The sequence below is a fragment of the Arctopsyche grandis genome, chromosome 7, assembly GCF_051622035.1.
Source record: "Arctopsyche grandis isolate Sample6627 chromosome 7, ASM5162203v2, whole genome shotgun sequence".
In the NCBI taxonomy this organism is placed as follows: domain Eukaryota; kingdom Metazoa; phylum Arthropoda; class Insecta; order Trichoptera; family Hydropsychidae; genus Arctopsyche; species Arctopsyche grandis.
The window spans coordinates 4,935,789-5,007,877 of NC_135361.1; positions in this window are offsets into that span (position 1 = coordinate 4,935,789).

The following is a 72,089-nucleotide window of genomic DNA, read 5'->3' on the forward strand; positions in this document are numbered from 1 at the left end:
TATTTTTCACATGAGAACAAAGATGAGTTTAAATCCAATAAAAATATAAGAGATTAATCTAATATATAATTTGGAAAGAGACTTTGTATATATGTACATATGTATGTATCCTTCGTTCGTCCGTTCGTTCATAGATACGTGACGTCATAGAACAAATGATTTGATTTTTTTTCTTCGATTCATAGGCGCTGATTCGCCTTGGTTCAGAGGTGGGCAGATGGCGTAGTCCTATACGGCAAAGGTTCAGGGGGGTCAGGGGACGTAGCCCTAGACGGCGAATACTCAGGGGGGCATAGCTCTAGACGTCAAATGTTCAGGGGGGCGCAGGGGGCGTAGCCCTAGACGGCAAATGCTCAGGGGGCGCCAAGGGTGGAGCTCTAGGGGGCGCAAACGCCGGGGGCATCCATATAATTTTTTATAAGGGACTTTATATGTTTGTTTGTTCGTGACAGTCAATTTAATAAAAAAAACAAATGAGAATTCAAATAAATTTATATAAAATAAAACTATTCAAATAAATTTAATAAAATGTTTACTATTAGATTTGTCATGTTTAAGCGGTTTATTTTACAAATACCGAGCAAAGCCGGGTAATACAGCTAGTGTAGTATAAAATTATATGCCCGTGCTGCCTACGAGAAATATTCACTTCTATCGTTTGTGGCCTAAAATACTTAATTGAACTAAATTGTCAAACATACCTTAATGTAAATTGCTAAGAATTTATGGTTGAAAAGTTGAAGTTTTTTAAGTTTAACTTTACTTAACTCTCCCTCACCATAAATTTACCTAAGCAATAGAAAAATTATAATTGATCTTGTTATCGTTCAATGCATACAAGCATACAAGCTAAAGTCATCATCAATTGATAAAATATATACAACGACCGCGTCACATTATCTTTAATTCCACAAACACTCACGTTAGAGGCGTCTCCTCGTACGAGAGGTCCGTAAATATTTACGCATTTCCCGCGCTTCGATACGGAAAAGGTCCGTAATCTGAAAAGTGGCATCTTCCACCGATAGTTTAGCCACGTATGGGGAATGTTGGATGTGTGGGGGGGTAGTGTTGGGGATGTTGGATGTGTGGGGTTGGTTCGATTTGGCGTACGCGCCCTCATCGGTGGGTCTTTCATTTCCTGCGTGACATCCGGTTCGCATAACTCACGTCTTTCGCGTTACGCGACGTAACGGCGCGTCACGACGTGTAACGCCCCTCTACCCTCCCACCATCCCCTAAGTCTCCTCTGGGGGAACTCAATAGCGTCCCACAGGATCTGGGTTGCCTTCCACTTAATTGGGAGGACCCTAGGATCAGACAAGAGGTTATTCGGCTACCTACAGTGAGTTTTGGTACGTCTAGTTTAGGTACTATACTTACATATATGCAGTAGTGTAGTGCTAAATAAAAAAGAACCAGGTCGGTGTTTAATTTTTATGACCCCCCCCCCCGATTTTTTCCTTACTAAAAAAAAAGTTGTATCCTAATATTGGTAGTTGAAATATTTATTTAAAAATATATACATAAAAAAAAAGATTTTTAAAAACATACCTCTTCTGTAATTTGTATATAAAATTATTATTTTGAATAAAAATACCAATAATTTTATTTTACTACCACCATCTATGTTTAGAACTAAAAACTGGATAAACATCAGGCACTTTTGAGAAATTCAAATTTCAAACGCGTCTAATACGATTTTTTTTCTCCATCGTAATGGTGGAGGATACATTTACTTATATTGATGACCAAAATGAGCAATATGGCAAAATATGAAAACGATCGGATAAGAGGTAAATTTTTTTCTGAATTGTAATCGTAAGTGAAGCTAAAAGGACGTATGTACAAATCAAATAATAATTTGCAAACATTCTTACTTGTTGAAATTATGATGTATTTTTTTATATTTTATAAAAACTTCCATAATGCACCCTCTTCAACATCTTTGATTTTGCAAAACCCGTGTTTGTGTGTCAACAGCAACATTTGCTTTTAGCAATGCTAAAAACATGTACATATGTATACATACATGTCAAAAAACTAATTTTAACATGTAAATTTAGAGATGACTATTCAATTAAGCTAAGTTCCCTCATTTTTTCTATCCTCAAGTGCTTATGGTCAATAGTTCAAAAATGTTTTCTTTCAAAGTTTGGGGTGGTTTTAGATAAAAAAAATCCAATAAAGTTCATTAAACGTCTTTTAAGTTTTGAATGTGCCCAGGTATGAATAATATGAATAAGCGAGGTACATAACCACAACCAGCAGCGTGGTCTAGTGGTGAGTGTTTCGTGCATTATGTCACGGGTTCGATTCTCACTAGCGTCGTTGTTGGCCAGACCTTGGTTTGTCGAGGTTGATCGTTTCTTATCAGAATTTGCCAATTTTTCTGATTTTCATTGAAATGGTTCCTGTAAAATTGGCTTTTCCTTCCCAATTTTCCGTTGTAAACCTTGAGTTATTGTTATATCTCAGGTTTCGCCAGATTTCTCACCATATATGTCTCTGTGGTTGTTTATTGAATGTAAAAAGTCGTATTGTCACATGAAAAATGTTATTGAACGTATTTATACGATGTTTGTAATATATGACCATAGATGTCAAGTATTGTTTCGATTTACATGTAATTGACCAGGAAGGCGCATTGGGGTTTACCTGTCAGACCTTCCTGGTATAATCAACCTTCAGACCTTCCTGGTACCGTCAACACACTAATTTTAACAATTTCTATGTTTGACTTATTTAATATTAATGCTATACAAGCTAGAGTGATTATTGCAAATTTGTTTTTCGATGATTAATTTTATTGAAAATTTACGATTGTGATTATGAATTTTTATTTTGATGTATTTATTTTGTCTTTTTGTTTTTTGTTATATATTATATTATTTTTATTATTTCATAATATTTATCATATTATTATTCTTATTATTTTGATATTTTTATTATACTGTTATTTCTATTTTTTTCTTTTTGTTTTCTCTAACTATCTTACTCTATTATCATTTTTGTTTCTTATTTTAAATGTTTGAGCTTTTCTTTTTTTTACCTATATGTGAAAATTATTAATGGTTTACTTAACATAATTATGTTTTTTGTACTATCAATCTATGTAACTTAATAAACTGTAAATTTTCCAAATAAATAAATAAATAATATAAATAAAAATAAAAATAAATAAATAATACACACTATAAACTCATTCTGGTTTGTATTTCAACAACTGAATTTTGACAGTTCTAACATGTGGGACGACTTTTAAAGAGTTTATCAAGGAATGTCTTGCGAATGCACAAGGTGAAACTAATAAAAACCTTAACTAATAAATAACAAAATACGATATAATAAAACCCATCATGTACATATACATATATTAAAACCACAAGTACGTATCGGTGTCATTTAGTTGTGAGCACGCTATCTAGAAATAGCTCCATTCGTAACGTGCCGTGTCGTTAGGTTGTGTGTGTTACGATACGAGTACATATATAATATGTGTGTAAAATTCTTGCAGGCAAATGTCACGCTGAATTCCACCGCTACTGGATGCTCCAGGCTTGGCTTGATACGTATTAATTAATTAAGGGAAGACCCGAGAGTGCAAAGGTTTAACACACAGACAAACCCACTAAAGCGGATGGATAATATGCAAGCTGTAAACAAAGGACTATTGCTCGTATTGTTCGAGAGTACGTACATTTATGTGTGTAGATTATACGTATTTTACGTAGCATTACTACATATGTATCGTACATATGTAATTCCTATATGTATTTGAAGGGTTCATTGGTCGGATGCTGTATGGATTCAGTGATTCGGTGATTAAATAGATATGATGTAAACCGTGGTACAAATTACGTAGGTGTATATCAATTGAAAGCTATTTTTGTCGAATTCGTAAATATTGCTCTTCATTTAATACCTTCCCTCGCCTTGATATATGTTTTCGCTTCTTGCTCTCGCTCAGATCTTCATTATATAAATATGTACATATATATTCAGCCAGCAGTATAGCTTCTGCCTAACACCAAGAGGCGCCGGGTTCGATCCCATGAGTATATCTGTAGTGCTGCTGGTCAGACCTGGATATTTGTGACTCCAGGTCGATCGTTTCCTATCAGAATTTGCCAATTTTCTCTGATTTCATTGTTGAAACGGTTCCCGATTAAGAATTGGCTAAAAATCCTTCCTACCTACTATGTCACCACTATTTGAGTATGATTAATCTACAATAAAATGTATGTACGATTCAAAGATGTCTCGTTAATTTGCGAGTTTTCAGTGTCTCGTAATTCAGTAAGTTGTATAATAAAAATGCTGTATTGTTTGTAATTGGCCAGGAAGGCGCATTGGGGTTTACCTGTAAGGCCTTCCTTGTATAAAATATAATAAAATAAAATAATGTTTAAAAAAATGTATAAACTCACTAGTAGTGTTACCCGGCTTTGCTCGGTATCACTTCTGAAGATCTCTTCCGTGAAAGTAACTTGAAATGGAAAGGCAGTCTAGTGGTGATTATACCGTCGAAAGATGAAAAAAACTTAATTTGTCATTTTTTATATTAAATTTATTTGAATTAGAAAAAAAAAATTTAAATCCGCCAATGATTTAACAGCCAATCAAAAACGAATTACAGACGCCGTTTCGGTTTTATATATAAGATTTATATTAACAATTTTTGAATCTATGATTTTCTACGCCTACTTGTGGGTTAAAGATTGCAAGATCATGATTAGAAAAAGTGCGAGCTCCAATATCATACAAATCTCAAAAGAATCAGATCTTTGCAAAATCAAATGACTAAGTGCAATATTAAATTTTAATAACCTAATAATTATCTATGCATTTATTGTCTACTGGTCTGCATCACATATTATAATGTATGTGCAAACAATTATGTACGTATGGCTATATAATTTATTATTTTTATTATTACTATATAACTATGCTATTTACATATATTTTACTCATAAACTAAAAAAGGTACGAGTTCGTTTTTATATTTGTGTCCATGTATACCTTTGCATTTCAACTGGTATCACCAAGGATGGTTTGCTTAATAATTCCATATCTTTATCTGTGTATGCAGTTATGTGTATGTTTATATGCATATATCTATTTTCATTTATGCATATGGATATTTATATTTATATCAGTACGTGCTCTATCTACTTCCTTTTTAACAATGTCTTCTAATCGTCTTGTCATTTATTATCAAAATGTCAGAGGTCTCCGAACTAAATCTGACTCTTTTCTTCAAAATGTATTAGTTAATAATTATGATATTATCTGTCTATCAGAAACTTGGCTAAATGACTCATTCAATAATAGTGAGTTTTTTGATGCCAGATATCAGGTGTTTCGACGTGACAGAGATTATTCTCTTCATAACCAAATATTTGGTGGTGGTGTAATCATAGCTGTGAAAAATAATCTACCCTCTGTCATTCAAAATAATTGGTTAACTTCCACAGAAGACCTTTGGATTACTATTACCACTAAATTTTTTAAACTAAATATCTGTACTGTCTATATTCCTCCTGGTAATTCTCACCAAACTCTATTAGTTACCCATTTAAATAAAGTATCTGATCTAATAACCAATTATCCAGAGGATCGATTCATTTTACTCGGTGATTACAATCTTCCCACTATTGATTGGACAAAATACGACTCAAATCTGCATCTATTTCCTTCCAATTGTATTAATTTTTCTTCCCTTTCCTTTACTCAATTCTTATCTTATAATAAACTTTATCAATACAATTATTTGTCAAATACTAATAATCGTATTCTTGACCTAGCTATTAGTAGTTTCCCCTTATATATTTCTCGTGCTGACTCTACGCTAATCCATGAAGATTCTCATCATTTATCCTTTTGCATCTCAATAATTTACAACAAATCTTCACCCTTGAATTATAATTATAATAAAACTTTCCTCTTTAGAAAAGCTGACTATGCTACAATTATTCCAATTTTAAGCGATATCAATTGGAATTCACTTTTGTCCAATTTAAATATTGATTTAGCTTGTAAAAAATTTTACGATACCTTACAAAATATTATTGAATGCCACGTCCCTTTTACTCTTAAATCTAAGCGTACCAAATATCCCCCTTGGTTTACATCGTCTCTTATTAAAATAATAAAAGAAAAAAACAAATTCCATAAAAAATTTAAAATTTATTCAAATCCCTTAGATTATCAAAGTTTTTCACTATTAAGAGCTCGAATTAAAAAATATTCTTTAATCTGCTTTAGAAATTATATTTCTCTTATTCAAAATAATATTAAAACTAATCCCAAATCATTTTGGTCATATATAAATTCAAAAAAAAATACCTCCTCTTCATATCCTTCCGTAATGTATTATGGAAATAAGTCGGCTTCACATGGTTCTGAAATCTGTACCATTTTTGCTGACTATTTTGACTCCACTTTCAATAGTGATTCTACCATTAACCTTTCTATCTCTAATACAGATACTTCTTCTTGTAACTTATCTACTTTTCATTTTGACTTATCTACTGTACTCAGTCACATCAACTCTCTCAATGTTAATCTTGGTGCGGGTTGTGATGGTTTGCCTTCTTTTTTCCTTGTTAAATGTGCTGTCCCATTATCTCTTCCCATAACAATCCTTTTCAATCTTTCTATGTCGAACGGTAAATTTCCTGACTATTGGAAATTATCTTACATCACCCCTATTTTTAAAAAAGGTGATAAGAATCTTATTGAGAATTACCGTCCTATATCTAAACTATCTGTCATTAGTAAAATCTTTGAAAAAATTATCTATAATTTCCTTTTCTCCAATTTCAAAAACTACATTATACCTGAACAACATGGTTTTTTTAAGGGGAGATCGGTAGAGACTAACCTGCTTAATTTCACTAGTACTCTCACATCTTATATGGACAAACGAATCCAAATAGACGTCGTTTATACGGATTTCTCTAAAGCTTTTGATAAAATCAATCACAACCTTTTACTCAATAAACTTTGGTCCCTTGGAATCCGAGGAAATTTATTTCGTTGGATCTCTTCGTATATACTAAATCGTCACCAAATCATAATTCTCAATGGTTTTAGATCATCACTTAGACATATTCCTTCCGGTGTCCCACAAGGGTCGCATTTAGGTCCCTTATTCTTTTTACTCTATATTAATGATATCTCATACATCTTCAAACATTCCTTTATACTTCTTTACGCTGATGATTTAAAAATTTACAAACCTATATACACCATAGACGATTGTCATAAGATACAAGAAGATCTAGATAGATTCTCTATATATTGTTTAAATAATGATCTTTTTATTAATCTAGAAAAATGCTCTATTTTAAATTTCACTAGAAATAAGTCAATTATTACTAATCAATATCAATTAAATCATTCAATCCTTAACACGTCATCTTCTATTAAGGATCTTGGTGTAATACTCAATAATAAACTAGATTTCTCTGAACATATTTCTTTTATTACCAACAAAGCATTTAAATCTCTTGGATTCCTACTCCGCTCAACAAAACCCTTTAATGATCCTTATGTACTAAAATTACTTTATTTTTCCTTTGTAAGGTCTCACCTTGAATTTGCCTCAATTATCTGGTCACCTTTTTATTTATCCCATATTAATTGTATTGAGAAAGTTCAACTTAAATTTATTAAATCCTTACGCTACCTTTTTCCTACCTATACCCATTCTACTGTTTCCGACATTTTAAAAATCCTTTCTTTTAACAATCTTTCTGTCAGGCGACGACATTCTGATGCTATATTCTTCTTTAAGCTCATAAATGGTTTCCTTGATTGTTCTGATTTACTGAATAAGGTTAATTTCAGAATCCCAGTTCGATACCCTAGACGCGTTACACTCTTTTCACTTGATCCTTTCAATACTAATTCCCAAAAATATTTTTATCTGCAGCGCGTTTATCGTATGTTTAACGGAGAGCTGAATGAGGTTGATCTGTTTGGTATTTCCCTACATCAATTCAGGTCTAACATCAAGAGAATCTTGACCGATTGATTCATTTTTTCTTCTATTCTATTTTTCCAATATTTCCATTATTTTTATACTTTAGTTTAGTTATGTAATGTGCTATTTAATCATATTATAGCTTTCATTCCTTTCCATTTCATTTGTTTATTTTGTATTTACCTTTTTCATTTGTTTTTTATATTTGTAAATTTCAATTTCTTCTTATATTCTATCTTATAACCTTTTCCAAATATTTTAATACTATAGTTTAATTATGCAATGTACTACATATTTTGTCATGCCTTTATTCTTTACTTTTTAATTTGTTTTCCTTATATTTATCTTTTTCATTTTTGTAAAAATCTATTATTGGACTCGGGTGTTACATATATTATTTATTTACTTTTTGTGTTTTTTATACCTATCTCTGTACATCCTGTCTGTTGATTTTTCAATTAATAAAATAAAAATAAAATAAAAATAAAACAACGTATTTATTATATTTGTTGTTTCAATCGAACATGTACACTCGCTTTTACAGATCGCTCCAAAGTAATGAGTCTTCTAATGCAGATACAATACAATAATACAATAAATTAATAGAAGCCTTTTTATACAATGCTAATTCATACAAACATCATCCACAGTGACATCTATGGGGAAATTTTTGCAGCCTTTTATTATAGAAATTGGCGAATGTCAAGACGCTGAATAATTTGAGATTTGCGAGAGAGATTTGATAGGAAATGCCAAATTACAGGAACCGTTTCAATGAAAATCAGAAAAATTGGCAAAATCTGAAAGGAAACGATCGACCTGGAGTCACAAACCAAGGTCTGGCTAACAGCTACTAGTGGGAATCGAACCGTAACCTCTCGAATCGAAAGCATAATATGCTAACCACTAGTCCACGTTCCTGGTTAATATAAGAAACAGTCAATATCCATAGTTTTCTCGTGGCCATTTGTATTATTGTTTTGAAATGTATACATATGTATGTCATAAAAAGAATAATATATGTTTCAATTTTCCATAGATAGATTGTTGAAAATACTAAATTATGTGTTTTTTGTTTAGATATTTAGAATTTTATATAATATGATAAACTTTATATAGAAAATAATCAAGTAAGTCTTTAATAAAATATAGTAATAAAAATCCAAGCGATTCTATCAAAGTTTTTTAGTTCTTTCTAAAAAAAAGTGCCTATTGGAAAAATTTATGAAACGTTTTTATGACGCAAAAAAAAAAAAAAAATCGTAGCTAATGAAAAATGTTATAAGACCTGGATATTTCTAGATACGATACGAGTTTTATATCGCTCGACGATAAATTTATTTGATTAACTTTGGAATTAGGTTGCTAATTGCTTCGTTTCGCAAAAAAAAAAAAAAAAAAAAAAACATATAAAACAAGTCTTCCTGAGAGTTGAGAAAAAATTATTAATTGCCACGTCCGGATATTGATTTTGACATTTCACAGACACGCATGAAATAAAACCGGGTCACAAATTCACAACGCATTTCGTACACGTGTACATATGTATAATACTACACTTGACATACATAGATAAAATTAGAGTAATTACGGAAATCTCCTTGAGCATAATCTTTCATCCATGAATCGCTAACAAGGCAATTAATTTCGTATTCCGTACACTTCAATGAAGCGGTGCTAATTTCTAGATGCTGTACGTAGCCTTAGGTCTCGGCATTTACTAATTCTGTATTTATCGTTTTCAATATTTGTGCTAAGGTAAATTACTCGAGGAGTGTGTCGACGACGCCTACAACAACGCAAGATTATTAGCAAATACAATTAAATAATCATTTAAACTTGCCTGTTTATCATCTCTTTGTTCCGCTCTGCATAAAAGGGTATGATTTGTCAAAGAGTTGTTCGACCGTGTGAATAATTGAGCGACAGTTCAAGGTTTCGGATTTCATTTTACATTCCGATTGTCGAATTTATGCCATAGTCTCTCTTCCAATTGGTTTTGGGTATTTGATTGCGGAATTGTAAACATAGGATCGCTATTTTGTTCACTTTATATGTATACCTATTATAATTCCAAACTAATAGAATAAGTTTTATGTTTGTATAGTTGTTTTTGTTAATGAATTTGCACAATTCAATTATATGTTCATATATGTATATCAGCTGAATTGCTCATGTCGATTGTTTAGAATAAAAGTAAAATATATTAGTGGATACATATGTATGTCGACACATATTTATTTATTTTTTACAATTTCGCCATAGTCACATTACAGATTAGCTCCTGGTCGTCACTATTGCTAATTTATTACAAGATATTGAAAACTCATAATTAAAGAGACATCTAATTACATATATACACATGTAAATCGAAACAATACCCGACATCTATGGTCAGATATTACAAACATCGTATAAATACGATTAATAACATTTTTCATGTAACAATACGAATTTTTACATTCGATAAACAAGCACAGAGATATCTATGGTGAGAAATCTAGTGAAACCTGAGATATAACAATAACTCAAGGTTTTCAATAGAAAATTGGGAAGAAAAAGCCAATTTTACCGAAATCGTTTCTTTGTAGAAATCACCATTTTTCCTCCAATCTATAATTCGGTTAGATATCCTCAATATACCCAATATTTAATCGCCATAGTTCTTTATCAACTGAAAATAAAATAAAGTTATATCGCGCGCTCATATTACCATTATTAGCCTATGCTTCACCTGTATGGAATAACGCCTCGAATTCTAGCCTTTCTAAGCACCAAGTCATACAAAATAAATCCCTAAAAATAATTTATAATACACCCATATATACTAACTTGAAAAAACTGCATGCCATATATAATATTCCGTTTGTTACAGACATTACTAACAAACTAACCAGTAGATTCTATGACAGAATCACTAATAACCATACTAACACACTTGTGAAGAGTCTCGATGATTACAACAAAATGTCTATACCCTTCAGGTATAACACACAGATTACCTGGATGCGGTGCATCCGCTCTAAAATCGCCAGACAAATTGAACGACAGATTAACGGACGGCTGCTTTAAATGCAATTCTCGTCTTCTCGAATTATAGATTGCACATCAGATGACGAGTAACCTTTCGATGTGCACAGATTCAATTATTAAAATGGTAATTATTAAAATTGAGTTGGATCTTTCTGGCGAGTTAAATAGGGCAAGATTCGGAACTCGCCAGAAAGATCCAACTCAATTTTAATAATTGCATCTGTGCACATCGAAAGGTTACTCGTCATCTGATGTGCAATCTATCATTCGAGAAAACGAGAAATACGTTTAAAGCTGCCGTTCTGTTAATCAGTCGTTCGTTTGTCTGGCGATTTTAGAGCGGATGCAACAAATCCAGATTACCTAAACACAGTCTGCTTTAGGTCATCGACTTTAGAGAGTCTTTAATTAATATTATGTATTAGATGTATTATGAGCATTAATAAGAATTGTAAATAGGTGTTTGAGCTCTTTTTCCTATTATGCTGTACATTAACATTAGAATAATATAATACTATGATTACTAATAAAATAAAATAAAAATTGTAAAATAGAAAATGATCAGTAGATCAGTAGCTATTAAAATAGATATAAGATGTATTGTGAACATAATTTCGTAATGGTAAAAAGCATTTAAAAATCAAAATCAATAATTCGGTAATTAATTCGCATCCTTTCACAAAACCGCGCATGAGATATTTGAGAAGTTTTTACGTAGGATATTTTATTATAGTAATTATAATAATATACTCGAATCTACTATGTAGTTATGCAGTTACATATGTATGTATGAGTGCATTGTTTTTGCGCATTAAAGTACGTGGTGTATGTATTGTGTTTGTATTGTATATAGCCGAGTAGAGTAGAGGAGACAGCGTTGAGTGTCTCCTGTGGTCTTGCGGAATAAATAAGCGGCGACCGCGGCTATCCGGTGTCCACTTCCGGCGGATATGGCCGTCTTCAGGTTGCGGCTGAACCGCATTTTCCCATTTTCCCGGCGATGTCCGCTTCCTTAATCGCCGGGGCGATCCGACGTCGCTGAAACGGATGAAACGATAAGATGTAACTCTTGCGAAAGCTTCAGGTATACTCTCGACCGTACATACATTAACATTTACCCGAAACTCACTTTTTTTTCGACCGCATAATGGATTTGTGGCTTCAGTACTAGCCATGGCTCTTGTAAACTACATACATATGTATGTTTATTCATTTACGTAAAAGAAGCAGTGCTTTACTGTCGGTGATGGTGATTCATTACGTCATTCGATATTATTAAATGAGCTTATATTAAATTATATACATATATATATATTATTTTAATTTTTATTTTTATTGTTACAAATCAATATACACTCGCCATTACAGATTTGCTCCAATGCGACGGGTGTACGTTAACGAAATACAGAATACATAAACAATCAGAAATCAGAAAATACAGTAATACATACATATACAATCAGAATATATAGCATATAACAATTAATCAGAAATAATAATCATAGAGACATCTATGGATTATTTTTAGATTTTTTTGTGTACAATTTTTATACATATAATGAATACGAAATTATAGAGATATCTATAGATTTCAGATTACTGTGTATAATTATTACAAATTATACACAGGCAGATTTTGTGACAGCAGGATTAGATCTAATACCAATTTTCAGGAACCGTTTCAGCAATGATCAGATAAAATTTGCAAACTCTGATAGAGAAACGATCGATTTCGAGTCACAAAAACCCCCAAATCTAACCAACAGATGGCGAGGACTCGAAGCTTTGACCTCAGTGGTGCTAAATATATACGCTACCACTAAGCCAAACTGCTGGCTATACATACATATATAACCGAAGTATATTTTCAATTGCTATATACTGTTATTTTAATTTTATTTTTCACATAGATATATACTAGGAAGACTTGACAGGAAGACCCCAATGCGCCTTCTTGGACAATTACATAATTACAGAAAAAGCAGCATTTTTTTTTTTATTGTACAAATCACTGTATTTCCAGAAGCTGAAGAACACAAAATAACAATTAATTAATTATTTAATACAGAATTAATCCATTGACACATCTATGGATTTTAGATTTTATACATAATTTTCACAAATTATACACACAATAATACAGAATACTTGTGACAACAGGAAATGATTTTTTTTTGCCAATTATGAGGAACCGTTTCAACATATAAAGATAAAATTGGCAAACTCTGATTAGAAACGATCGATTTGGAGTCACAAACTTCCCTAAATCTAACCAGCAGTTTGGCGGATCGAACCCACTGATCACATGTAATATAATATAACATATCATATAAAAACCAGAAACTTTTTGCCCTGGGCAGGTCTCAAGCCCGTGAGTTTCCTATGATAACTCGAATACGTTACAATTGAAATAATCACAAATAATTAAAAATTCCGCTTTTAATTATAATGATGTGCTATTTTCATATATTTTTATATGCAAGTATGTACATATGTAGTATTAGTAAATTATTTTTATATGAAAAGTTGTTCATACGAATATTGGTAGAATTTCAATATCCTGCTCGCACATATGCAAGTGAATAAATATGCAAGTTGTGTGCCTTCAAGCAGGATACAGGATGCAAACCATTCAATTTCCTTACAAGAGCTATATAGTAATATATTTATTCTCTTTCTAATTAATTATTTGCTGATAAGTTTATTTTTTACATTCATTTTACATCTCTAGAATAAATTCAAAAATATGCTTAAAAATTTTTATTAATAGAGTTTGTCGTTGGTTTCGTTAATACTAGCGACTGAGAGGTTCCTCGGTTCAAGCCCTGGGTTGACCTTGACTTGAGAGAATTAATTCGGAGTATTTCTGCAGTGCTGAGGTCAGACTTAGATAGTTTTAACTCCAATTCAATCGTTTCCTATCAGATATTGCCAATTTATCTGATTTAATCGTTGAAACAGGTCCTCATCAAATCGAAAAAATCATCCTACCCACTATGTAACCAATGATACCACTATGTAACCAAAAATTAAATACTTTAGCCAGCAGCGTGGATCGGTGGTTGCGTTAATATCAAAGCACCGAGAGTTTGCCGGGTTCGATTCCGTGATCTGAACTCGATTGAAAATAATTTATTCTGAGTATAATCTTTAATGCTGCTGTTCAGATTTGGATATTTGAGACTCCAAGCCGATCGATTCCAATCAGAGTTTGCCATTTTATCTAATTTAAATTGGCAAAAACTATTCGACCCACTATGTCACCACTATTTGTTAATAACACTGTTCGACAAATGACGACTTTTTTTTAGTTCAGAGACGAGATATGACTTTGCTTATAGAATTATGCCCAGTGGATACGAATCTGGTAGTCATCCAGTTCAAATCAAAAGTCAAAAGTACGTATTTTCACTTGTTTATTCAAAAAAATTCGTTTATTTTATCAAGGTAAGCCAGTTATCAATAGAATTTTTGTTATTAATCAACAAGAATAGTTGAAATATCATTTTTCTAAGTGGATTTTTATTTAATTCTCAAATGAAGATAATTTAATATATTATCCCTATTAATTCAGTTCAGATTCGTGTAAATACGAGTAAACACTAGTACAAGCTTTTTGCTCGCAATTTTACCGATTTAAAGTTCAGCACACTTCCAATTAACCCTTCTAAACGAAAACAAAAAATAGTGTGGTCAGAATACTATTTCAATAAACATATTTCAATAGAAAATATTCAATATAAAATAATAATAATAGTGGGAAAAAAAGTGAAAATACGTACTTTTGACTTTTGATTTGAACTGGATGACTACTTAGAGAGATTTGAAAGCTGAAAAGTACTACAAATGAAAGATAAAATACATGACTATAGATTCCAATATTCATTTTGAACAGGAAATTGACAGATTTTGAGACATCGACCGAACAACACCAAGATATATAAAAATCGCGCGATTTAAAAAACACATATATCTCTGAATCTCGAGCCAATCAACATTTTTTATTACCAGATTCGTGTTTACTGGGCATAGATCTATAAGAAAAGTCATATCTCGTCTCTGAACCATTTTTCGTGTCGAACAGTGTAATTAATAATAAGAACTTTTTCTTTTTTCACTCTTTATTTTTATATATGTATATAGATACCCACGAAACGAATCAAAATTATAATACTGACATCCCAATTCAATATTGATAAAACACACACAACCTTTCTTGTACATATGTAGCATAAGTTCAGGTATACTTATACAATCGTTAAGTTGTTGCAATGCAACAACTTAACGATTGATCGTCACGAATTTTTCAAATTTATTCAATTTGAAAAATTCAAATTAAAAGTGTATAAAACGCGTTGTTCTGATATTTTGGGTGGGTTTAGTTATATTTTTGAGGAGATTCGACGTGTGCACGTGAAAATGTTGTGCACGCATCGGAATAGTTGTGCACGTAATATACCCAAAGGGTTAATTGCCGCAAATCACGTGATTGGTGACCCTTGTACGGTCGTACAGTCGACCGGACCGGTGGTTCCGTGACGGGGGACTGTTATCACTACCCCCCTTGCACCGATGACATTCATCACTGAAATAATGCCGGCCGGGAAAAGCCCATTTTCCGGGAAAGCGTTTTAATCGCGAGCCAGAAACGACGCGTCAAAGCCACAATGTCGTACCGCGCTTTCAATGTCACCGTATTTTAATTTGCACTCGTGAATGGTTACCGTATATGTATATGTATATATACAGCTACATAGTTTATAGGACAGTGGAAATTAAACTACATGTGTAGTGAAATTTTATGGTGAAAATTGAAAATTTGTAAGTCCAATGATTTGGTTTCAAATATGACATGGAAATTTCTTGTGTGAAGCATTTACTTGTAAATATCTTGCACCTAATGTTTGCTTTCGATATGTTTATTTAAAAGGACAGTTGATGAGATAATTTATGCATGTAAATCAGTGGTTCTTAAACTATTCAGCGCGTCCAAAGAAACATATTATAATACCCAATAAAATTATGTTTGCAATGCTTTTTATTATTACTAAATAATGTTCACAATACATCTTATATATTTTTTAATAGCTACTGATCTACTGATCATTTTATATTGTACAATTTCAATTTTATTTTGTTAGTAATTATAGTATTATATTCTACTAATGTTAATGTACAGCATAATATGAAAAATAGCTCAAAAACCTATTTACAATTCTTATAAATGCTCATAATTCATCTAATACATAATATTAATTAAAGACTCTCTAAAGTCGACGATCTAAAGCAGATTGTGTTTGAGTAATCTGTGTTTATACCTAAAGGGTATAGACATTTTGTTGTAATCACCGAGACTCTTCACAAGTGTGTTAGTATGGTTAATATTGATTCTTTCATAGAATCTACTGATTAGTTTGTTAATAATGTCTGTAACTAACGGAATATTATTAATGGCATGCATTTTTCTCAAGTTGGTATATGTATATGGGTGTGTTATATATTGAATTTTTTTAATATTTTATTTTGCGTACCCCTAAACGACCGTTGGAATAACCTGGAGGTACATTTATCACTGATATAGATTGTTTATGAATATAGATATATACATATAACAATACAAACTATCATAGAAATATAAACGATTTTTCTAGTCATAACTAGTTACAATAGACGGTCAAAAAAGTAAGAGAAACTTTTATATTTAAAATAACCGAGTTTTTTGGTTATTTTATAGCGAATATATGAGCCGTTGTAATTAAAAGTGAAATAACTCCACTCTTCTTCATTTCGAGAGATATCTCACAAAACATTAAATATAATATATTGCGTTTAAAAATACTTAAAAATACTGGTGGTTTGTAATACATTTATTCTGTTTTCCGAGATTATGGACATCGAATTAAAAGAAGTGATAACAGTTTGTGAGTTAAGTCAAACAGAAATACTGTTTTGGAACTAAAGATTGGACTTCAGCTACTTTCAAATATCACAGCTCATATGAAAAATGAAGACGAGAAAGTATAAAGGTTCTACGATTAGGTGAAAAATAGCTTTATAACTGTTTTAATGAGTTAAAAATGGGTAGCAGAAAGAGATATAGCTGTCATTGCTCCAATCTTACACAAGATTCCGACGTAAATTTCAATGAATGTGTTATTGATTAAAATTCTCTAGTTTTATGACAGAGACCTTAGCTTACTACAATGTTAGCTAACCTCTACATATATGTCAGCAAGATATAAAAACGTTTCAAGAAGAATGGAAGTGGTTCAAAATCAGATCACAATTTTTTCACGGGCAGAGATGTCACTGAACTGATAAAAAGCTTGTAAAAAGAAAATATTATATGCAATTTCAGAAAAGTTTGTTTTCTTAAGACTAAGTTATCTAGTTAGAGTATCTTAAGATAGTAAACGGATTTAAAAAAAAACTAGATATGTTAAGGGAATAAACATACTTTTCAGGCGTTTTTGTATGGAAATCATTCGATCCAGGACCTCTAGCCGTTTCAAAACCGGTCCAGATTCTAAATAATTGAAATCTGTGTATTTGTATACAAATTTTCATTATTATAAGCATATACATATATATAACGCCTCGAATACCAACCTTTCCAATCTCCAAATAATACAAAATAAAACCCTAAAAATAATTTATAATACACCCATATATACTTGAAAAAACTGCATACCACAAATAATATTCCGTTTTTTACAGACATTACTAACAAACTAACCAGTAGATTCTATGACAGAATCACTAACAACCATACTAACACACTTGTGAAGAGTCTCGGTGATTACAACAAAATGTCTATACCATTTAGGTATAAACACAGATTACCCAAACACAATCTGCTTTAGATCGTCGACTTTAGAGAGTCTTTAATTAATATAATGTATTAGATGTATTATGAGCATTTATAAGAATGGTTAATAGGTGTTCGAGTAATTTCTCCTATTATGCTGTACATTAACATTAGTAGAATATAATACTATGATTAGTAACAAAATTAAATTAAAATTGTAAAATAGAAAATGATCAGTAGAACAGTAGCTATTAAAATAGATATAAGATGTATTGTTTCGTAATAATAAAAAGCATTTAAAAATCAAACAAGCATATAAACCAGCAGTTTGGATTAGTGATAGCGTATATATTTAGCATCACTGAGGTCATAGGTTCGTGTCCTCGCCACTGCTGGTTAGATTTGGGGGTTTTGTGACTCCAAATCGATCGTTTCTCTATCAGAGTTTGCCAATTTTATCTGATCATTGCTGAAACGGTTCCTGAAAATTGGTATTAAAAATCTAATCCTGTTGTCACAAAAATCTGCCTGTGTATAATTTGTATTAATTATACACAGTAATCTGAAATCCATAGATGTCACTATGATTATTATTTCTGATTAATTGTTATATTCTATATATTCTGATTGTATATGTATGTATTACTGTATTTCTGATTTCTGATTGTTCATGTATTTCATTAACGTACACCCGTCGCATTGGAGCAAATCTGTAATGGCGAGTGTGTATTGATTTGTGACAATAAAATAAAATATGTGTGTACAAAAAGTAATATAAAAGATGATCATAAGATGCTCCTAGATGTATGTAATATATGTCATTAAAATATAAATTTTGGCAAAATTGAATAAAAATGTATAAACTTCCTATCTCCGGTGATTTTGGAGCAGTGTGCCGATTGTTCGTATCCGGAAAATTTATACCGAATTCGTATACAATAATATGAATCGACAATATATGTACATTTTCACGTACTATTTCATTCAAACAATGGCCGTCCATTATAATGGTTTTTGTCAAATTTGTTAGCGCTTTGCTTCACAATGGCTTTTTCAGACCGATACACTTGTTATGGTCAACCGCGTCGGCGGATAATTCACCGGGTGGCCGTTTATGAACAATAAAACCGGAAATTTGGAAATCAATCGCCTAAGAATCGGCCAATTGAAATATAGAACTGCAATGTGCCGATTGTGAGGTGATTATGTACTGCTTGTTCCTCCACGCATCTGTCAAGTCTCGAGTAGCACGATTTAAGCGAATTTGATCAGCCGTCAAGAGAAACATATAATTATTTATTTATTACATTATATAATTTTAGCTAGTTATGTAGCTTATTTTATAATAAGTCACGTTTTAAAATACTCCATTGTCGTTCTCGGTGACGTCTATTTGCCGTAATTATCCACACTGTTCCGATCGTTTTTACTAACCTCTTCTTACTTTCACTTACGATTTGTAGTCAGAAGAAATTTGGGTTCTTTTCCACACTCTTCCGATCGTTTTCAAATTTTTCCATTTAGCTAGGTTTGGTCTTCAATATATGTGGAAATCAAATCCGCCATTACCATGGTGAAAAATAATCGTAATAAACACGTTTGAAAATACTGCATCTTCGTTCACGGTGACGTCTATCGGCCATACTGTCACATTTGTCCACACTGTTCTGATCGTTTTTTCCCTTTTCGCCCCCCTCTCGTTATGGCAGATTGAGCATTTTGCCATACTCATGATCAAAGCTTTCGGAGAGAATTGGTCATTTCTCAATTTAGAGAACTCTTTGTACTAACCCAACCAATAAACAAATTAAAATAATTTGTAAATAATAATTACATAATATTGTATTTAAAAATAAAATTTTCTCAAATTATAAAATATAAAAAATAGTAAAAGAAATGTTTTTTTAAAAACTAGCCTCTTCTATATTTTGTTTATAAAATTAAGACAATATATAATGTAAAAAATTATATATTGCCTTTAAATCATCACATCCGTACTTACGCGGATCAAGCCTCTTAGTAAAATATTTAACTAGTGATTTTACCCGGCTTCGCTCGGTATTTGTAATATAAACCGTTTAAACATGACTAATCTAATAATAAACATTCTATTAAATTTATTTGAATAGTTTTATTTTACAAAAATTTATTTGAATACTCATTTGTTTTTTATTTTATTAAATTGACTGTTACGAACAAACAAACATATATGTACACTGTCTCTTTCGAAATTATATGTATACCAGAATCCGGCGGCTGCACCTTCGCCTTTACGCACCTTACGGCGAGCCTTCGCCTCCTAGGGCTTTGCTCCCTAGGACTTCGCCCCCGGGGACTTCGAATCCTTTTAATCGAAAAAAATCGAATCGGCGCCTATGAATCGAAAAAAAAATCAAATGTGTCGTCTACGAACGAACCAACGAATGTTACATACAAAGTGTCTTTCCAAATTATATATTAGATTACACTAGTTTATGCCGCGATCATAATTTTGATTGAAATCCCATTCAATGAAATCTTTTTGATTGAAATCCCACACATTTTATTAAATGGGAGTTATTGTCCCATTTTATGACGATTTTTATAATTAGATGTTCTTTAAAGGACAAGATTCAATTAACATAAATACTGTACGGGTCTACGTGACGATACAGAATGTTAAACGACAGAAAACGCAAATATCGAAAGGCAAAGATCGAAAATCGAAAGATCTTAAGTCGAAAGATCAAAAAAAAATGGTGCATGGTAAACGGTACATACTCACGTACATACCCACTTAATTTGCGCGAGCAGGATACAACAGGAACAAGAGGAACATGCTTTTCCTCCCGTATTCTGCGCGCGCACATTAATACGGGAGGAAAAGCCTGTTCCTCTTGTTCCTGTTGTATCCTGCTCGCACAAATTAAGTGAATATGTACCGTTTACCATGCAACCTTTTTTTTTTGATCTTTCGATTTTCGATCTTTGCCTTTCGATATTTGCGTTTTCTGTCGTTTAACATACTGTCTAGTCACGGAGACCGATACTGTACATATACATATTTATAGTTACTATTGTCGTACATTTGTTATTGAAATATTTTTTAAATTGCCTTTTTATTTTATTTTATAATTATTTTTTATATTATAGAACATTATTTCCCTTTTCGCCACCCTCTCCCTATGTCAGATTTTAATTGTTTATTACTATTCAACCGCATCATTTATGTTTTCACATTTAGTTTGAATTTATTTTCACACAGGCAATCACTTACAGAATTCAATTATTTATTTAAAATATTGTAAACAGCACTGCCTATGTTATACATTTATAAATTATTATTAAATAACTATACACGTATTTAATAGGTTTGTATTTTTAAATGGGAAGGAGTTATCTGCCGGTGAGCTTGAAAGCCAGTCTTGTGACAATTGTGTTGGTCGATAAGGGGGACAGTGCCCTGTCAATGGGTATAGCGCGACCGATCGCGCCAGAACATAAATCTTCAGATAAGAGCGGCGACAATACACTGTATTTAAGGAGAAGGAGCTTTTTAGATAGATAATTGAACCATAAATAAGAGCCGGCCTTATCCTGCACGGGGCTTAAAACGGCGGAGAGCTTTCCGTGGGAGGAGACTCTGGAGCACTGGCGGCGGGGTGGGGGGATGGGGTGAGAAAAAGTCGTTCTTAAGAGAAAAATTGCCCCACGTTTATTTATTTATTTTGACCGCGATAAATTAACACGCTTTACATACGCGCGGCGACGCGTTTAACGCATCGCGCACTATGTGTATGATAAGGGCCCGAGAGGATTCCTCTCGCAAAAAATAAATTCAAAAGCCGAGAAAGTTAGATTGCGAATTCTGAATTCGAGGCGAAAAACTACTTTGATAATATACACATATATATGCTTTATTAGTGTAAAACTATTTTTTCCCGAAAAAAACATTGCATATCTATGTATAATTTCAATAAGTTCTCGCAATTTTCTACTTAGATAACAGATAGAAAATGTATGAAGGAAATTTACACAAAATAATTATATTTATTGGTTTTTCCCTGGCTTCGCACGGTATTTGTAATATAAACCGCTTAAACATGACTTATCTAATAGTAAACATTTTATTAAATTTATTTGAATAGCTTTATTTTATACTAGCTGCATTGCCCGGTTTTGATCGGTATTTGTAATAGCTTTATTTTATATAAATTTATTTGAATACTCCTTAGTTTTATTTAATTAAATTGACTGTCACGAACAAACAAATATATTATATAGTAAGTCTCTTACAAAAAATTATATGTATAACAGAATATTGGTTTTTGGACTCATATCTCCCAAGCTGCTCATCAGATAAGATTGAAACATTTTTACTTGCAATATAAATTATAAAATTTATTCATTAATATTTTTTAATATATTTTTCTCAACCGGAAATAGTACTTTTAATCTAGAGAATTGAAATTTTTTTAAGTTTTTCTAACAGAGCTTTCGATTTATGGAACAAAAACCTCAAATCAAGAAGTTTAAGTTTTAAACCAAGTTATGTGAGTACCCGTCAACCGGAAGTGGCAGTTTACTCTAGTTCAATTTCGACCCCATAAACATGTGTGCTCTTCACGAGAAAATTCAAGTTCATTACTTGTATCATAGTGACGAAAATAATTAATCATTAAATTTAATAAACCGGAAGTGAAATTTTTTCCTCTAAAAAATGTTGTAACCACACGATTTTTTCCATACCACTGAACGTAAGGCTGAAAATTTATAGTTTTATTTTTTATGTAATAAATTAACATTAGAATTGATAAGGTTTTGATAAGAATTCGTAAACCGGAAGTAGTAATTTTTTTTAACAACCTTTCGTTATTTTATATTGCCTTTTTAAATTTTTTTATATTCTTGATATTCTATGTTTATAATATTTAAAGTGATTTCAAGTAATAAAAAAATTTTGAACATAATCCGACAACCGGAAGTTTTGTCTTATGCAAGTTTCCCTACATTTGCCCTCAATTTGTATCGCTCTCATAGCCGGTGTGTACGTGTATGTTTGTTTCATTATTGTATTTTGTTTTTTGTATTTCTTCTATTCATCAAATACATAAAATTACGTCGTGCGTTGGTCACATCCGAATTTTTGAAGTGGTGTTTGGTTATAAGAAAATAAACTTAAAACAGACCATGGCATTCGAAAAGCAACAAATATAATTCGAATCGTACAATTCAGCAATTAACCAGCAGCGTGGTCTAGTGGTGAATGTTGAATTATTTCGTACTTGATGCTACGAATTCGATTCCCGCTAAGTCTCGCTGTTGGCCAGACCTTGGTTTGTCGAGATCGATCGTTTCTTATCAGAATTCGCCAATTTTTCTGATTTTCATTGAAACGATTCCTGTAAAATTGGCGTTTCCTTCACAATTTTCTGTTGCGAACCTTTAGTTATTGTTATATCTTAGGTTTCCCAATATTGCTCACCATAGATGTCTCTGTGGTTGTTTATCGAATATAAAATTCGTATTGTTACATGAAAGTTGTTCATCGTTATTTATCGTATTAATATGATGTTTGTAATATCTGACCATAGATGTCAGATATTGTTAAGATTTACATGTATCTATGTAATAATTATGTGGACCAGGAAGGCGCATTTGGGGCTTACCTGTTAAGCCTTCCTGGTATATTTGTATATATATGTATGTATGTATGTTAATTCAAACTGAAAGCTCACTTCACCCACTCTATAAACTACAACACCACATTTCGAGGTTTATTACCACAAATATAAACAAAACGAGAAAAAAAAACACAACTACACAATATTGCCGTGCCGTTGTGTATGTTTTCGATAAAACTCTTACAAAACGGCGGATATTGAAGTTGTTCCGGTCGAGCGATCATCCCGTTTCAGAGCAGAGTTTTCGTTCTGGCAAATTTGGTGTGCACGAGCGGCCGATCCGACCAACCCCCCCTCAAACCACCCCTTTATCCAACTCACCCCACATCCACGTGTAACTCAAGCAATAATCCCGCAAAACGCAGCCGCGCGGCAATTTATTATGATAATATGCTAAAATTACCGACCGGCAGTCAGTATTTATTGGAGCTTTATTCATAGACCCGCATTAATCTTACATGAAGGCCGCTCGCATGATTTATACCAACCCCCTCGTAGGTCCGTTTAGAGGAGGCCCCCGACGGTCAATTTGACCCTCTCCATTATATAGAAGGGATGTCGAGACGAGCCTTAAGTCGCAGACGACGTCTTCAGGGTGGGTCCGGGAAAACTAGTGAAAGCTCCGCGCGTTTGATCGATTGGGAAATATTTAAATTGCGCCTTCAATGGGGTGATTTGTTATTTCTAGTTGTAAGGGTTGATCGGCGAGATTGTTTCGAATGCCAAAATGAGACCAATCTGTCGGTTATTTTGTATCATGTACTAACTGAACTTCCAAACGTTGCTCGGCTGACTAAAAAACATTATTACATAAACATATATACATAATTAGTGAGCGTAAATTGTTGTATATTATTCTAACCTATTTGTCTGGTAGTCTGCGCTCATCATTGCTTTTATGATTGATTGTGATTTATTAGTGGAATTTCGATTTACTCTCTTCCATTTGGGCCTCAAAGAGATGTTTTGTATTTGCAGTTGGTTCTGATTTATTGGAACTGGCTGTAGGTGCAAGACATTCTTTATGTTATATTTTATATTTGATATTTTTACGTTATCTGCTATTATTAATTGATATTGTTTGTTATGATTATGTATAAACGTATTTTTGTCTGTGTATATATATACATACATATGTTTATATTTATTTTTCTTGCTCTTTTTTCTTTATAAGACATTCCCTTCTTTGTTGTTTTTTTTATAATTTTTAATTATTATTATTATTCGCTATTATATAGCTTATTATTTTAATGATTGTGTTAAATGTGTTGTTTGTGTATATATGTATATGTTTTATTTTTACATACCTCCTTTACGTTTCACTTACGATTACAATTCAGGAAAAAGTTTGCCTCTTATCTAATCGTTTTCATACTTTGCTATATTGCTCATTTTGGTCATCAATATAAATGTTTTGGTCATCAATGTAAATGGATCCTCCGCGATTAAGATGGTGCAAAAATATCGTGTAAGACGCAAAAGTTTTAAATCTGCCCGGCGAGATAGTCGTTGACGTCTATCCACCGTTTGTTTATTAGTTTTAAACATAGATGGCGGTAGTAAAATAAAATAATGGTATTTTTATTCAAAATAATTGTCATGTCTAATTTGTTTAGTTATTATTTTGTTTCTTTTCGGTTATATTTTTGACCATTGTGGCGCATTAGAATTCCTATAATGCTACAATGGTCCAACCTTTAAATAAATAAAAGAAAAAAACAACACATAAGCTGAGATAGTATGAACTTGGTATATGGAACTTTAATCGAAATACTTTGCACTTTAAATTAGATATTTGTATATAATTTACTTTGTATACCCTAACTTTAATTTAAGATAAGAATGTCTTCAGATAAATATTAAACATCGTATATATTTTTAAAGAATCATATAATATGTAAGCAAATTTGATTTATCGTTCGTTTTTGTACGTCGAAAGTAATATAGCTTTAATACCCTAAAGTTGCGATGCAGGCGAAATATTAAGAAATATAAAGGAAACTCATTTTTTACAAAAAACTGCTTTCCAAAATTTTAACATGAAAAATATATTTTATTTTTGATAACGTAGATAAACAGCGCCGGAGGAAAAATTTTAAAATGGTATGTGAGTTATTATCAAAAAAGAATAATTTGAGATCATTGAAAGTTTACTTTTGTGATCAAATTAATTAAAATTTAATTCTCGTTCTTCTTCTTTTGATTCAATCTTATTTTTTTAATAGAAAAAAAATGTTATTAAGTAATTATTTAGTAGCAAAGTTTGAGATGTATTACAAATGCATAGAAAATATTACTTAATAATCTTCGACTATTTTAAAAATGAATTAGAAATAAAGGTGGAACTGTTAAATCTTAATCGTTTTAAGAATAATTGTTTAACGTTTCGAAGTTGCAAATCTATTTATCAAAGAAATAATTATAAAATTACATCCTCAAAAAAGTTGATGGAATTCTAATGATTCAATTTTTCCAATGCAATTACAAAACGAATAAATTTAATTTATAATTCTAGTTTAAATTGCATATGATATTTAAGCGCACATAATATTAAATTAAGCTTTTGCAATACCAGGGTTTTCAAATTACTTATACATACAGTGAAAATCAATATCTTTCGTCTAGTTCATTAATAAATTTGACATTGCAAAATTTTCTTCAATTGAAAGGTCAGTATTGAGACAATGGTTTCGTTTTTAAATTGAGGCATTTGATACAATCTACGCATACTTCCCTTTCTCTCTGTCTCTATCTCATTCCCATGTTCTTTTCCTCCCCCCTTCGAATCCTCCACAAAGGATGCGAAGTATAAACACGAAAGTGTTTTCGATCCCTAAGGCTGGACACGAAAAAATCTTTTGTTTACATTTTCAAAAGAACTCGATTTTCTTTTGAACACAAAGAGGTCGTTACAAAAAATGTTATTATTTCATTCGCTCTTTTATTTATTTATTTTTAATATGTAGGTATGTTCATCTGTATATTTATATACTTATACACGAAACGTTTGTGCTTTTGTCTTTGATAATATTTTTCTAAAGGAATCCAATTAGTAATTGTATAGCGGGCGAACAAAAAAAAAATCTTTGCCTTTTCACTTAAAAAATGTTGCAGACGTTTTGTTTGGCCCGCGGTTATTAAATTACAGAAACCGAATTGCTAAGCAATCTTTAATTTTTTTTCAAGAAAATACACTCGCACAGTTTCGTTTATATGCTAATTGCGAATGTCCGCTAGTTCATTGGACACAATAAACTTGCGTATATTTTTAATCGCTTATTTTCTATAACTCTTCTTGAAGATTCTTCACCCTAAATTATCAAATATTGGATGAAGAAAGAAAACGTTTTCTTTGTTAATGAACATAGTAAAGTAATATTTAAAAGAAGTTCATTTATGTATGTATGTATAACATCGTTGTCACCATTTCCTTGTATGTATCTACCTTTTAAATATCGTTGGAATTAACAAGAGTTTCATTTATTACCGTTATTACATACCTCAATTCAATATTTCATACATTTTTCGGGTAAATTTGATGTATTTATAACTATTATTAAAAAGCGTCATAGTTGCTTTATTCAACTGTATGAAAATTGTATTTATACACAGTTGAATAAAGATAACCTCTGATTTAAAAAGCAACCGTTTTTCATATTGCAGCTACCACCAATATCTACATACATACATATGTATGTACATATCAGTGGCGTGTGGTGACTTTTCAACCAGAGAATACTGTCCAAAACACGATCAGTTTATTTTTTTTTTTTTATTCTTCAAAAAATTGTCATATTAATATTTATTAAAATTTCTTTGATATGTTTTCGTTTTTTATTGAATGAATTTTCAATATTGGTTTGGGTTTTGGGCTCTTAACAATAATCTCTTTTTCATTATATGGTAGAGAAGCAAATGTCCTTTTTAGTACATTTTTAATTAAACAATTGCAATTATTATTAACAACGGCAATAAATCCAGTTGCTTTGGCTATGTATATTTAGGGCTATAATAAATAATAATTTAGGACGTAATAAATTACAATAAAATAATAAAAGTAAGCTACTTAGGACGTAACGTACGAAATATCAATCAACGAATCAAGCGAAAGTCCATACATAAAAAGCGAATCAAGTCTATACATACGCAAAAGGAGATTTTTCTTCCAGAGCAAGTGTCGAGACGGGTGAGACGAGACGTAGAGTCATCTCACTCATGCGCATACGCAAGAGTGACAGCTCACTTGTGCGCATGCGCAAAAGATTTGTAGAGAACATCAGCATCCATGGCGATACAAGCTTGGTGTGAAACAAGCATCGGTTGCGCAGATGGCTACGGCCTTTCAACAGGGATGTTCGTTTATGTCAATTTTGGATCAGACAAAAGATCGTATATATGTATATCATAACCACGTAATCAAAAATAATCAGAAAGAGAAATAAAACTAAGAAATTCAGAAAACAAACGGTATGAAAATATTTTTGACGTAAATTTTAAGGGATGCGCGGCATCCACAGCATCCATGGACGGCACGCCACTGATTTTTATTTTTCATTTATTTTACGTCATTTATTTTATCATTTATTATATTATTGTTTGTATGATTGAATATAATAAGCAATTAAGTTACTAAATCTTAAATAAATAAACTTCCAAATATGTACATCCGTTTTGTGAACACCATTAAAATTAACAAGAGTTTAGATTTTTACTGAGAATTCATACATTTTTTGCATAACTTTTATGCAATACTGCAAGTTGACAATACTGCAAGTGTAAGCCAGCAGTATATATAATATAAATGTATGTATTGTTGATTTTGTAAGCGAAATATACATGCATACGTACATGCATATATACATAGAATATGTCTGCTTCTAATATTTCAAATATATTTATTTTAAATATTTTATAATATAAATAAACGACACTTACGCTCAAACGTGTATAAAAATACTAGGTACATTCTACAACTTAGGTATATTTAACGATCAATAAATTGGCAAACTCTTATAAGAGATGATCGATCTGTATTTAATAGCCATTCAGATGTTGCCAACATCGTAAATACATATTCATACATATGTATGTATGTAAATCGAATGATTCTTCGATTCCGGTCTGGAATTGAACCCACAAACTATCTACTAGTAAACAATAGCTTGCTTGCAGTGGCTTTTTTTGTTCTTTTTGCTGTAATGTTTGTTCATTTTTATTTATTTTGACCATTGTGGCGCATTAGGAATTTCTGTAACCTGTAATTTTTTATTATTTTTATATCATAGAACACGAACACTCACCTTTAAAGATAGCTCCAAAGCGTCGAGTGCACTTATAAAGACACAATACAAGCAATATATGTACATAAGCATTGTATACAATGCGAATTTATACAAACATGACATCTATGGAGAAATTTTTGCAGCATTTTATAATCAAATTGGCGAACCTCAAGACGCTGAATAGCACGAGATTAGCAAGAGAGATGGAAAAGGAGATACCAATTTTACAGGAACCGTTTCAATGAAAATCAGACGAATTGGAAATCTTTGATCAGAAACAATCGAGCTGGAGTCACAAACCAATATCTGGCCAGCAGCGGGACTCTAATGGGGCTCGCACCCGTGACCACTCTGCTCGAAAGCACAATATGGCGCAATGGTCCGAAATATAAAATCAATAATATTATTAGTGTGGACAGACTTGCATTCATGGCTGTTACGACCTATTTCACCCTCCATTCAGTGTAATTCTCTATACGGTGCACTGCTCACGCACAGTCAGACAGACACGTGGAGGTGGTCAACCAATACACTCCTCTTAGACGAACTACTCACATCACTGAGCAGTTCGGAAGGACATACACGAGAAAGTAGTCACTAAAGACCTACACACAACAGTCGTCGGCACGCACCTTATGGAGCAACAAAGTAAAGTTTACTTTTAAATTACAAAGAAATTGCCAGCAGCATATCTCGGTAGTTAAGCTTCTGCTTAACACTGAGAGGCCCCGGGTTCGATGTCATGAGCTGACCTCGATTGAAAAGAATTTTTCTGAGTATATCTGTAGTGCTGCTGGTCATACCTAGATATTTGTGACTCCAGGTCGATCGTTTCCTATCAGAATTTGCTAATTTTCTCTGATTTCATTGTTGAAACGGTTCCCGATTAAAAATTGGCTAAAAATTATTCCTACCCACTACATATGTCACCACTATTTGAGTATGATTAATGTACAATAAAATTTATGTACAATTCATAGATGACTCGTTATGTGCGAGTCAGTGTCTCATAATTCAGCGACTTGTTTAATAAATAAAAATGCTGTATTGTTTTTAATTGGCCATCGGCATAAGGCTCATTGGGGTTTACCTGTAAGGCCTTCCTGGTATAAAATGTAAAATAAAAATTAAAAAATAAATTTAAGACATTTCCAGAATGTTAGGGGTCTCAACTCCAAAACAGTTGAATGCCTTTCCTCTGTCTTGGCACAGCATCGTGATTTTATTGCACTCACTGAGACATGGTTGAGTGATTCAGTTTACAACTTTGAAATCTTCGATGTCAATTTATAATTTTTTTAATTTTTACTAACCTCTTATACGTTTCACATGGTTTTCATGTAAGCGGTCATTTTTATATCTCTTATCTCTTATCCGATCGTTTTCATACTTTGCCATATTGCTCATTTTGGTCATCAATATAAGTTAAGGTATTATCCGCAATTACGATGTTGAAAAAATATCGTATTAGACACGTTTGAAAATACTGCATCGTATTACACGGTGACGTTAATCTGTCACATTCATCATTCACATCGGTAGTTTCATTACTTTTCGCCATGCCATCTCGCTGTCAAATTTTAATTATTTAAACGCCTATAACTTTTTCTTTATTCGCTCTATATTTTATAAAATTTGCTTTATAGGTTCTCGTTATCTCTGATATATAAATATTTATAGTTTTGTGGAGGCTTGCTGAGCCAACGGTCTTGGGTGTTGCCACACCGGCCTTTATGCAGGGTGGCAACACTGTTCAGTGAATCTGACAGAATGACGTTTAGCCCATAACCTCAAATCAAAACAAACTTTCTAACCAATACAGACTTAATATGTGTACACAGATCAAACAGTGATAGTTTTATTTTTAGTTATTAGTGATCAGCTGATTTAAAAGTTCTACTCCCATTATATAAGTAGTAAACTTAAAATTTTAAAATAAAAACTTTTTTAAATACTAATCATTTTTAATTCTCAATTTTTCAATTTCCTATTTTTATGTACAGTTATTTTAATTTTATTTTTTTATTATTATTATTTTGTTTATATTTTATACAAATGTCTTTTATGTATTTTCTGGCCACAGTGTCATATTGGGGTGACCCGTGGTATACTTGTGTATTAAAAATAAATAAATAAATTCTATGATTCTGGATTCCGAACACAATCCCGATACAAGCCCGAACATGGTCCTTTGTATCGGACCCGATCATAGTGTAAGTTAAATTTACCATAAGAAATAGATTCACATGATCTGAATTTGCATTGTTGAAAGGCGGTCTCTTCAGAATTTAATTTGGCAAATTGAAGTACAGTCTCCCTCTCAATGTAATGTCATCTGAACGTGCATGCATAAAAGACGGGAAAGGTATTGCGATGGAGACATTTATCCGAAGGCGATTGGTTAAAAGCTCAAGACTCGTATTAGGTAGGTACATAATATATGTATGAAGGTAGGTGTGTGTGTGTGGGTGTAGGCACTTTCCAGGAGTTTCCCGGTGACGCACGAAGCCTCCGTATTACACGCGGGGATAATAAAGTGTATTTTATGGCAGTCGACTGAGGGCAGATGCCCAAACACCCCATAAACTGATTTACTGCCGTGCGATTTTGAAAATAACACACCGCAACCGGAGCCGTTAAGCCGGGAGCAGATCGCGGAGGAAAAGCCCGCCGGTCGAACGAAGGCTTTGCGGGGAAAAGTGCAATAAAAAAATTAACGGTTAAAGTTTCAAACAAATCTCGCGGAACGCTTCTCCCGCAATTGTGCTACACAAATGCACGAGGATAAAATATTCCGACAAATTACGGCGTCCGCACAAAAGGGGTTATCTATTGCAAAGTTTTATGTGGATTTGCGCCGTATAAATTTACATTAGATTTTCCATTTACAAAATGCGAAATACGTAGGTAGATGCTCTCGTATGAAATGAGTTTCCGATTTTTATATAGTAGTTTTGAATACGAATATCAGATCTCATAGCTAAACACAATCTGCTTTAAATCGTCGACTTTAGATAGTCTTTAATTAATATTATGTATTAGATGAATTGTAAATAGGTTTTTGAGCTGTTTTTCCTATTATGCTGTACATTAACATTAGAATAATATAATACTATGATTACTAATAAAATTAAATTGAAATTATAAAATAGAAAATGATCGGTTGATCAGCAGCTATTAAAATAGATATATGATGTACTGTGAACATAATTTAGTAATAATAAAAAGCATTTAAAAACCAAAAAAAGAAATAGCGTTCAATAAACGTAAAAAATTATCTTTTCTGATACATATGTATATATGAAAGGTCTAGCCACAGATACATAATAGCTCTAGCTACTACAGCTTAATTTACGTCATGATTTTTCCGGTTTTAATTTATTTTACTTCGTCGATTAGTCTGAAAAACTAACGACACTCTTCTGATCACTTTTAAACGTTGGGTTTGATGAAAAAACATTCCAAAAAGTATTCCAGAACTTATTTGACTATTATTTTTATTTAAAAATACTAAGCTTTTACTAATTATATATTTGAAAATTTTAAGAAGATGTTGACTAACAGATAGAGCAGAGGTTATTGTTAGTTTCACCTCAAAAATTAGTTTGATAAACACACTCTTCCGATTGTTTTGAAACTTTGCTATTTTGCGAGGTTTGGCCACCGATAGAGATTTTAATTGGGTCCGCTGAATCAATGGTGAAATGTTATCGTAATAAACATGTTTAATAATCCAAAAAGGTAACAACTCACCCTCTAACAATAGCTAGTAGCCTTATTTACTTGACTTTCTGCCCCCAAATTGTTTTGGTTTGACTTTAATTGCTTAAACCCCTATAACTTTCTCATTTTCACACTATATCCTATAAAATTTGCATTATAGGCTCTCATTATCTCTCATATTTTTTTTCAGGTTATTAATATTGCATCTACGCGTGTATCTATTGATTTGTGTATCTTTTAATTTGGTTTATATATTAAGTTGAATTTTATTTGCTTTACAATTTTATATGTACATATGTATGTATAATATGTTTATTAAAACATAAACATCAAAGGCAACCAAATTTTTGGTCAGTTAAGTTTATATGAAATGGATATTAGCTGCAATTTATACGAATATGTTCAGTTCACTTATCAGTTTAGTCAGTAATTACTTTAATTGAATTCATCTAAACGTCTATTCCATGAAATTCAAAAACCGCAAATAACTTCAGACTCATCATTTTCTTGCAATATAAATATTTATACAATAAACTGGCTTTTTAAAAATACTGATATAAATCTTAATATTCTAACTGTTTATTTTCCATTTATTATTAAAACCGTTTTGATATTAAAATAAGTCAACCTATAAAACCCTCAACATGAGGCCAACACCCTCCAACGAATACAGTCTGAAAGACTTTTTTGTCAGAGAACGAGACGGTTGTACATAGTTTATTATAGTATCTTACAATTTATTAAAATACCTGACCAAAAGAATCTTACAAGATTCTTTTGGTCAGGTATTTAATTTAATTTACAAATTAAAAAAAAAATTAACTGCACTGATCTTTTTAATGTACTGACTATTTATTTTAATAAATACAAACCGTACGATTATAGTTCTGAAATATATTAATCGTATTTTTTTTAAATCCATTTCTATCATGGAAGATTCGTTACGCAGGTTATATTTAGATGTAACATGTTACAAATTTATAAAAAAAGTATTGATTTTTTTAAATATCCTTTTAGGAAGAAATTATTTTATTAAACTAGGGAATGTACTAACTTTGCGAGCAGCCTAATACATAATGTACGTATACAAACAAGTACATGTCGAGCTTAGCGTTGAGCTTTCACCGCTCGGAAAGTTTTCAAATATTGAAAACGAGGCGACGTAAAATGAAAAGAACAACTGTTGAAAATAACTCACACTAATTCAATTTTCCGGTTCGCCGTGAATTAAAACGTACTCGTGGCGAAATATGGGAATCGCACGGCTCGGTTCGCGTGTCCCGTTCGCATTAAATGTAAATAAAAAAAAAAGAAATGAAGAGTTGAAACGAAACTGGTCTGATAACCTATTTATGCCGAAGCACGAAAGCTCGACTGCCAGAGCTTTTTCGGCGAACACCCCCTCAACTTCCACCCTTCATAAAGCTTCTTATTAATTGTGCTACCTTACGACTGTGACATAGAAGGTTTAGATCTTTTTGTGAGCTCCGCTTTTATTCGAGTCAACGTTTGACATTCGCATATTTGCAAAGTTTTATTATGTATTATTCAACCATGTAGCCTGTGTTACGATTGCATTCACAACGTAAACTAAAACAGTGAATTTTTCAGTCGATTCGCAACTGAAATTTCCCTATAGTAATAAAACTATTCGCAAATGGACGAAAGCTTCCCGTTCTATATTTTCGCGGTGAAATTTTATTTTGTATGTAATACGATTACGCGAAATTTTACAATGAAATTTTAACAATGATTTATTTATTCAAGCTAGGTTTACTATTGAAAAGTCGCTTATATGAATATAGCACAGAGACTGTTTTAAATTCATATTTGTTTCATCAAATAAAAACATTGGAAATAACTAATAGTTTCATTTTTCCATTTTAAATGTATACCAGGAAGGCCTTAGAAGTAAGCCTAATGCACCTTCCTGGCGAGAAACATTGTACATTTGATAAAAATATTATTAGTTTTATACAAAGTAAATACATACATATCAATTAACAACCACAGAGACATCTATGGTCAAATTTGTAAATTTGCAGCATTTTTAAACAATTCAGCGAAATTCAGTAAATATCAATTAACATCCACAGAGACATTTATGGTAAAATTTGTACATTTGTAGCATTTTATACAATTCAGTGAATACAGATTCCCTAAACACAATCTGCTTTAGATCGTCGACTTTAGAGAGTATTTAATTTATATTATGTATTAGATGTATAAGGCGCATTTATAATAATTGTAAATAGGTTTTTGAGCTCTTTTTTCTATTATGCTGTACATTAACATTGAAAAAATATATAATTCTATGATTACTAACAAAATTAAATTAAAATTGTAAAATAGAAAATTATCAGTGGATCAGTAGCTAGTAAAATAGATATAAGATGTATTGTGAACATAATTTAATAATAATAAAAAGCATTTAAAAATCAAATGCAATTCAGTGAGGTACGAGATCCGAGAAAACTCAATAATGGGTAAAGTTGCCAATTTTTTGGAACCGTTTCAATAAAAATCAGCAAAAAAATTCGCAAACTCTAATAGGAAACGATCTACCAGGGATCAAAAATTCAAGGTCTCCTGGCAGAATTTAGTGGGATTTGAACCCGTGACCACTTTGTTCAAAACATTATATGCTAACGACTAGTCTCTTCTGCTATGTAGATAAAATGTCATACTCTGATAGCAGAAACTAGTGGGATTTGAACCCTTTACTATTACTACCCTTTAATATTACTAATTCTTCTGGTTAATTATTTATTTATTTATTTAACTTACTTGGGAAAGGCGGTAAAGCCGATAGACCCGAGGGGTTAAATATTGGGAAAGAAGAAATACATCAATCTTATTCTTAAAAATATTAAGGTTGTCAGAAATTACAATATCATTGGGAAGACTATTTCAAACTGAAACCACTCTAATCAATTTAGTATATTTTTCTTTTCGAAGTCTAAGCGAACTACCTCTGAGGTCTTTGTTAAATGTAATAAGATTGGACATTTTACATTTATAATGATTATTTAGTATTTTAAAGACTTCGATTAAGTCGCCTCTTACTCTTATCGTCTCCAGTGTATTATAATCTTCTATGGAACAAAAATGCAATATTTTGGCGTAACTTTGACGCAACACTGTTTAATTTGCAGACTACTACGTTACCGGGCTAATCTAGTTTAATTTAGTTAGCACTTGCCTTATTGTACTTTAAAAATAATGTATTGGACGCCAAGTTAAAAATGTGTTTTAAGTTAAAATCTAGTACTATTTGCCATTTTCAATTTTTGTTACAAATGTTGATCGTGTTTTTTATTTAACTGTTTCAAATAATGTAATGAAAGATTTGATAATTCGTTTGTCATAATAATACAAATGTAAGTTGACTTGTTTTTGCGGACAATCTACATAATTAGCCTTTGCGGTTTGTTTCAGTGCGCATATGAAAATATGTAAAATTACATTACGTACGCGTCGCGTCGTACATGTTCGTATTTGTAATGCACATTTTCACGTTTGCTTTATTTAAAATTATTTTATAATTACCCAAATGGGAAATATTTGCGCGGGTAGAACAATAGCATAATATAATATTACCAAAGGACGGTCGGGCGTGGCCTTTATTTATATTTGTATAATTTTTTTATACTTCATAAGCATGCACGCATTTACATATAAATGTATATTTATGGACACTTTTGATTTTCGGTTTGGGCGACGTCGAAGTCTACAAAAATAGACAACGGATACGGAAAACATTATTTGTAAGTCACGATATCTTTTTTGGGCCTATATGTATATATTCAATATATGTATGTGTGTGTGTGTATTTTATTTGTTTTCGCCGGAAGGTATGTGTCGATATGAATGAAATGACGATGAATGTGAATTTTCTATCGATAATGTTCCATTTTGAATACTAGCGAGTTTTTATGGCGTGCTTTTTTTGATTTTTCATTGTAAGTACAAACATATTTTCTAGGAATTTGGTATTATTATGATTAAAGTGGTAGACTCCTTCATTTGATGGTTGTACCTCCTTCCCGTACAGTACTTTATCAAATAGTTCAAGAACTATCCGACTTCTCAATGAAATCGTTGCTGCTGAGCCTGAATACGATATTTTCCACCTCATTGAGTGTAGGTTTCGGAGATTATTTTAACCTATTTGTCTGGTAGCCTGCGCTCGTGCTATGAAAGGAATTGATACAAGAATTAAAATAAATTTATATGTAAGCAGTTGTTTTACCCGGCTTCGCTCAGTATTTGTAATATAAACAGCGTAAACATGGCGAATCTAATAGTAAATATTCATTTGTTTTTTTTTATTAAATTCATTTGAATCGAAAAAATATTATAAAATATAGTGTGAAAAAAGAAAAAGTTATAGGCGTTTAAACAATTAAAATCTGACATGGCCAGATGACGGCGAAAAGTAAGAAGAGGTTAAAAAAAACGCTCGATAAACGTCAGGAAGGAATACAAGGAAGTATTTTTAAACGTTATTATTTTTAAACGATATTTTTTCACCAAGATAATGGCGGATGACACTTCCACTTATATTGATGACCAAACCGAGCAAAATGGCAAAGTATGACGATCGGATAAGGGCCAAAATTTTTCTTGAATGGTGATCGTAAGTTAAAGTAAGAAGAGGTTAGTAAAAATCGACTCGTCGTCATAGAAATTTTGACTTGTTTACGAAATTCCCAACCAAAGATAGATACATATATACTTACATACATGCATACAAAGCCTCTTTCGAAATTATATTATTCGATTATTTAACCTTCTTTCTGGGAGCCTTGATGTTTTTACTGCATCATACAGTTCTGTCAGGCAGCATATTTTAAATGACTTCTAGCTACATACATATTTACACATGTTGTTTTCATTTTGTAATTTTATTATTTAGCATAATGTGTATGTATGTTGGTTTTATCTTTATTTATATATGTATGCTATTTTTTATTTTTATATATATGAGTAATTTATCTTTATTTATGTGTTTATGTGTATATGCATGTATAATGTTTGTATGTATATGGATGTATGTATCGTATGTGTATATGTATATATATATATTTATATATATGTATATGTGAATAAATATATGTATAGGTGTGTATGTATGTATATGTATATATGAATATTTTTATATTTATGTATGTATGTACATTTGTATTTGTGTATACGTGTACGTATTTGTGTATATATGGATGGTGTACATATATGTTTATATAATTGTCTTTGGCCAGGAAGGCGCATTGGGTTAACCTGTTGGGTATTTTTTATTTTATTAAATAAAATAAAATAAAAAATATATATGATATAATTAAAGTGACATACATATTTAATTTTAAAAAATCCTCAGTGTTCTACGACAAACGTTTTTGACGTTTTTAATGATTAAATACATATATGGAAGGATTTAATTAATTGTAAAAGATATCACAAAACTACGTACACTCTAATTTGGGATATATTTATTTCATAAGACTCGTTTATGCTCCACCTTACAAATTTTTGGCTCTTATCCGATTGTTTTCATACTTTGCCATTTTTATCGACAGTTTTTGAATCATCAGAAGTTTATGTTTAAAAAATCATTGTGTTCTGCATACGTAGCTAGCTATACTTTAATGCTAATTAAATTGTATTTAAATTGATATTGAAACCGCGATGAAAATAAACGAGGCTTTTAAGAAAACGCGCAGATATTTATTGGACGTCTTTGAGTATTTTCACCGGTGGTTTGGAAGAGCAGACGGCAATTAATGCGAAGGTGCGTCAGGTCAAGTGCGTGGTCATTAATCAAACGTCGATCCTCAAGCTGTGAACGAAAGCTCGAAGATTCTCGAAAGGCCTAAGAGGAAGAGGGAAAGAGAGGGAGACACTAAACCACACCGGTCGAGTTTCCCTCAATATTTAACGAGCGCTTTTCGTGTCGAACTTCCGGGACGATTCGCCACGACCGACCCACCCGCCGTAGACCTTGGCCGATATATACTCACAAACGCACGTATATTTGTATTATATGTCTTGGGTATCTATGGAGGAACGTGACGAGTATATACTCGTCTGCTTAGGCCTCGTCGCGGGAGTATTTAACCGGGAAGAGCCGGCTTATGAGCTATTCGGTGGCCGAGCTCGGCTTACGCCAGTTTTGTCTCATGTATTTTATATGAGCTGAGAGACACACGCTCGCTCGTAACATGCTATACGTTTTAGGGGCACTGGAATTCGTCTCGACCTGTATATTACGAGGTGTGATCAAAAAATAGCGAGATTGTACATATGTAAGTGCTGTGAACGTTTGTACGAAAAATTATTTTATTTTCGACATAGATATATACCAGGAAGGCTTGTCAGGAAGACCCCAATGCGACAATTAATTACAAACAATGCAGCATTTTATTATTACATAAATCACTGTATTTCCAGAAGCTGAAGAACACGAAATAACAATTCATTAATTTATTTATTTATTTTTTATTTAATTTACACCAAGAAGGCCTAACAGGTAAACCCAATGCGCCTTCCTGGCCAAAGACAATTATATAAACATATATGTACACCTTCCATATATACACAAATACTTACACGTATACACAAATACACATACATATATACATAAATATAAAAATACACATATATACATATACATACATACACACCTACACATATATATATTCACATATACATACATATACATATATATATACATACATATACACATACACATACACATACACATACAATACATACATCCATATACATACAAACATGCATATACACATAAACACATAAATAAAGAAAAATTACTCATATATAAAAAAATAAAAAATGGCATACATATACATATAAATAAAGATAAAACCAACTTACATACACATTATGCTAAATAATAAAATTACAAAATGAAAAAACCATGTGTAAATATTTATGCAGCTAGAAGTCATTTAAAATATGCTGCCTGACAGAACTGTATGATGCAGTAAAAACATCAGGGCTCCCAGAAAGCAGGTTAAATAATCGAAATTTAAATTAATTACATAATTAATCCATTTAGACATCTATGGATTTAGATTTTGTACATAATTTTTACAAATTATACACACAATAAATACAGAAGTTTTTGGACAACAGGAAAGATGATTTTTTTCCAATTTTGAGGAACCGTTTCAACAATGATCAGATAAAATTGTTAAACTCTGATAAGAAACGATCGATTTGGAGTCACAAATACCCCCAAATCTAACCAGCAGTATGACGGATCGAACCCACTGTTCACTTGGTGCTAAACATACACGCTAACATTAAGCCAAACTGCTGGCTGTATGTATTAGTTGCTAAAAAATGGATAGTCTAGAACAGGGGTCCCCAATCTTGTTAAGAAATTTCCTCCCGTATTCTGCGCGCGCACATTAATACGGGAGGAAAAGCTTGTACCTCTTGTTCCTGTTGTATCCTGCTCGCGCAAATTAAATGAGTATGTACATGAGTATGTACCGTTTACCATGCACCCTTTTTTTTGATCTTTCAACTTAAGATCTTTCGATTTTCGATCTTTGCCTTCCGATATTTGCGTTTTCGGGCGTTTCACATTCGGGCTCGTGACGGCGACCGGTTGAACTCAAAAATAAAAAGGTTGGTAGCTATTAAAAAATCATTAAAATTAACGTTTATTTATTTTATTCTTTGTACATACAGGTGTATATATATATGTACATATTATACAAGATAATTATTAATGGAACAAAAATATGTTAGGATTTTATTTAGTGCGATGTTTGCGCTTCTTAGGAACTGATTTTATGTCTGATTTCAAATTTGTAAAAAAATTTCCAGGTGCCGATCGGTTAATTTTTTAATTTAATATATGTACATATATCTTGTTGAAAAACGTCTAGCATATGTAAAATTGCAAATATTGCATATGCATATGTATCGCAAAAATGTACACGATTTTTCCAGCAAATGCTTTTATTTTTGGATAATCAGACTCTTCCAATATAGCATAAAATTTAATAACATTTTCATTTTTTTACTTACCTCTTATTAAGTTCACATGGTTTTCGTGTTAGTGGTCATTTTTTTTTATATCTCTTATCTCTTATCCGATCGTTTTCATAATTTGCCATATTGCTCATTTTGGTCATCAATATACGTTAATGTATCGTCTGCCATTACGTTGGAGATAAAATATCGTATACAATGCGTATCAAATATCCAGAATCTCGGATACGGTGACGTCTATGACGGTACGGCAAGCTACCTTAATCTATCTTCAACCTTTTCGCCTTGATATGGCCATTTCAGATTTTAATTGTTTAAACGCCTATAATTCACTCTATATTTTATTAAATTTGCTCTATAGTTTCTCGTTATCTCTAATATTTAAATATTTATAGTTTTATTTAAATATTGACTTCAAACCATCATTCACTTGAAGGTCAATGTGAGATTGATATCCACCTTGAAATGATTGCTCTGTTTCAGTCGTTATTTCCATATCTTGCACTGGTATTTTCATTTCAAAATCATCCCCATTTCGTGGAGGATAGTTAAGATTATTTATGTAATCGTTTCGGTGCGTATATTCGTTTCATTTTTTGACCATACCTCTTCTATATGAGGGTTGATGCATATGTGGATAACAATGACTAGCCCGTCTTACGATTGTCGAGTTTCCGGTTTAAATTCTGGATAACGGCAGCAGGTTGGATAGGTCTAAATGGAGCTTTCGCGTGTCGGCGCTGATCTCGCGGGAAGCTGCTGCAAGAACTCGGAGTTGTTAAGTGGTTCGTTCGCAACGCCAAACTTGCGACTTAACGGTTGTTATCGCATCGAGACTAAGTCCCGACATGCTAAAGCCTTTTTACAACTCTTTTAAAACTAACTCAAGGTTCTGGGTCGAAGCTGTATTGAAGACGAGCGCTCCTACCATTTTGAACGTCAACAAGTTCAGATATTCAGCTGGGGTAGTCGTTACACTCAATGTCTGTAATCTGTATCTACATACATACATACTTGCTTTCTTCTTAGCGATTCGAGCTATGTGACCGTTTATTAAATAGGTCGAGATAGTTTACAAGTGGGAGCTTAATTAAACACAACGATTTTGATATTTCGTTCAAGTGGGTCAAACAAAACTGTAGTCAATTAAGTTCTAAATGATACAGATGGCTGGATAATTGTGTTTGTGCCAGTCCTCCAGAAACGATTCAAACTACGATGCTTGCTGTTACCTAGAATGGAATATTTCAAATATATTTACATTGTTATATTTCGGGTATGAATCGTCGATGAAAAACATTTGTTTTTAAACTACTGTCTGTATACTGGAGAAGAAAAATATGAGACAGTTATTTGTCGAATTGTCATCATTTCTCAATTTATTGCATACGCATGTCAATAAAAACCGCTTTACCATCGATAATCTTAATAAATTTGATATATTATACTACCTGGGTATCGTATTTAGAAGTTTTTGTATCAATTTTACACAAAAAAATATACCAGACTTTAATTACACATACATATGTACACGATTGATATATCAAAAGGGCATTTGTGTGCTTTAAGCTCACTCAAGCAATGCCTGGTTTGAAAAATATAAAATTTACTCTAAATTATGATTGAAGTTAAGTTTTAATAAAATAAATAAATTCGACAATTTGATTAAAACTTAACAAAACAATCAAACTTTCATGCGATGAAGTCTCACCTCATCCGAATTAGGACGAGGTTTTTTATATAAAAACATGTTGATATATAATGTTTTGGTGATTTACGGATGAGTTTTGGACACATTTTGTATCCGAACAATAATGAGCAATCATAATAGAGTCTATATAAAAGGATTTTAGAAAAGTTGAGGGAAGTTTGATATTTCAGGAGGCAAGTGGAAGCGTTTACATATATTTCAATCTTCCACTGATCGATTTCATTGAATAGCTTCACTTGTGGATACATTTTACACATCCAATTTTATCCAAGAAAAATAAGTAATATATAGAGTACAATTACAACCTACAATTAAAACCTCTAATACTTAGATCAGTACATAGATTCCCACTGAATATACTCTGTGCAATTTTTGCAAATTATGCAATTTTTTCAATTACGCTAAGGGTCGAACCCTCTTCGTCTATTATTTAGTGTTCTATTCCATTTCTTGATTAACCGGTCGACTTGCCGGATGAGTGGATTGCAGATTGAACTTGGGGAAATTAAATTGAATAAAAAAGCGCACGTAAATACGTCGGCGGTATCGGTAAGGGAAGGGGAGGCTTTCGCGCTGAGCGCGTACACGGAAGTTTTTAATTAAATTTCAACCTGGCGACATCCCGCTCAACCTGAATCTATACATATTTCGTATAGACAGATTTACAAAGAAGCTAATTCAGATCCAGGGCCTCCGAGGCGAACGAGACCTCAAAAAGATAAAATAAAATGAGAACTTAATCCCGCACCAACCGTATCCGGAAAATGTACACAGTTGTAACTAGCTTTTCATGAAACCTGTACTCGGTATAAATGTATCCCCCCCTCCCCCCCCAGTGAATGGTTTTCGGAACCATTGGAATTTGGAGTAAAAAAACACAGTTCAAAAAATGTCCGAGTAACACCAGTAAAGCTTGTTTGTCCACTATGTAAATTTTCAATTTAGATCTACTGAATATGGTATACTACGTGTCTAAAATTGTCAAAAATTACGTCATTTCCGCCATGTTATGATTCAAGGCTCTACGTGTATAGACAAACTTATATTTTTTATTTTATTTTTACATTCATGTACATATACGTAACAGGTAAACCCCAATGCGCTTTCTTGGCCAATTATAAACGGATGCAGTGCATCCGCTCTAAAATCGCCAGATAAATTGAACGACAGATTAACGGATGGCTGCTTCAAATGCAATTCTCGTCTTCTCGAATGATAGATTGCACATCGGATGACGGGTAACCTTTCGATGTGCACAAATGCAATTATTAAAATGGTAATTATTAAAATTGAGTTGGATCTTTCAGGCGAGTTTAATAAGGCAAGATTCGATAAGTTCCGAAAACATCGATATAACAAGTTTTTAGAATAATTATAACAAAGTATCATACAGATATCTATGGATATATTTTTGATAAACTTACATTTTCGGAGCATTTTTTTTTTAATCAATCGTCAAATTTTGACGTGCTAGTAAACTCAAAATTTGCGAAACCATTTATAGACAAAATTTGTAGCATTTTTATATGAATCAACGAAATTATAGAGATAACTCAAAAATTGAGAGAAATGGGTAAAGGTCGCCAATTTGTTGGAACCGTTTCAATGGGAATCACATAAATTTGCAAACTCTGATATAGGAAACGATCGATCTGCAGTCTCAAACCAAGGTCTGTTTTGTGATAAAATATATTTGTAACAGAACTTATGGCAAGATAAATATATAATTAATTAAATAAAATTGATAATTAATAATAAATAAAATAATAATAAATAAATAATTAAATGAAATCATATTTTGACCATTATTTTATCCATTTGTCCAAGTCCCTATTCAAGTACATCTTATTTGAAAATTTCGACAGTGGATGCTTTGAAAAATAACATACACCTTGCCATGGATTTGAACCTGGATCTTCTGACTATGAATCAGACGCGTTGACCATTACACCACAAGATATATATACATATGTGTATGTATTTGGGCACCAAATATGTTTTTTTTGTATTGTTTAATGACGTATTTATCAACAGAGATATGATAAAATATTTTATAGATCTATCATTCCGTTGTATAATATTTACACGCGCTATCTATTGATTCTGATAAGATCAAAATCATTTTTTGCTATCAATAGAAATGTAATCGACTATTTATGTACAGCCACCAGTATGGCTCTGTGGTTGCGTTTATGTTTAGCACCGAGAGGTTACCGAATTCGATCCCGTGCTAATATTTAATACTGCTGGCTAGTCTTGGATATTTGCTACTCTAGGTCAATCGTTTCTTATCAGAGTTTGCCAATTTATCTGATTTCATTGTTGAAACGGGAAACGAAAAATTATCCTACCCGCTACGTTACAAATATCTGAATTTGATTTATGTACAATATGTTAAAATTTATGCATAAGTCTAAATGCATAAATGTCTCTGTGGATTAATTAATTGTTGATTTCGTGTTCTTCAGCCTGTCGAAATACAGCGATTTATTTAATAAAAATGCTGTAATGTTTGTAATTAATTGTCTAGGAAGGTGCATTGAGGTCTACCTGTTAAGCTTTCCTGGTATATATCTATGTAAAATAAAATAAGTTGAAAGGGTTAAATCAAAGTATTATGTATTTTCCTTTGCCTGAGATGTTCTAAAAATATATAGAAAAATGTCATTTTTACAAACCTCCTTTACGTTTTACTTACGATTACAATTCAGGAAAAAATTTGCCTTTTATCCGATCGTTTTCATACTTTGCCATATTGCTCATTTTAGTCATCAATATAAGTAAGTGGATCCTCCGCCATTACGATAGAGATAAAATATCGTTTAAGACGCTTTTGAAGTTTGCAAATTTTAAATCTGGGTGACGTCTATGTAGTCTTTATTTTTATACATAGATGGCGGTAGTAAAATAAAATTATTGGTATTTTTATTCAAAATAATAATTTATATATCTTAGTATTATTAATTTTACACATCTATGTATGTATTTAGTGAAATTTCTACATCTGATTATGTCCTGTGTAAGAATTTTCAAGATACAATACGACATTCAAATGAAAGTACAAGTTCTGTAAGTGTTTATTTATACGCCTCAAAAGTTTTCTTATGCGAGTGTATGTATAACTGACATTCGTCGATTTTGTCACAAATAATTTTCTCACATACAATTGGAATGGTGAAAAAGTTTCCAAAAGAGAAGCTTTTTATTTAGATTCCGGGAAGGATATTAGTTCACGAGAATCGAAATGTTCCAATTTCGTCGTCGAACGTAAGAAAATGCGTCTTGTTCTACATATGCTTACAAAATAATAAAGAATATCTATATTTTCGTAAGCTGGAGTAAATTTCATAAATACGCCCTACTTACGTTTTTGTGTCAATACAATTTTTCTGCGTATTTTCTTCGATAAGTATGTTAAGTTTGGCATATTTTTTTATTCCATCAGAATATCATAGGCCTTCATCTAGTTTGTAATGATTTTTATGAGTGTTGGTGCGATATTTGGGACACATACTAAAAAAAAAAAACATATTACCCATATGTCTCCTTTATTGCTGATATTAATCGTGGCTAATGGTTCAGAAGCTGCTCTTAGGACAAAATTCAAAGTCGGCGATTTTATTTGAAAATATTTCACAGCTCAGCATCTTTCCTACACACTGCTCTTAAGTATGAGAAAATGTTCCCGTACGTATCTACATACATATACTACGTATATGTATTATTTAAATTGTAATTTAAATTTTTCACGTGTTGCATGAATATAAAATTAGAAGACAAAAAGGTGAGGATATTTAAAAGAGAACGAGGGTGATGAAAATCGGTGGAATTTCTCCGAAACGTTTACCGGCACATTTTGTATGCAAAATTGAATTGATTTCCCGTCGCCTTTGTTTCATTATCTCGTATTCATGGAATTTTTCGGTTTGAATCTGTGCTTCGATTTCGAGTTGAAAATTATTTTCTTCGTCGAACATTTGTTCGGAAAATTATCATACAAATGGATTTCTCTGTTATATTAAATGGAAATAAAAATATATACACACAGAGATGGGGCGCACCATTCTTCACGCCTTTCAGAATTTCCGCAGAATAATGAGTTTTATAATTGAAGGTCTTCTAGCTTAATAAACTTCTTATCGCCGGCTATAAAGGCTTCCCATGCTTGTTTACCCATGAACATTACTATATATTACGGCTAGCGGAATAAGCAGATGTGTTTTTTTATGTTATTTTATCAACTAAACTATTAAATTTTTATATCACTTCCTATTAGGCGAAAAAAAAAACGAAATGAAAATGTTAAGTCTTTAAACGACTATTCTGAAGTCAAATTATTTAATAACACATGACAGAAAAACAATATATTTTATTCTAGCTATGTTTATACATAAATATGTATGTACATATGTATATGAACGTATGACTTATTATCATATGTAATACATAATATTGTCTTATCAGTGACCTCAATACATTTTTTTTAATTCATTTATTTTCAGATTGTTTCGTCTATATATCGGTATATATCGCCAACTGAGAATTTTATTTTGACTTTTTTTATATTTCATTGATGTCTATTCTAATACTACATATTATGTAACTGATCTAATGACTATATTATGTTTTATACATTTTTTGTTGTTGTTAGTATTTGTATTTTATTAATTAAGTATTAGTGCTAAGAGGCACATTATATTCTTATTATTTTATTTTAAAGCTTTTTATAGTTTTAATGATATCTTCACAATACCTCATCAGTATATTTTCATAGTGATTATTATCTATTTAAAATTGAATATATATTTTTTGTAATTAACATTTATAATGATTACTTCATTGTAATTCTAGAGTTTGAGATTTCATACAAGAAAAATTGGTATTATATTTTACACGTTAGAATTGGTCATTTGTTCGACGAGGAGTGAACGACAAAAAGTCAAATTCACAACAAGAAATCCATTTTGTATGACAAATTGTAAGGATCATTACAAATTTTATATAAATAAAATAAACTTGCACAATTTTAAAATAGCCATTTTGTTTTTTTTTATAATTCCCTATTGACAAGTTAAATCTTATTTAAATACTATTTCTAAATAGGTTTTTGAGCTATTCCTATTATGCTGTACATTAACATTAGAATAATATAATACTATGATTACTTACAAAATTAAATTAAAATTGTAAAACATAAAATTATAAGTAGATCAGTGGCTATTAAAATAGATATAAGCTGTATTACGAACATAATTTCCTAATAATAAAAAAAAAACTATTTCTTAAGGATATATTTACCTTGCAATTTTCATTTTTCTTACTGGAAAATATTTTTTTGACATTTTACTGTTATGGGTATGGTCTATTTATATAGTGCAATAACTAAATGTAACGTGAAATCTTTTATATTTCTCCGGGAAAAATCGTCAATTTCAATATTTCAGTAATTTAGCCAATTATGTAGGGCCGATACTTCTCACTAATTAAAATTCTTATAAAATGTTCATTAGATCACGTGATATAAAGGAAGAAACAACTTGTTATAATCATTAAGACCTATCACTAATTTGTAAGCGTTGTTTATTCATTTGGTTTCAAACAAAATTAAAAATAAATCATTTTCTTCAAACAAACTTAAATATTAAGGCTTATTTATCTCCTATCCCTGGCAACGGCCGTTTGATTTCAAGCCGATATCCACCTAAATAGACCCGAATTTTTCTATTCCGTATTTTTTTTATCTGGCAAGTCCTGCGTCGTACGATATTAAATTCAATTACGATATATCGCACACGATATGTGCTTTCTCACGTGAAAAAAAAAACGATCCTGAAAGTTATCCTGCGTGTCTACCCGGTTGTCGGTTTACTTCGTCGCACTGTGGCGCAACTATTCGGATAAAATTATAATTTACTTAGGTGTAAAGTAGACGTAGTTAGGGAAACTTGGTCGGCTCTTTCTGGCGCTCGCCTCGGTCTTTGGGCTTAGCGAGTACTTGGGTTCTGCGCTGAAGTTGGTTTTCATACGCAAAACTAATTTGACATTTTCAAACCGCAAGTTAATTACGGCGGATTACTGTTTTATAGGGGGGGAAGGCCACGCCATTGTTGTTTGATATCGCCGGCCTATAAGGAGAGATGCACACACTTCGAGCAAACACCACAAATGAGTAGTAAAGGCCCAAGTAAACCGATAAATGTCTAATTGAACACGAAAGGTGACTTCCGAGAGTATGATCGACGTGGCTACCATGTCAGAGTCGTTTTGATTTATGGCTCTTCATGTGTCACATTGTAATGTATATGTATATAATACCTACGTACGAACACTGCATGGCATGATGGGTACTAAGTAGTTGTCGTCTGGTGAAAAAAGGTTGTGGGAATATTGGATATGAAATTGACCTCAAGACATAAATCATTTTGTATAAAAAAATAAGTAAATAATATAATGTTTTAAATTTAACTTGGATACATGTCATAAACACTATTTTAAATCTTTCTGTCGTTACTTACTGATGCTACATTATTACTTTATCTATGTACGTAGTAACAATAGATGAAGTTTTGTGATCATGCGAAAATTCAAACTCGAGATTTTGATTGATTCGAACTCATAATCGATTACTGATCACATTTTCATGTTCTAGAAAAAATGTGTGTGTGTGTGTGTGTCTGTGTATTTTGAGGATTTTTTGAACACCGTTAGTCCTATCGAACTGAAATTTACTATCGGTTACTGAAATTCTTATCGACACGACGTGAATTTTTTTCAAATTTTTAAGTTGACCGAAAACGGTACTTCCCCTTATAGGTGTCCTCTTTTTTTTTAAGTTTTTGAGTTCAATCATCTCCCAAACCGCTAACTGAATCGGATTAAATTTTTTTTACATGTAATAGAAATAATAATATCTATAATCTTCTATTTTTTAAATATTTTTATCTGAACCGGAAGTAGTAGTTTTACTCTAGAGAATCGAGGTTTTTTATGTTTTTCTCAGAAACCTTTTAGTTTATTGAACTGAAATTTCATATCTAGTTTTTTATTAATCTCCTAAATGGTTTCCTTGATTGTTCCGATTTACTGAGTAAGGTTGGTTTCAGGATTCCAGTTAGGTATTCTAGACACGTTGCACTCTTTTCACTTAATCCTTTCAAAACCAATTCCCTAAAATATTCCTATCTACAGCTTGTTTATCGTATGCTTAACGGGAGCTGGATGAGGTTGATCTGTTCGGTATTTCCTTACATCAATTCAGGACTGCCATCAGGAGAGTCTTGATTGATTGATCCATTTAAATTTCTATTTCTATTATTTATTCTTTATCCAATTATATTATATCACTTTATGTTTAGTTATGCATTGTCCTATTGAGTCATATTTTAGTTTTTATTCCTTTCCTTTTCATTTATTTGTCTATATGTACTAGAAATATTATGTATTTTGTAAAAATCTATAATTGGGCAATGTTATTGTTATATTTATTATTTATTTTTATGAATTTCTACATCTTGTTGATTTTTCAATAAATAAAGTAATAATAAATAAACACATGAATGCGTTGACTTAGTTAATAATCAAAAGGATATTTAAATAGATATATATTCTTGATTACTTATATTTACAACCAGCAGCGTGGACTAGAGGTAAGCATATTATGCTTTCGAACGAAGTAGTTACAGTTCGATCCACCACTGGCAGTGCGTGGATCTCCTTAATCACTCAATAAATGCTGTGAAGTGACTTTGGCCTTTTATTTGGATCTTCCACCCACCATTACGCAACAACATGTTTCATCATCATCATTATCATCTACAGCTATGCACCATCTACTGCTGAATGAAAGCCTCTGAAACTCGTTTCCACTTCGAGATGTATGAGTGTTTTGCGCAACACTCATACATCTCACCCCACAAATTTTCCTAATTTCGTTTACCAATCTTCACTACAGTCTTCCTTTTAACCTTTTACATTCTCTCGGTTACCATTCAAGCACTTATTTTGTCAAGCATATCTTTCGTCCGTTCTTCTATGTACATTGCCCACCCATTGCCATTTCAATCTCTTCACTCTATCCACTGTATCAACTACCCATGTCATACTTCTCACCCACGTATTACGTTTCCTGTCTTTCCTCGTTATGACGAGCATACAACGTTACATACTTTTTTGAGTGCATTGAATTTTGTGTAGCAACTTGACGTTTATTGTTCAAGTTTCACATCTCTACGTCATCACTGGCAAAACTCAAATTAGGCAAATTATTTGAATAAACAAATAGTTAATTTAAAATCAAAAATCCTTTTCATAACCATAAAAAGTCGATTACTCACATAATGCACTACTCAATTGTGCAGTTATCTATTCAAGAAAGTGCAAGTGGTGCGATATCCTTGTCTATAGGTTTATTAACTCCCGAACAACTATGCAAGGCAATAAATAGAACACGTAAGTGTTCATACATATCGTATACACGTTGATGAAGTTGATCTTCACTACACCTATACATAATATTTCATTAACTTCCTCCATATTTCCTACCATAAATACATTGAATGTATGTATAGCCATACATAATAATATGTAGATACGAGTGTGTAAATACAATATAGATTTAGATACTGGCATATTCTCAGTTGTCTCGCTGCCGGTAAGTGGAATACAAATTTCTCCCGGGACTCCGGTTGTATTGAATTCACTTTCGCACTTCAAACAAAAAGTTTATGAAATTATGTTAGAGCCGAGCGTGCCCCGCTCACGACACACGGATTTTCAAAGTGTGGGGCGCGGAACTTATCGGACGTATCGCCTTTCGGAATTTTCGCACGACTCTAATCCAATAACTCATCGCTTCCTTCACGAAGCACATACATATATTTCGTGTCGAATTTCCTCGCTACATCCAGATAAAAAGGAAAATTATACGGCGAGTCAAATACGTTCAAGAACACTGTTGCGTCTGTGATTTATTTCGCCACTTTTTTTTTCAACTCTAAATAAATTAGTTTTTCTTGTTTCCGGGCGTTGTACGTATTTGTATGCAATTTTCAATCGATTTTTCCACAGTTTCAGTATGTTTATTGAATCATGTGCATTAAAGAGCATCTAATTATACAATACGTATGTACATATATATCTTTTTTGAATTTTAAATGCTTTTTATTATTACTAAATTATGTTCACAAAACATTTTATATCTATTTTAATAGCTACTGATCTACTGATCATTTGAAATCCTAATCATTGAAATATTTTTGATTGAAATCCCACACATTTTATATATTTATACTTTATATTGTCGTACATTTTTTATTGAAATAATAATGTTTAAATTGCCTTTTTATTTATTTTATAATTATTTTTTTTATATTTTAGTACATTATTAGGTTTTTTATATAAATACATTTGTTATATATGGGTCTACGTGAAATGACAGAATGTTAAATTACAGAAAACGCAAATATCGGAAGGCAAAGATCGAAAATCGAAAGATCTTAAGTCGAAAGATAAAAAAAATGGTGCATGGTAAACGGTACATACTCACTTAATTTGCGCGAGCAGGATACAACAGGAACAAGAGGAACATGCTTTTCCTCCCGTATTCTGCGCGCGCACATTAACACGGGAGGAAAAACATGTTCCTCTTGTTCCTGTTGTATCCTGCTCGCGCAAATTAAGTGAGTATGTACCGTTTACCATGCATCATTTTTTTTTGATCTTTCGACTTAAGATCTTTCGATTTTCGATCTTTGCATTCTGATATTTGCGTTTTCTGTAATATAACATTCTGTCAAATCACGGAGACCGTTTATATATACATATATACACAGATTATCTAAACACAATCTGCTTAAGATCGTCGAATTTAGAGAGTCATTAATTAATATTATGTATTAGGTGTATTATGAGCATTAATAAGAATTGTAAATAGGTTTTTCAGCTATTTTCCTATTATACTGTACACTAACATTAGAATAATATAATACTATGATTACTATCAAAATTAAATTAAAATTGTAAAATAGAAAATTATCAGTAGATCAGTAGCTATCAAAATAGATATAAGATGTATTGTGAACATAATTTAGTAATAATAAAAAGCATTGCAAACATAATTTGCACATTTTACTGGGTATTATAATATTTTTCTTTGGAAGCGCTGAATAGTGTAAGAACCACTGATTTACATGTGTAAATTATCTCATCAACTGTCCTTTTAACTAAACATATCGAAAGCAAACATTAGGTGTAAGCAAAATATATAAATACGTTTTATATATATGGATATATTATTTTATATGTTGTCTTAATTTTATAAACAAAACAGAAGAGGCTTGTTTTTTAGGATTATATTTCAACATCGAATTAGCAGACCCAATTGAAATCTCCATCGGCAGCCAAACCTCGCAAAATGGCAAAGTTTTATAGTGTCTTGGAAGATTGAAAGTTTGTATGAAGTTTTTCAGACGAATTGACGAAGTAAAACTAATAAAAACCTTGTAAAAAATGCTTTATCTATAAGTCAATATCTTCTTCAAATGTTCAAACATATTCTATCTATATGTAGATAAAAATAATGGTCGAAAATTCGTTCAAATTCACACAACATTGTTGGTATATGTGTATTGAATAGTGGCGAATTGCACGTCAATTTGCAGGGGGTACCTGTATATAAACGTGTTGCATTGAAAACGTGTTGAACTGGATTTTCTTTCTCAGACCGGGAACATATTCATTCCCGGTCGAGCGGCATATTTTCTTGACGTGTTTATCGCACCACATTTTACCGCGATTCTCTATTTCTGTATGTCTGCCGAAAGGAAATTTTCCCGACGAACGAAATTTTCAGCGCAGCAAACACACTGAAAACCATTACTATTATATTATAAAAAATGCAGCCGAAAGAAAGAGGTGTGTGAGGTTGAAATGTATTCGGAAAAGCGGTATTGCACGGACGAATTCCAAACTACAGAAAATATTTGTCATTGAATTTTCGTTAAATTCTAATAATTGAATATTTAATTCATTACTGTTGAAGATTATATTTTACCCTTAAATTTATTGTTTATCCAATTGAAATACAATTCGATTTTTATTTAGGAATTAATCTTAATAATTGATAGAAAAAATCGGGAAAATGTGATAAAACATTCAGATTCACGAATCAACTTAGACAAATCTTAACACTCGAAACTGTTGATAGAATCTATTAATAACTTATTTTTTATTACATTTTATACCAGGAAGGCTTTACAGGTAAGCCCCAATTGGCCTTCCTGGCCAATTACAAACAATGCAGCATTTTTATTACACAAGTCGCTGAAATACGAGACATCTATGAATTGTACATAAATTTTATTGTACATTAATCGTACTCAAATAGTGGTGACATAGTAGGTAGGAAGGTTTTTAGCCAATTTAATCGAGAACCGTTTCAACAATGAAATCATAAAAATTGGCAAACTCTGATAGAAAACGATCAACCTGGAGTCACAAATATCCAAGTATGACCAGCAGCATTACAGATATAATCAGAACAAATTCTTTTTAATTGAGGTCAGCTCATGGGATCGAACCCGGCACCTCTCGTTGTTAGGCAGAGGCTGAACGACCGAGCTATGCTGCTGGCTATGAATTATGAATTCTCAATTTTTTTAGAATGCTATAAATTTAGATGATAAATATTTCTAATGTGTATCGGTTTTCCGATGTGGATTTATTTAATTGGATAGCATAAAATACGTATATGTATATGTATAGTCATCAGCAAATATAATATATAACATGTAGAATACATTATGAAAATGCAATTATTAAAAATGTATAATACCTTGAATGAATTTGAAACAGTACACTGTGTTCTAATAGTCTGACTATATACATATGTATGATAGATAAAGTGCAAAAGACCTTGAAGTTTTCCACATTTTTCTCGAGCGAACGAGCCAAATAATCAATGGTATTTCACACCGGTGGATTATATTGTATTATTGTTTGGAAACATAAATCGAACCGATCCATTATATACGAATAAAGTATATAATCTTATCAAAACTGGATATATCGAAGTTTTTTCCTACCCCTAGAAAATAAATCAAGTTTTCCCAGAGCGAAAATAAAACTATAAGAAGAGTTGCCACCCTCTAGCGACGCGGGGCGAGAATGAGCCACAGAAACGTATGAGAATTCGGTCGTATTATCGAACATGGGGAGGAAAAAGCCCATAAAGAAAACGGATATAGCCATGGTGTATTGACGCAATTTAAACAACGCTATATCGACACTGAACATTTAAAGAATAAGTAACGATCCGGGCGAAATCATCACGCGCTAATCAAATATATGTAATACATTCGACACAAAACCTTAGATACGCAAATTAGATAACTAGGGTTCGGACTTGGTTTCGATATGAGTTTCGCTTTGTCAAATGTTCCTACAAAAACTTCCTACACTATTCCGATCGCCTTGAAACTTTGCCATATTGTGAGGTTTGGCCGCCAAAACGTATTTAAATTGAGTCTATGGTGAAATATAATCGTAATGAACACGTTTAAGAATTCAAAAATCTTAGAGATTGGTGATAGCTAACCTTTTGCCAATTGCTAGTAGACTTGTTTGTTCCACCCCCACTCGTTTTGTCAGATTTTTAATTGTTTCAACACCTATAACTCTAATTTTCTCACACTACATATATCTTGTAAAATTTTCATTAAAAGCTCTCATTATCATTCATATATATTTTTACTTCACTAATAGATTATATAATGTATGATAAAAATATGTTTTTATACAATTGAAATGGCCGGTGCGGTGCGGTGTTCGTTCTTTCGATCTCATCTATCTTTGTTTTTAACTATCTAATTTCAACTTTTTGGATTTATTTTGGACTGAGAGCGTCTAATCTGAACTATACTATTTTACGAACCTTTTATCATAATCGATTTTATAAGCTATTTTCATCCCACATCATTTTTTTCATCCCAGTCAAAGGTTAGAGCTTATAAAACTTGCGATGATGTACAAAGAAATGCTATCCAAACCACGCCTAGATATTAGTTTTAGAATTTTGTCATCGATTTCGTTTAACAGTCATCGGCGAATACATACATAACCTCAAATTTGTAAATTGTTTCTACAGTTTCTGATTGCTTTGATCAGTTTCAATTTTCTCCAGCATATTTACATGCTGGGTTGATCCAGAAATTAGTTCAGTATTAAGTTAAAAAACAGTAGTAAAAAAAGTGTTTCAAAAACAAAGTTATATTAAATGGTGGATTGTGTATTGTGTGTATTAGTGGATTGTGTATTGATAAATTGCAAAAAGTGCAGAATAGAGCAATGCATGCAATTTTGAATGTGAGGAAACGTAAGAATGTAAGAAGTATGTTAGATGAATTGAAATGGTTGGATATTAGAAATAGTCGTTAAGAAAGCAAAAACTGCAGGATGTGTTTTTCACAGAGGTGTTCAAATATACAATGCCCTTCCTGAGAGCATTATACATAGGTACTAGTAGCATTGGTGCTTTCTTGATTGCTATTTAGTGGATTGTGTATTGATAAACTGCAGAAAGTGCAGAATAGAGGGATGCGGCGCATCCGCTCTAAAATCGCCAGACAAATTGAACGACAGATTATCGGAAGCCTGCTTTAAATGCAATTCTCGTCTTCTCGAATGATAGATTGCACATCAGATGACGGGTAACCTTTAAATGTGCACAGATGCAATTATTAAAATTGAGTTGGATCTTTCAGGCGAGTTTAATAAGGCAAGATTCGATAAGTTCCAAATCTTTCTTTATTAAATTCGCGAGAAAGATCCAACTCAATTTTAATAATTGCATCTGTTCACATCGAGAGGTTACTCGTCATCTGATGTGCAATCTATCATTCGAGAAAACGAAAATTACGTTTAAAGCTGCCGTTAATCTGTTAATCTGGCGATTTTAGAGCGGATGCACCAAGCCCAGAATAGAGCAATGCATGCAATTTTGAATGTGAGGAAAAGTAAGAATGTTAGAAGTACATATGTTAGATGAATTGAAGTGGTAGGATATTAAAAATAGTCTTAAATTAAGCACTTTAAAATTTGTATATAAGCTAGATAAGAATCTATCACCAAAATATTTTAATAATCATATATTTAGGAATAGAGATATACATAATTATAAACCAAGAAATAGGAATAAATTAATTATAGGTAGAGTTAAGAAAGCAAATACTGCAGGAGGTGTTTTCTACAGAGGTGTTCAAATATACAATGCCCTTCCTGAGAGCATTAGAGGTGCTCGTAACATTGGTGCTTTCTTGAGGATTGTTAATATATACCTCTGTGGCAAATGACGTGATTTATATGTGAATTTAATAAAATGCTATGTTTGGAATTATATTACATTAGGGTTACTAGTTATAGTTTTGTTAATTTTGTTAACTATGTTATATTATAGTTGTTAGTTTTAGTTTAAAATTGTTAATTGTGAAATGATTCATTAGCAATTTGCTATTTAATAATAAATAAATAAATGCTACTAATGTCTTATAATACAGTCTGAAAACAAGAGCAAAACTATTATACACCAATCACTCAGATTAGCGAAATCGTGTAATAGAATTAGCACTTTTGTGCTTTAAGGACGCGATATATGTATGTACGTCCGGTGTACAAGCTAGTGGGAAATGTAATGACGGAGCTTTTTGCACGCCCCTGTATGTGTATATTCGGACACGAAGTATTTACAAAACGTAGCCGGGGCGTTTACCGTCGGATTAGGGACATATTGCAGGATGACATGGCGGGCAGAACAAGGGTCGAATTGTCATGGGCGATCTCGATGGTGCGGGCCCTTTTTCAACAATGGCCAGGTAATCTGCAGAGATGCTCGTCACGTAAACGGCAACGGCTCAAAACCTGAACGGGGTCATTAGGACCCCCAGCCTCTCGCCCTGATGCCTCCGAGCCCGCACGCCCCTGGGAAATCAGCGCAATTATGACATCGAGGACCTAAACACTTTTCTCACTCATTCGCCGCATCGGCCGACCGCACTTTATTTTATTTTCACGGTTGGTACGTTTCAACGCTTATACATGTATATAATGTTTTATATTATTTCGTTCGCTAATGATATTATATACTTAATAAGCTTATTGTAAAAAACTAAATGTATGTAAGCTTATTGTAAATCATATTAACAATGAGATACAACATAACTTCTTATTGAATACTTGCAGATAAAACTCAGTGAAGAGATATACTTTTAGCAGTGAAATGTCAGATCTGACATATTTGACCAAAAATCAATATATATCGCGTATTACATTACATGAAGCTAGACGCCAAATTTGAAATTTATATATACATATAAGAGTTAAAACTATAAATATTTAAATATTAGAGATAACGAGAACCTATAGAGCAAATTTGATAAAATATAGAGTGAATTATAGGCGTTTAAACAATTAAAATCTTATATGGTCATATCAAGGCGAACAGGTTGGAAGACACGGGACGAACGCTTGTTAAACGTCAAGAAGGTCTACGGGTCCCGTTTTTAAAACGCGTTGTATACGATATTTTATCTCCAACGTAATGGCAGACGATACATTGACGTACATATATTGATGACCAAAATGAGCAATATGGCAAAGTATGAAAACGATCGGATACGAGATAAGAGATATAAAAAATGAACATGACCACGAAAGCCATGTGAAATGCAAAGGAGGTATATAAAAAGCTAATCAATAATATTTTATAGTTAGTTTTGGACCATTGTGGCATTACAGGAAGAACCTAATGCGCCACAATGGCACAATTAAGAAAAAACGATTGGAATAGTGTGGATAAATCCGGCAATGTGGACATAGACGTCACCGACAAAGATGACGGGGTATTTTCAAACGTTAATTTTTCACCACATATATTGATGACCAAACCGAGCAAAATGGCAAAGTTTGAAAACGATCGGATACGAACCCAAATTTTGTCAGACGAAATTGTAAGACGTAAAATTTTTACGACGTTTCAATAAGTTTCAGTTCGATAGGACTAACGGTGTTCAAAAAATCCCCAAAATACACAGACATACAGACACACACACATTTTTTCTAGAACATGAAAACGTGATCAGTGATCGATTCTGAGTTCGAATCAATCAAAATCTCGAGTTCGAATTTTCGCATGATCACAAAACTTCATCTATTGTTACTACGTATGTATGTAGATAAAGTAAAAATGTAAAATAGACAATTAGCAATGGATCAATATATAAATCAAATACATATGTATTGTTTATTTAATGCATATTTATTTATTTTTACATACATATATACCAGGAAGGCCTAACAGGTAAAACCCAATGCACCTTCAATTACAAACAATGGATATTAATTTATTACGTAAGTCGCTTGGTTACGAAACACTGAAAAACTCGAAATCAACGAGACATCTATGAATTTTAAACATTTATTGTACATAAATCATACTCAAATAGTGGTTAGGATGGCTAGAATGGTTTTTAGTCAATTTAATGGAGAAACCGTTTCAATAATGAAATCGGAAAAAAATAGCAAACTCTGATAGGAAACGATTGACTTGGAGCCACAAATATCCAAGTCTGACCAGCCACTTTACAGATAATTACTCCGAATAAATTCTTTTCAATCAAGGTCAACTTGCAGGATCAAACCCGGTGACCTCTCGGTGCTTGGTAAAATCCCAGCCACCGAGCTAAGCTGCTGGATAGAATATATGAAGAATAAAATAATTAAAATTCAACTATTAAATCTTGTTAATTTGTGTATATTGTTAATTTTGATTTTTAAATGCTTTTTATTATTACTAAATTATGTTCAAAATACATCTTATATAAATTTTAATAGCTACTGATCTACTGATCATTTTCTATGTTACAATTTTAATTTAATTTTGTTAGTAATCATAGTATTATATTATTCTAATGTTAATGCATAGCATAATAGGAATAAGCTTATTGTAAAAAAACTAAATGTATGTAAGCTTATTGTAAATCATATTAACAATTAGATACAACATAACTTCTTATTGAATACTTATCTCGCAGATAAAACTCCGTGAAGAGATATACTTTTAGCCGTGAAATGTCAGATCTGACATGTTTGGCCATAAATCAATATATATCGTGTATTACATTACATGAAGCTAGACGCCAAATTTAAAATTTATATATACATATGAGAGTTAAAACTATAAATATTTAAATATTAGAGATAACGAGAACCTATAGAGCAAATTTTATAAAATATAGAGTGAATTATAGGCGTTTAAACAATTAAAATCTGATATCGCCATATCAAGGCGAAAAGGTTGGAAGACACGGGACGAACGCTTGTTAAACGTCAGGAAGGTCTACGGGCCCCGTTTTTAAAACGCGTTGTATACGATATTTTATCTCCAACGTAATGGCAGACGATACATTAACGTATATTGATGACCAAAATGAGCAATATGGCAAAGTATGAAAACGATCAGATAAGATATAAGAGATATAAAAAATGACCACTAACACGAAAACCATGTGAACTTAATAAGAGGTAAGTAAAAACAGCTCAAAAACCTATTTACAATTCTTATAAATGCTCATAATACATCTAATACATAATATTAATTAAAGACACTCTAAAGTCATGGTAATCTGTGTTTAGTATATCGTTAATGATTTCGTTGTTTTATATTAAAAGCGTCCTTCAATGATGAGAGATCATCTCAGATTTATGGAAATTTTATGGCAACTGAAATATCCTCACGAATAGACGTGGTCCTTGTCAATAAAACGGATTTTTTTCTATCGCTTGTAATATTATATCTGAAATGTACTTTTCCGGTTGAAGTTTTGACGGGGGACCTAATCGGATTACATTAAAATGTGCGAGAGGTAGGCTCAATATTGCCGAACCCCCACGTTTCGACCTTTACGAATTGAAGTGTTTGGGGGCTCTAACGGGATTTGATCTCTTTGTGTTTCGTGATATGTCCAAATTGAGCTCATTCTCTTCCCTTTCTGACTATTGTTATATAAATATATACGTATATGTGTGTTGCTTTTGAATGTTGATTTTGAAAATTTTACTTGCGTCGATGAAATCTATACTGTCAGCGTATTCTGATAAAAGCTCCGTATATATGTATGTACATATATAGAGGCGATTGCATCATTAGATCAATTCCTTTTGGCACACCTGAATATTTGTATTTTATCTAACATACATATGTATGTACATATATATGTAATAATGAAATGTTTCTGATTTCATTTTATTTATTTTCTTCTTAAAATGTTTTTATTTTTTACAATTTCGCCATAGTGACATTACAGATTAGCTCCAGGTCGTCACTACGGCTAATTTATTACAAGACATTGAAAATTCATAATTAACGAGACATTTAAATACATAATTATTACATACATACGTTCACATGTAAATCGAAACAATACCTGACATCTATGGTCAGATATTACAAACATCGTATAAATACGATTAATAACATTTTTCATAAAACAATACAATTTTTTACATTCGATAAACAATTGCAGAGACATCTATGGTGAGAAATATGGCGAAACCTGAGATATAACAATAGCTCAAGGCTTGCAACAGAAAATTGGGAAGGAAAAGCCAATATTACAGCAACCGTTTCAATGAAAATCAGACTTCGACAAATCAAAGTCTGACCAACAACGAGACTCTTAGTGGGAATCGAACCCGTGACATCAAGCACGAAAGAGTTCAATACTCACCACTAGACCACGCTGCTGGAAATGTTTAGTTATCACTTGGGAAGTATTTTGAAACGAATTAACAAAACATTACAGACTAGCATGAGACTAAGGGCGAAATCACATAGAGGTGAATGCGGCACATGGTTTTTTTTAGATACTTTTAAAATTGGAAGAAAAATTATATGTGCCATCCAGTGCCGTGCCGGGCGTTCCATGAATGGCCGGCACGGCCCAATCCACAATGATCCTCTGGACCTTTCTATGTTTGTATAAATTGTATGTTTGTATTTATTCTTGCTTGACAGTGATTGATAGATACTATATTTGAAGAAATGTAGGAGACCACCCATGACGAGGAGCCATGCACACGGTGTGCCGTTCATCGCTGTATGTTTTCGCCCTTACATGCATTCACCCCCCACTCGACCCGCGATGGCCAATTACATTTCGTTTCAGTTTTGCATTGCATTTTAGTCAAGAAATACATAATTGTTCACGCATTAGTACAACAGTGTTCGTGCGTATAGCGGTCGGTAGGATTTGACTTTTATTTTTGTTAGTTTTGAATTTGTGTTTTGTATTTTTAAATATATACATTAATAAAATTTTAATATAAAATACGTAAGTTGTTGATATTATTAATTTATTTATGGAATACGTATATATTTTATATTAATGGAAATTTATATATTTAGACGATACAAGTAATTGTCAACGTCATGTTATGGTAAGGAAAACTTGCAGTAATATTATTAAAGACCTTGCATTGAATTATATTGTAATAATATTATATAGTTAAATAAGAAATAATTAAAATAATCGTTTAACGTCCTTACAAAGATGCAACACATTACACGAATGCAACAGCATGCTCGGTTCTCCGATAAGTCTCACGCTACATCGAATCTAATATATAATTTCGAAAGAGACTTTGTAAGTTTGTTAGTATTTTTGGTTGGGAATAACAAACAAGTCAGTTTCTATGACGACTAATAAATTTAATGAAAAAAAATATATATATTCGCCATGTTTAAGCTGTTTATATTACAAATACTGAGCGAAGCCTGGTAAAACAACTAGTCTACTATAGCAATACTATTCATATAAAATCAAATTAATTTCACAACAATATAAATTTAAGCACTCTTCGCTATAGAATACATTATAATATATAAAGACTCGCCCACACAATCCAACTTCAATGTAATATAATACCTACATAAAACCTCACTATAATAATTTCGATGAATAGCATAACGCAGATGAATATCCTTTTGAGACCCGAATTTTCATTTGGAACGCCGGGCATACCTCCAGGACACAATACGCAACGTGAGCCTATTTGTCATTGGAATATTTTAATCATACTTCAGTGTCACCGTCAAAGCTTAAATTGTCATTAAGCCGACATGCAAAAGTTGTAGGCACATAACATACAGATCGATACGCAACTTTGACCGGAATACGAAATCAACCGATTAACATTCAATACGCGCGATGACGTCTCCCAGGCCGGAAACTGTACAAACTGTAGGGAGACCATATCTTGGTAATTAGAATAGAGGAAAATCAAAAAGAAAACAGAAAATACTACTTGATAAAATTGAATCTGTCTGCCTTATCAATGAAACTTTTCTTTCATCACACTGATGATTGTTCATTTATTGACATTATTAACTGACATCATTCAGAATTGCACGCCAACAACCCGGCACAGTAGTGCACGGAGAAGACTATTTATATTCATACTATACAACAGTGCCCGTGTCGGCATGTTTAGACTTGTTTGGGACGATTGCAAGGTATAATCAGCTTGCATATACATTACAGAGTGTGACAATATGGCGCAATATTGCATGCCTTGTATCGTCGAGTCGATATTGACACATTATGACGTTTTGGAAAGTATTCATATGCACATGCGCAACTTTGTTGTATGCGTGCACTCACCACTATGATGCTACGTCATACGTGAATATTTCCACAGTGGCCAAAGAAAATCAGTTCTGCTTGATATGTTATGGTGATATGTACTACTGTATATAATATATGTATACATGTAATATGAATCGACATCTATTCATACTATCCAGCAGTTCACGGCAACAGCACAGCGCAATAGCTCACGTACACGACAGCTTCTATTTATACTCTACAGCAGAGCATGTTTCGACAGGTTCAGACTTTTTTGGTAGAGTGCAAGGCAAAATCGGTTTAAGTATACATTACAGAGCGTTGTATGTCACAATATGTCGTTTCCTAAAATATTCACATGCACACTTTCATTAGTATGCATGAACTCGATACTATGACGTCACGTCGTACGTGGATATTTCCACAGTGGTCAACGAAAACCGGTTTTACTTGATACGTTACGTTGACATATACTGCTGTATAATACGAATAGATCGTCTCGGCTACTGCTGAAAAGTCTATGCCACGAACATATTACGGAAAATATGAATGTCTCCATATATAATGTACTTAATGATATTTTTCATACCACTGTTTACGTGCAGTTTGTGCTAGTATAAGCAGACCTTTGTTCGTACAGATGCGACAAATACATGTAACTGGTTACTGCATAATATTATATAAAGATTAATGCAAATCTACAGATTTTCATTTGGAACATAAGTTAGCCATCAGTTTGGTTATCGTGTATTTCTATTGACTTGCCTGACTTCGATTGATAAAAGATACATTTAAATCGTTTGAATAAATTTGTCAATTTATGCAATTTCATTTTTGAAGCAGTACGTCACAATTTTTATCGTTATTATATGTATACTAGTGTTGTGCCCGTTGATTTCAACATTTATATGTACATAGTATAATGTATAATGTAAGGTAATTTATAGGCACTCGCGCACGTAATATTAATCGTAATAAAAGTGGCACATTATACACTTAGCAATCCAACCCGTTCAAAATCATGAATGAATGTGTGTGTGCCCTGAAGGCTTCGCCCCCCGCGCCCCCCGACGCCTCTCGCACTCTGGGGCTTCGCCCCCTACCTCACTACCACGCTTCCCGGCGTCTCGATTACTCGGCTGTGATTGGTTCCCCATATTGGTTGATCGTCCGAAACATATAAACATACATACATACATATTTAGCGAAAGTCGGTTTTTATATATATTATTATAGATGTTTGGGAAGAAACTAGCACAGTGGAACTAATAAAATACTCGTAAAAAGTGAACGTATGGAAACCCTACACTAGATTGTAGGTACACTAACGGTCGTGCACCATGTATATACGTATGTAGATATACATATATGTACATAAGTATCAAGCAATGTATATGTGAGTGCATGTGCAATGATGGCCCGATGCACCCTGTGTTGCCCAGTGCGGTTTCCGGGGCAAATGGCGTGATATTCCCGGCGGACGTGAGCGTCAACAATGCCCGACTACCATTGTGAAGCTTTTATTTACGTTAGTGCTCGTTCAAAACTGCATTTTGGTGAAAATTCGCGCGTTAAAATGCCCTGGTTAATTTGCAGCTCGATTGCAATTTCAATCAAAGCCGACCTCCCCATGCAGTTTCATTCCGTCTCGTTACTTTTATGCGTCGCATCGGCTGTAACAAGATGGTAAATGGTGGTTTGTGTGCAGTTAGAATTATTGTATGTACCGTTGTAGGGACTGTCAAACTGTTATAATTGGGATTTGTTCGTTTTATATATTATTCATATTTATTCATTTTATAACCTTGAGTTATTTTTACATACCTCCTTTGCATTTCACATGGTTTTCGTGTTAGGGGTCATTTTTTATATCTCTTATCTCTTATCCGATCGTTGTTGATTTTATATCTCTTATCTCTTATATTATCGCGTTTTAAAAACGGAGCCCGTAGGCCTTCCTGACGTTTAACATGCGTTCGTCCCGTGTATTCCAACCTGTTCGCCTTGATATGGCCATATCAGATTTTAATTGTTTAAACGCCTATAATTCACTCTATATTTTATAAAATTTGCTCTATATGTTCTCGTTATCTCTAATATTTAAATATTTATAGTTTTAACTCTCATATGTATGTATATATAAATTTCAAATTTGACGTCTAGCTTTATGTAATGTAATACACGATATATATTGATTTTTGGCCAAATATGTCAGATCTGACATTTCACGGCTAAAAGTATATCTCTTCACGGAGTTTTATCTGCGGGATAAGTATTCAATAAGAAGTTATGTTGTATCTAATTGTTAATATGATTTACAATAAGCTTACATACATTTAGTTTTTTACAATAAGCTTATTATAAGTCAGGTTTCGCCAGATTTATCACCATAGATGTCTTTGTGGCTGTTTATCGAATGTAAGAAATCGCATTGTTACATGAAAAATGTTATTAATCGTATTTATATGATGTTTGTAATATCGGACCATAGATGTGAAAACTTGAATTTTGCTAGAAATTGGACAAAATTGCAGATAAATTGGCAAACTCTGGAAACGATCGATGTGAAGCCACATATTCATGGCTAGGGATTCAACCCGTGACCACTCAGTTGAAATCATTACACGCTTACTACTGATAAATGCTGCTGGTTGGTTAAAAATAGGTACTTTGAAGACAAATATGTATGTATGTACATATGTATATGAGTTTATATGAATACCAGATATAAAAAGCACCTACATAAGTGCCAAAAAATCCAAAGTTAGTTTTATGCCAGACATATGTACGTTCTACATACATACATATTTAGATTTGGGTTATATTTGGGTGTATTTGTGACTCCAAATCGATCGTTTCTTATCAGAGTTTGCAAATCTTATCTGATCATTGTTGAAACGGTTCCTCAAAATTGGCAAAAAGTCATCTTTCCTTGTTTTTATTGTGTATATACATAATTTTTAAAAATTATGTACAAAATCTAAATACATAGATGTCTCAATGGATTAATTATGTAATTAATTGTTATTTCGTGTATTTCGCGTCTTAAAATACAGTGATTTGTGTTATAATAAAATGCTGCATTGTTTGTAATTAATTGTCAAGCCTTCCTGGTATATATCTATGAAAAAATAAAAATAAATATATGACAATGTTTTAAAATATTACTCAAGTCCCCAAAATTGTTATTTTAGAGTGTATAATATACACTGTATATCAAAAGAAAATTTATATTGCTTGTACACTTTTTGTATGATGTATTTTTGAGGTACTTTTTTTTTGGGGTAGTTCTTTCCCATCTTTGTTTGAAGCAATTTGTTAAGAATAAACTTATTTATTTATTTAATATACTTGGGGGAGGCGGCAAAGCAGATAGACACAAGGAGTTTGATTTATACATATATGTACATATGTTAATTAAATGAGAAAAAAGTTAAATTCATTCAAAATTACAGTATTAAAATAAAAATAAGACAGAAAAAAAGTAAACAAGAACTTGTTTTTGTTTAATATGAATACTGTACATCTGAAGATTTTAGCTGGAGGGCTTCCAGCCCATGGAAGACGATTCAATCGACTAGAGTCTAGAACCCCCCAGTCACGAAATTATTAGGTGTAAATTCAAAAATTCTATTAGGTGTAGAAGCCTTGCGTATTAAAAACTAGGTTTTTAAATCTTTTTTATTATTACGAAATTATGTTCACATTACATCTTATATCTATTTAATAGCTACTAATCTACTGATCATTTTCTATTTTACAATTTAATTTAATTTGGTTAGTAATCATAGTATTATATTATTCTAATGTTAATCTACAGCATAATAGGAAAAAGAGCTCAAAAACCTATTTACAATCCTTATAAATGCTCATAATACATCTAATACATAATATTAATTAAAGACTCACTAAAGTCGATAGCCTAAAGCAGATTTTGTTTAGGTAATCTGAGTTTATACCTGAAGGGTATAGACATTTTGTTGTAATCACTGAGACTCTTCACAAGTGTGTTAGTATGGTTATTAGTGATTCTGTCAAAGAATCTACTGGTTAGTTTGTTAGTAATGTCTGTAACAAACGGAATATTATATATGGCATGCAGTTTTTTCAAGTTAGTATATATGGGTGTATTATAAATTATTTTAGGGATTTATTTTGTATTACTTGGAGCTTGGAAAGGTTAGTATTCGAGGCGTTATTCCATACAGGTGAAGCATATGTTAATAAATAATAAAAAATAAAATAATAAATGGAGGCTCAAACCCATTTCCTATAGAACAAGAGTAGACGTTGATGAATTTAACTGATTTTGTTGATATGGATTGGGATTTGAATCCGCGACGTCTCTATTGGTTCGCTCATTAGCAAAATTGAATGTGTCGCCGACAACACTTTGAGATTTTCTGGTGTATAGGTATTAACTGCGTATGATATCGAGTGTATGTGTGTTTATTGTTATGAACGCGATCCATACATTATTCACGGAACTGTTTGTTGTGCGCTGATTGAAAATTTGCCTTTGTTCTTGTGTGCGATTAACTGTTCAATTGTTTGCTCTGCCACTAGTGCGCCCTGGGCGTGCTCACCCTTGCTCGCAGAATTACACTCTACATTCCCATTTTGGCCTTTGCTAAAAGGGCCCTCTGTAATTTTTACCTCTTTTATGTGGCAGTGGAGAAATTTTCTCTGCGCTTTTTCTATCTTGTCATTTCATCGAAGTTACACTTTTAATGGGTCCAATTTAGTGGTTGGAAGTTAATCTTATGTTTTAAGTTTCGCCAAGTAAAAATTTCGCCTGTTATAATAGCAAATATTATATTAAATCCATATCTTCATATACTTCATCTTAAAAAAATTAGATTGAAAACATTGTGGAATTCATTTGAACCGATTGAACGCGGAAAAATATTTTTAGCCGCTTTTTATTAAACCGATTATATTTGCTAATCAGTTAAGGAAATTCATGGAAAACCCAGAAGTTTTTCGATAGGAAAACATATGTATCTATCTATGTATATACATAGATAGATACATAATTGTATGTCTGTCTGTCTCGTATAGGTTCCTAAACCACTCAACCGATTACGATGGAACTTTCAGGATTTGTTGTGTGCATGTCCAGGGAAGCTTATTGTAAAAAAATCGCCCAAAAATGGGAACGGAAACGGTAAAAACGGGAATGAGTGGCATTGCAACGCAATAATTTCAAATGTATTCGCGTTGCGACCTGCGTTGTTAGGGTAAAATAAACCAACAATTGAATAATTTCAACTGCCTGAATTTTTCCGACAAATTGGGACGAGAACGAGAACGAGAACGGGAATGGGAACGCAACGGGTTCAGCTAGTACATATATACATATGTATATAAAATTCTGTTTATCTGTCTCATATGGGCTCTTAAACCACTCAACCGATTACGATGGAACTTTCAGGATTTATACAATAAATAAATGCATGTCCGGGAAGCTCACTGTGGAAAAAAATGGGAAAAAACCTTTTAATAATAATATTCGTAATTACGATTTTACCGACGCGAAAGTTTGAAACGCCATTGTGTAGTCAAGGAAATGTGTTCGTTGGTAACCACGTTACCAGTTGGTTTATGATGAGACGGCGTTAAAGAGACGTTAGTTGAGCTCCAACCATCACTTGAAACGGGAACGGGAACGGGAACGGAAATTGCATGCCTTATTCTGGAATTGGAAAGCATGCCGGGTTCAACTAGTAGTAGATATATTTAACCAGCAGAATAGACTAGTGGTAAGCATATTAATGCTTTGAACAAAGTGGTCACGGGTTAAATAAAATAAAATTATGGCGGTAGTAAAATAAAATTATTGGTATTTTTATTCAAAATAATAATTTATGAATCTTAACCCTTTGGCTGCTATGATGTTTTCCAAAATCCTAGCGAGAAATGTTAACATTTATAATACACTTTGAAGAGAAAAAAAAGTATTATTTACTAACATATGTACATACTTCATTGGCCATATTTGAAACAATAAATTTAAAGCGGGTATTTGGTAGCTCTCTCTAGCTCTTTCTTTCGTAGTTGTAAATACGAGCGTGCGAGTGAGATGCACTAGAGAGTGACAGTTTTTAAATTTGTGATCTATTTTCAACGCGTATTCCATTTGGTGTGCATTTTGGTTGCATTTAATTACACGACGGCTCGTGACCTCTATAATAGAATATGACGATTTTCTATTCGTTTTGTTATTATTCTATATTCTATATTATTATAGATACAAAATAGTAGTAGTAGAAAACTACCCGAGCGCAAAGAAAAAGTTTTGCGTTATTTATTTAAATTTAAGTTTAGACCATTTTGGCATTACAGGAGTGCCTAATGCGCCCAATGACAAAAAAAATGTATATGAAATGTTTCATACCACTTATGGCTCACAAAAAGTATTAAATACAACTATTAAGACGTCAACAAAGATCATTGTTAGCACCTCTCGCTTTTTCTTTTTATTAACAACGATATATCGTGGTGTAGCATTCAAAGGGTTAATATTATATACAAACTAAAAAAGAGGTTCGTTTTTAAAATACTTTTTTGTTAAGGGCCGGATAACCAGCAGTTTGTTTTTAATGTTATATATATATACATTTATTTTATGATAATTTATTTAATTTGAAGCCAAAAGCGCTTGAGAAATATAAAATGGACATTCTTATGAACGTAATGAAATCTTTTACTGACCAAATTCGGATAGCTTGCAATTATGTGTCTGAATGTTTGTAATAACTGATTAAAAACCTCGTTGAATTTTTAATATGTTTATGAAAACAGTCTACATTGTAATTTCTTACGAATTTATATGTATAATATTCTTAAAGTTGTGTATTTTTTCGACCTACGTTTTTATTGTGTGAAAATTTGTATTGTAAAACTGGTATCGGGAATTTTTTATTCTTGTTATTTTTTCTCCAAAGTGAAACCGTACATAATCGTCAAACGATGGAGAAATTTCAAGAGCTTTTCACAGCCGCCGTGAAAATTCTTATAACAAAAGCCTTTTAGAAGAACTTTTCACACCTTTTTTCCCTTACCACTTGTAAAATACACACCGCACAAGCATTGTTCCAAACATTGGTTCTCTTGTTGCACACGACAGGTTTCCTATTCAAACGTCGTGCCAAAATGAAATGCGAATTCAAGGGTCACTTGCGAAGGTGAACTCGCCCGTTGATAGATATTTTTTGCAAACAAACTAACCATACCAGACGAACGATATTGCTCCCTCGATAATATCAAGAGCTTACGTTTGTAAATCGAGTACGTTTTGGCCGATGGATTCGATTGCGGCGTTTAATCGAATATAGAACTTGATTGAGATGAGTTGCGTCTGATAAATAAGTGGACATTGATTTGATTACGATTTACATGTTAATACCTATCTCCAAACATATTGTCATTCAAAGCATTCATTTCAAAAGTGGAATGTGAGTCAATATTCATTTTGCATATTTACTATACTTATCCATACACATACATTTTCGACAAATGACGAATTTTTTTTTGGTTCAAAGACGAGATATGACTTTTATTATAGATCTATGCCCAGCGAACAAAAATCTGGTAATAAAAATTGTTGATTGGCTCGACATTCGGAGATATATGTGTTTTTAAATAGCGCGATTTTTCTATATCTTGGTGTTTTTCGATCGATGTTTCAAAATCTGTCAATTTTCTGTTCAAAATGAATATTGGAATCTATAGTCGGGTATTATATCTTTCATTTGTAGTACTTTTCAGCTTTCAAATCTCTCTAAGGAGTCGTCCAGTTTAAATCAAAAGTCAAAAGTCCGTATTTTCATTTGGGATTTTTTCCCACTGTTAATACTATTTTATATTGAGTATTTTCTATTAAAACATGTTTATTGGGATAGTGTTCTGGCTGCACTATTTTTTTTATTTTCGTTTAAAATGATTAATTGGAAGACTGCTGAATTTTAAATCGATAAAATTTCGATCTAAAAACTCGTACTATTATTTACTCGTATTTACACGAATCTAAATTGCATTAATAGGGATAATATATTAAATTGTCTTTATGAAAAAATTCCACTTAGAAAAATCATATTTCGACTATTCTTGTAGATTAATAACAAAAATTCGTTTATTTTATCGAGGTAAACCAGTTATCAATAGAAGTTTTGTTATTAATCCATAAGAATAGTCGATATATGATTTTTCTAAATGGAATTTTATTTAATTTAATATTTTCCTGACACTTTTTCATATTAAGATTCCATCTTTTACTGTTCCATAGAATTTTACATAGTCATTTTCATCGAGACTTTTCAATGGAGAACGTTAATGGTTCGATATATGAAGGCTACGCCGCATTGCAAATTCTGTTATACTACGTCATTCTTATCATTTTTCTGAGAAATCTCATATCTTTTGTCTGCACTCTGGAGATTCTCATTTTATAATATAATGTGTGTATGTTGACATACATACATACGTACATATCTCAAAGCAATGCTTACTGCTCCCATTCTCTCGTCAAAGCACGTACAAGTTTTAGAAGAGAATGGCAGCAAAAAAATTTGCGTGAGTGCTTTGAAAGTTTCGCTTTTCTCTCTACTATTTTGTATGATGCAACCCTTAGTTAAAATTTCTTTAAAAACTCATTATTTATTCAAAAGGAACTGCAATGTAATATAATTCTAATTTCATTATATATACACTTGTACAAAGATTAGAATATGGAAATGAGTCGATGTAGAGACGTATTTATCAATTATGAAGAACCAAACTAAAAAAATTACAGGCTAATTAGTATTTATCTATGTATGTATATACAGGCATATTTTCATACTGGAAACAAAAAAGTTATTTCTTTAAAAAGCATGAATTTTCCTAAAAATAATTGAAGAATATGTATATTTTTTAAAAATATAGAGTGAAAAAAGAAAAAGTTACAGGCGTTTATACAATTAAAATCTGACACAGCGAGAGAGTGGCGCAAAGGCCAAAAACGATTGGAAGAGTGTGGATAAATACTAATAGACGTCACCGAGATAATGGAGTATTTTCAAACGTGTCTATTACGATTATTTTTCATCATCGTAATGGCGGATTTAATTTCCACATATATTGATGACCAAACCGAGCAGAACGGCAAAGTTAAAAAATGATCGGATAAGAACCAAAATTTCGTC